Source organism: Bacillus rossius, chromosome 1 (assembly GCF_032445375.1).
Source record: "Bacillus rossius redtenbacheri isolate Brsri chromosome 1, Brsri_v3, whole genome shotgun sequence".
In the NCBI taxonomy this organism is placed as follows: domain Eukaryota; kingdom Metazoa; phylum Arthropoda; class Insecta; order Phasmatodea; family Bacillidae; genus Bacillus; species Bacillus rossius.
In genome coordinates, this window is record NC_086330.1 from 48,172,639 (window position 1) to 48,233,586 (window position 60,948).

Sequence of the window (60,948 nt, forward strand, 5' to 3'; positions counted from 1 at the left end):
TTGCAGTGTCGCACTGTCCATCATGGGAAAAATTCATAAATGCAAAATAAGAAATAAAAATTAAAACAAACCCACAGAAAACAAGCCTGATGCCAAACAGACAAACCCAACGATTAACCTAAACAGATATTATGGACAGCAAAACGACAGCACATAAGAACACATTTAAACTAAAATATCAGACAGCACAAGAATTCCGTGGGAGGAATTTAGGGGAGGAAGTCGAACAAATATTAACCCACTGTTTTCCAGTGTCCTATATAAGTTTGTGCCTGGTGACGGGAACAGATGTCAGTTCCCGAAACGTCGCAACTGTTCTGTCGTAGGTAAACCTACTGTGTTTGTCGTTGTTGTCGTTGTGTTGTCCGTAATATCTGTTTATCTTCGTTGTGTTCGTATATTTGCTGCGTTGTCCAGGTTTTGTTGACTGTCTGCATTTACTGTTATTGTTGAAACTGTCTCTTCGTTGTTTGCCCGTGTTAGTCTGTGCTTTTTTTTTTTTTTTTTTTTTTTTTTTTTTACCCACCCCTGTGACTAGATTCCTTCTACGGAATTCCTGCTGTGCTGTCTGATATTAAAAATTGAATGTGTTCGTTTTGGCTGTCGAAGTTCATCCTTGGGTTAGTCTGGTTTAGGCTTCTTTTCTGATGGTTTGCAAGGGCGTCGCCAGCCGATGGCCTGGTGGGGAGGGGGGGGGGAGGCAAGTTGTGGGAAAAGTATGTATTTTTTTTGCATTTGGCTACATTTTTTTTAAATCTCTATGGCTCTAGGGGGGGGGAAGCAACTGCCCCCCTACTACCCCCCCCCCCCTTGTGACGCCCCTGGTTAATAGTTTTTTTTTCTCACTTTGCATTTATGATTTTTTCCCTCGACGAACAGTGGAGTGCGCCACTGAGGGAGGGCTGTGTCGCGACGCGCAGGCGGAGATCGCGACGACGACCCGCCTCACCAAGGCCGCGCAGTCGCTGGTGGAGGAGCTGCAGGACGTGCGCTACCTGGACGAGCTCATCTTCATGATGGAGGGCCACCTGGACCGCATATCCCTGAGGGTGTGGCCCTTCACCACCGCGCACGTCTCCCTGGGGCCGGACACCTGCCAGGAGTACAACCTGGTCGTCTGACCGTCTGACCGTCTGACCCAGGTGACGCCGTGCTCCTCGCGCAGCCGGCTTCGGACGGCAGTCTGGCTGATCTAGCTTTTCCTTCGCCCGGGGAAGAAATTGTGCTCCCAATTCCACACCCCCCCCCCCCCCCCTGGTTACCCTTCAACGACCACCATCGACTAACATCACTTAACACTTTTTTTTTCTGCATCCGTGTACATTATTTGTAAAAATTTTAAGTTAAATCTAACCAAACCCCGTGTACTTGACAGTGTTTGTTGAGCGCACGTTTTATTTCATGCAGAACTGTATTTGTAGCAGGAACATAGTGTTCCAGGTTCAATGAAAACTCAAATCAGGAAAGAAAAAAAAAGTTTTTTTTGTTACAATGTTAAAATTACAATACTGGAAAAAATTATTTGACAAATGACAGAAACTAAACATACTTTTACTGTTGTTACCTAAATCGTATATATATTAAATTTGATAAAAATTGCCAACCAATCCTGTACCTGCTTGAGTGTTAATTATGCTTAATTCATTTACAAACTTTATCATAAAATATTTCAGACCTTATGAGAAAGTAGACAGAAATATTAAGTCACATTGTGTCCAAACTCAGTAAGCAACAAATGAACACAACATGAAGTCAAGTTAAAGACACGTGAAGCAACCTATGGAATACGGTTGCAGACAAGGATGTTTACAGTACAGTGGTAAAGCAGCAACTTTAAAAGTGCTGTTCATGAAACACACATGCATAGATAGGATTTGGGGTGCAGGGGGTGACCCCCCATCACCACTCGTGGTAGTTGGTGGTCGTCAGTTTGAACACAAATAAAACTTAAAACACAGATGTTAGCACAAGTTCTGTTATGGTGTGATGTTAATTTGATAAATATGAAAATCCTTCTCTTCGCTAATAATGGTTGTCCTGATACTTTACTATGCATATTCTGTCAATTTTTTTTTGTTTGGTTGTGATTAATTTTTGCAATGATAAGGGATAATCTGTGGATGGATGTACTAGTAGCACTCGCTGCACATTTATTAAACCTGTGTCCCCATTTCCATATCATTAACCGTGTCTGAAGTAGACCTATTGCCATCCATAATACACAGGTTACCTAACTCACCTAACCCACCTCATTTGAGCTCCAATTTTTACAGAGTCTGAGCTTTCTGCTGAACTAACCTAGCTAAGAAAAAATGCCATTTAACTTTACTACCTACTTTTTTTTCACATCCTCTCCTATGTTTTGTAGTGTAAGTTACAAAACATTCTGTAGATATACATGCAAACAACACACAAGTTGAATGTCTTTCGCTTCTGCATCTCTTGGCTTCTTGCATGTAAAAGTGTTGTTTCCTTTACGGAACGAGGTGAAACACAGTCTTTAAGACGATGAGCTCGCGCTATGGAGGACAGAGGTTTGAAATGACTTGGAAAAGTCGGCTTATTTGACTGCCAAAATTTCTCTGACAGGGACAAACATGTTTCATTAAAGTGAAATGTTTTCAGCTGTGTTAGCGTCAGTTTGCTTGGACAAGTCTTTTGTCCATAATTTTTATTTTCAGATTTATGTTTTTTTTGGCAGCAAGGTCATTTAAGATGGAAACACAATTGAAAATCACAAATTTAAGGGCATTTACCTGGGGTGATTTTGGTAAAACTATGGGAAATTTAATCAGAATTGAAACATGGAGTTATGAATATGAATCCTCTGTAATACAAGTTCTCTGCAATACAATTTCTTACAAATTTGCGACTTCACTGTGTTTTTTTTTATCTAATTTAATGTATTGTTTAACACCAAATTTTTACATTCTTGACATGCCTAACTCATATCAAAGAAGGGGGAATAAAAGAAATATGATGTGTTAAAATTAATCTTTACTGTGGGACGGCTGATTTTTGAGACGTATAATCTTTTCTTGTTCCTACTGTATTTTTATTCCATCTATTATTGTATACATATTGATACATGAGCATACCATATATGCAGGGATTATGATTAAGCTAAAATAAAGAGTGAGAAATTGCATACCAGAGTACAGTATACCAGATTTCAAGTATAAACAAAATTTCTTTTTACTATGTTTCAGAGGCGAGCCTTACTACCACGACAGACAACTTGGACACTGTGTGCCTTTTTAATTACAAGATGAAATAGTGACAGAGCAAAATCTCACTCCTGCAACAGACAATACGTATGTAGTGTTCTTGCTACTGGCAGCAGTGAAAACAGATCTCATGTTTTGTACACAACATTTTCTGTATTTTTTTTTTATTTACTATGTCAGAAATAATAACAATGTGTAGCAACACAAACATAAAAAAAAAAAAAAATTTACGTGCTCATATTGACATTTGTTAACACTACTAATGGTTTTTTGTGTTTGTTTTTAAGTATGTACATTCTTGTAAACATTTTTTTAAAAAATAAAAGACATTTTAAAAACCAGATTCAATGCATTGTATAGCTGTGTCAGTAAAATTAAAATATGCGAAAAATTCATATGTACATAAAATGAATACAAGAAACACGTTTCAGAAAATATATTTGTTGGGCACTATGAATCAAAAAACGACCAACAGGAGTGAATAAAATCTTTGAGAGATTCTTGCAATTGGAAAAATTAATTTAAAGTTATTACATGTACATACATCATTGCTGATTTATACTTGTTATAGAAAAACCTCATGGATGGACAACAAACATGAATACATACACATGAGAACAAGCCAATATCAGCTGATGTCAAATGTTACATGACTAGATGGAACAGATAATTCCATGGCAGGCGAACTCAATGATGAAACTTAACAGATAGTATAAAATATTACAATCTAGTGTTGTCAAGAAGATAATCTGCTTAGTTTCATTGTTGGATTTGTCTGTGCATTGCTCATTCATCCAAGATTGTTTTTCTGTATTCACTGTTCTTATTGCTACTGGCTCATCATTCGTCAACCCACTGCATTTGTCAGTGCTGTAATTTTTTCTAAATAATATCCTGTGTTCTCTAGACAAGTAACATTTGACATCAGTTAATTGTGTGTTTATGTTTATGTATTCATCTTTGCTGTCATTCTGAGGTTTTTCATTGTCATCCAATATAATCCAGCACTGGTATCTGTCCATGAAATTATTTTAAACCAGTACTGAATAATTTATATAACAAAAAAATGTTCATCTACACATTCTCGACATGTCTACCGTACAACAAAGAGAAGTGATAAGATAAATTATTTGTTAAAATAAATTTTTAATGCAGCATGGGGAAGGATGATTAATCTTTTTAATTTATGTCATCCTTTTCTTTCCTTAGTCCATCATTTTTTTTCTGTTAAGTATAATACTTATATTAGGAATAATATTAAGCTTAAGTACAACAGCTAGAAATTGCACAAATATGTTTTTATTCACTAATCCAAACATTCGTGAGATGAACAAAAGTCAAAACAAACACCTTATTCTTGACGTAGTAGTTGTTTGCATGAAAATGAGGTAAAAGTTATTACCATTATTATAATTTTAGAAGTAGATTAATTATGTGTGCATAATTTCAGATCTTTCACACAACTGGATTTAGTATATGCACTGTTAAATAAAACCAATTACTCCTGCTCTGAAAAAATCTAAGCAATGACTTATTGCATTGGTTATTGCTAACGCACAATACTTATGCCAGATTTCTTATACCTGATTAAAAAAAAGTGAATTCGGAGATGTATTAAGACTTTTAATGAAAACCTACCCCTTTTCCTTCCAATATGGATGGAATTTTATAAAAAAAAATTCATATGCATGCTGAGTTTCTCTACTCCTGCTTCAGCAGTTTCTGGGGTAACATTTTACTTAATCAAACTAAACTTACTTCCTTTACACACAGTGAGAGAAGGAATTTCACTGACATAAATCATGATATTTAATTCCTAAGACTATATATAAATTTTAAACTGATGCCAAAAAAAGGCAAAAATAATAAAAAAAAATAATTAAATATTTATATTATTTAATTAAATATTTTGATTAAAAATATTTTAAATACAAGTTTTTTAATTCATTTTTTTGCAATGTACAAATTTTTCACCATGAAGGATCTTATTATGTAGAATTCCTAGCACATTTGGATGTTTTCTTCCCTTTACAAAGTTGGATAAAAATTTGGAATAAAACTTTTTTTTAATATATTTATTTTTATATCCTTCAAAAAATTTTCATACAAAGACATTAACAGTTAAAAAAAATTTAATTTAATTATGATCATAAATATTATGAGCAAAGCATGTAAACAAAGAAAGTGAAGAATCGCTACACAATCTTACAAACAAATGCTGTCAAAATCCTAGCAAAACTAAACAAAGAACATACTCCTTAGCATGAAGATCACTGATGTATGCTCAAATCACATATTAACATCTGGATTGCACTTACTACAACTTTACATCAATAAATGTCAACCATAAACAAAACAGTAACACATCATCTGCATTTGGTAGGGACAAGATTACATGGTGAGTTGCGATAAAACCGAAACACCATCGAAAAGCATCTCAACACACAGTATAACATCAGAATGTAAGTTAATACATTATAAAGCACCCAAATGCAAATAAAATCATAAAATATCAGCAAATTTAATAAAAGTATTAATTTAAATCACGATAACATTATATTTTAATATATTAAGTTCAATGAATGAAAGTCATTTAGCATGAAGTTTGTACTAAAAAGTATGAACTAAATTTTTGGATAGTTAATTTTTTTTTAAATTTTTTTTTTCAGCTGTTATTACATAAGTAACTCATTTTTAAATTACGTTGGTACATTTTTCGAAGAGAGACAAATAATTTCAGATTTATTTTTATTGTTCCGATTATTAGACATTCTTATTACAAATTATTATATTGTAATTAATGTAAAAGTGCATCATGCATCAGTCAAAATGACTCTGGTGAAATGAGTATCAAGAAACATTTAACTGTCATATTTTATAAATAAACAGGATTCATAAAACATAAAATCAATAACAATGATACCTCCTGTTTCAGAAATGAAATTGGCCTAAAAATTAAACCATAAAATCTTGTCTCTAGCAATTGGTTATTGAATATGTAAATGGAAAACATATTTTTCACAAGCACTCATTTCTGTTTGACCGACTGCTCTATTAAGATAGCAATGAATCTGAAGACTGTAATGTTTTCTGAAGAACCCAAACAACGGAACTTTTACAACATTTCATAATCTTTAACACATTTGCTATGATTCTGTTACAATTTGCCATTTTAATAAAATTTTAATATCTTATTTGTGAACTAAATTTGTATATAAAGTTAAGAAAACTTAGGTGTTTTGTTGTTTATCAACAATTAAATCATATATACATAATAAACATAAGAGATCCATGTAAGCAATAACTCACTTCATGTATTTTACGAAGACGTGTAACTCTACTTAAAAAATTTAGTAATCAACCTAAAAGTGATGACTCAAGTGGTACTTTATGTGGAATGAGGATATTATGCATCAAAGTATGTTGTTGATTCTGATAGGAATGTAACTGCAGAATACTAACACAATTTTATCCTGTCATAATGAAAAAAGTTAATTAATATTAGTAGGTGTGTTAGCAAAAACCTTCACCACTTTGCTAAAGAAATTACTTACGTTTAAGTCAGTCTCCAAATATATCACCTGCTCACCCACAAAGTTTATTATTCCTGTGGCACATCAAAACATAATAGTATATATCAAAAATAAAATTAAAGATTAAGAGTTGGGTCAAATCCCAACTTTATCGAATCCAAAACTCAAATTCGAACCCCAAATATAACCCTCAAATCCAAATCTAGTAGTCAAGGGTCAAAAATTAAATAATGTAAATTAAATGAAAAATATTAACTATGGTTTTGAAACACTCTACCCTTTAAATGCATGCTTCACAGTACATAGTGTAATGTTTTTAAATATATTTACATGTTAAAAGAAGAATATCTTGAGGAATATGTATTAAGAAAAACGTGACCAAGGTAAGTTCAGAGGTTATCAGTGTTCAATTTTTTAATTTACTTAATTGCCTCCAAAACTTTTCTTAGAATCTTTTTCCTCAAATAATGAATCCTTCGAATACCAAGGATTTGATTGGCCCATTACTTTCGAATCTCTTTCAGCCTGATTACTACAGACCAGAAAATTTCAAAGATTCATTTCACTTAGTTCTAAAATTCAATTACTTGCATCTTTGAATTGCTTCTGCTATTGGTTCACAGTTGATCTGGAGTAATTCGAGCCAAAAAGAAACCCCACTTAACTAGACATGTATCGAACCACATGTTTCTCAGTTGAGACATCTCCCCAGTTGGCAGCCAATGTACAGGTGACATTTGCCCGAGTGTGCAGACGACTGTGGAGTCCATCCTGGAGGTTACTGGAGCCACGAACTGTTATGGTCCTTACTGATTACCGCAATGTGGTACAGGGTCGTAGCCAAGAATTTGTGAAGGAGGGAGTCCAGTATAACCATTATATATTTTTTGACGTGACGTATAATAAATCGATGAACGCCGGCTGCACACACGAAAAAGTGTCCCGTAATGCACATTGTCTCACTGCGATGTGTCCCGTTACGCTCATTGTACGTTTGCGCTGAATCTCTCTCTCTTCCACTCGATTGGAACAACAATCGATTTGACTTTTCAATCATGTTTTCGTCGTTTGAATTATTAATATTATATAATTTAACGATCGTCCACCGATTTTCAGCACAATCGGTACGGTTATTTAAAAGTAATGTTGAATTTTCAAATACTTTTTTTGTACGAACAATGGTGTTTTACAGTTACACATAATAATTCAAATTACACCCGGGATCTTTTGCACAATGTTTTAAAAAATATAACACATTATAAAGACGTTTGGTGTATTTGGGATGTGTATTTGTTATAAAATCGTATTATAAAAACAAAATAATATTATTCCCCTACGGTGCTGTCATCTACGGTAACGGACGCGAACCGAACAAATTGCGCTATCTAACCGCTTCCGCAGCAACCAGGCACTCGTTAATACATATTTTCGTTTGTTTATCACGAGGGGCGTTATTATTAATGAATTATAAATAAAATTTTGTGCCCGGGGCCATAATTGCATATCATTTTGAGCACTGGAAGACATAAACACGTAAAATATTCTAGACAAATTTTAATCTTGGCCACAGCGCACCACGAGCGTCTGCGTTGGAGATTTAAGCAGAAATTCTTTCTTAAATTTACTAATACTTATTTTATTAACTGCAAGGGCATTTTTGTTAAATTCTACGTTTAATTTCACGACGAACAAACTTTCGTTAAATGTGTAATTGCGAAAAAGCGTAAAACATTCTCGACGATCTTGAAGTTAAATAGAAAACATGTATAAAATTTATAGTTAAAATAATCTCTTCGTTGAAGTAATAAACATATTTGAATTAATGAGTGCAAATAAAAGTAAATTTATCAATTAAATTGTAGATTTCATTTCACTCCTTTGTATCCATACAAAATAGTGATAATTCAATAAAAATGATTCAATTTTATTCATAAAAGTATGCAATCATTTCATCAATGTTTTGTTATGAGGTTGTCAAGTTAAACTATCGTCAGTAAACCAACTTTACTGACAACCAATTTTTTTAATAAAGTTTTCTTTGTAATTGAATTTTAAAAGAAAATTTATTATTACATTAAAATTAAAATCTCAGGAAATAATAGACTTAGAACTCCGACGTTTACACATATTTTTTTTTAAGTAGTAATGATTTTGCTAGAGATTGGTAAACCAAACATTTCATATTTAGGTTTTTCATTTAAGTCATAAGTCAATTGCTTGATTAATCTGTTAACACAAGTCATAAGCTCATACTTAATGATGTTATTAAATACATGAAACACAAATGTTGAGTTTGTATGAAAGTCACAATAACAGTAACACGTATACAAACAGACATTAAAAGAGACAACTAGGAAACACAATTCCTGCTGCTTCTATGAGGGATGTCATGCTAAAATGGGGAGGAAAAACATAATTTTAGCCCACTAAGAATTACAATAATCTCTCTGTAACCTTATGCCTCTAACTTATTTTCTCTTTCTGTCTTTGCTTGTTTTTTATTCTTTTAAATTCTGGAAGGGATGGGGTCCGGGCCCATGGACCTTCTCCCTGACTATGTCCCTGTGGGGTAGACATGTTTACTCTTACGAGATTATTCCAGTCAGTTTAGTCACCTCTTGTACATTCTAAAAATGTATGTTCATTCTGCTACACCAACCCAATTCTTATAAATTTTATAAAACTGTATCATACTGCTGTTATTATATGTATAATTCAACTGGGAACAATATTAAAATTTATGTATTGCCGCTGTTCTTATGATTAATGTGAAATCTATTAAATCTGTTACCACCTCAGTAAACATTAACCAAGTTCATTTGTTCTGCACTCTATTTGGTTCTGTTAGACTTTCATGAATAACAAAACTGCCACTGACATTTAAAACAAAAAACATAGGTGGATCTCTAATTGCAACCAGCTCAATACTCAAAAGTAAGAGCCGAGAATTAAATGCAGACGGCATGATCATCACTTGGTACCTTCAAAACAAAATGTAATGAGCCTTAAATTTATCACTAACATGATACACATTAATGTGAGCACAGATGTTTGCGAATAGCATTATACATTTCAAATTTTCAATTTATATGCTATTTTACTAATAAATGTTATTAGAATCTTTTATTAAATGTCCACTTCAATTGTTGTTCATGTTCAACTATAATGATGATAAATAATAAAAAAAAAATTAGATAGTTGAACCAAAAACACAAGCAAAAGAGTATTCATGTTTAAATAACACTTAACACTTCACAATTTTCCAAATACACAAAATAAATAATCATACTACATTACTTCTGTTTTTCAAATAAAATCTATGTTCCAAATAAACAACAAAATCCTCAATCAGATGATTATGCAAAGTTTTAAAATTAAAAACACATTTTGGTAAATATCTTTTCAATGCAATATGATTCTATTTTTCTATACTAAGTTTTACTTTTTAAAATTTGCTATATTTATAATTTTTTTTAAATATTACATACTTATATTTACTTTTACACTAAGTAACTATTTGACTAAGCAAAAAAAAGATTCATTGTAAAACATTTGATGTTTTTATCAATAACTTTAAGCTGCCAATTTTTTTTTACAATTGAAATTTGAAAAACGTACATAGGTAAAGATTTTTAGTGAACTCTGATGTAAATAGCTTATGAATGACCTAGTTTGAAGATTACTTTTATGATTAAGTACGTACAACAAACCTCTACCACAAACACTAACATCACAAGTATACATTTCCCAAAACAATTTAGCAGCTACACTCTCTCAAGATTCTAAATATATACTGTACAAATGTTTTCACAGCTATAATGATATTTCAGAATTTATTGAGTCTCATTACCTCACTACAGTTCATAGTTCTTTAGGGAACAATGGAATGTCCATCAAATACCTATAGTGCGATGAAATATAGATCAAGGGAGATTATTTGTTCTTCAATACCACCACCAAAAAATACAAAATTTTAAAATAAATGATCAGTACATATCTATAATGTTGATTAACGAACACAGCTGCCGAACACAAATAACGAGAATTAAAGATAACTTCTGGCCGAGATAAATCAAAATGTGGAATCACCCGTCAGATATAAGTCAACCTTGAATTTTAATGGCCTTGAATAACAGAGCATCTCAAATAATCTGTAAAAATTGATTTTGGAATAAACTTCAGAGTTTAAACTGTAAGTCAGATCTTGAGCACCTAACTTACAATCCATTTAATTCTTCAGAACATATTTTTTAAAATCTCATGATCCAATGTGCATGTAAAAATAGGTTAACATGCCATTAAAAACTACTTAATTTTGGCATTTCTTCCACTGTTTCATCTGAGAAGACAAAGCGGCTCATGCAGAATTGCAGAGTAATAAAAAAAATCACCTGTTACCTTCCACACATGTTACAAAACTAATTGTAAGTTGTTCAGATGATTCTTTATCTCAGAGCCTAACATACCATGTTTAGCGATTACTTGATTTATTGCAAATTGCATCTTAACAGTTAGTTTTATATGGAACCATAACATCGCAACTCATTTGAAAATTTTTTTAAAGCAGTTGGTGAGAGTTATAAGAGCCTGTTGTTGAGCCAGATGAACATCCAGTTACAATATAACGTATATGAGGCTGTTGGTAAACGTTTCCTAAATGGCTGGCCATAAGCAAACAGAGGTTGACCAATTGTGACAGGCTCGTCTGATTCTGCGGTACAGAATTAGGCATGTAAATATTTCAACAGTGATTAAATTAGGTAGCATACCGCTTACGCATTTCATGCAAAAGACCAGCATTTGCACAGAACAACTTTCATTAACTCAGACTTTCTGTGATCTATCTTGTAAATAACATGCCCAGAAATGCTATGCTCAGTTGCTTGAAGAGAACCGATCCTCTATACCACCTGGCCCACAAATCATATGACGAGACTTCCAGGTTGCACGGTTAAGTTTTGTATCATCTCAGACTGCTATCAAAAATGTCTTTACATTGCTAAAAAAAAATAAAAATAAAGAACATGCTCTAAAACAATTGTTTTCAACTAGAATACACTTAAAAAGAATTAAGAATGGGCAAATACAGTAAAAACCCTTTAAAGAAAACCCCATTTTAAATGCTTTTCTCTTATGATTCAAATATTTTAAAAGGTTTTCCTGGCTAGTATCTCAGAGTTTTTGAGTGCTATCAAACAGGGTTTGACCGTACACTGGTACTCAGGCCACCCCCTGGCGCAGGTCTGGGACCTCGGCGGGAGCCCTGGTGTCTGCGTAGAGGCCGGCTCCTCGCAGCAAGTCCGCGTGGTGGTGCTGCTGCTGCCGGAACACCGGGTCCCCGGGGCACGGCATGGGGGGCAGCAGGCAGGTGAGGACGGGGGCCGGCTCACACACGTGGACGGGCAGCTGGGCCGGGGGGCACACCGCCGGTGAGGTCCCGGGCTCCTTGCGGGTGCGCACCCTCACCGTCGACCGGCCCACCCCGAAGTGCAGCAGCTCGAGGTGGCGCCGCAGGTTGCGCGACTGCCGCAGGGTGGCGCCGCACAGCGGGCAGGTCGCCGGCTGGTCCGACACGCTGTTCTTCTTGGACGCTGCAACACGGGCCCGGCCTCACCGTCACCACCGGATTCGAGTAACATCCCTTTACTTAGCAGCCTCAAGTACAACACTGAATCAACTCACTTACAAAATGCACCTTTTTTTGATGCCAGCTAAGAAAACGGTCTCACGGATGGACTCTTGCATTTTATGAACGTACTGGATTCTTACATGAACCATTTATTGTTTAGAATTTTTAATGGAGGAACAACTTACACAATACTGAAACGACTTCCCGCATTTGCAGGCAAAATTATTATTAATATCTGTAAGAAGTATAAATAGAGGATGTGGCATTAGAAACATGGGCGGCTATTCAATTGTCACATTACAATGAATTGCAGGTAATCACGTGTGTGTACACTTGTGGGCGAGGCCATGATTATTTCATGAACACACCAGGTACTTACTTAACATGTCAGTGAACATACTCTATGCATATAGGGTTGAAGTCCAAATTAATGCAACGTCAAATAGTACAAGCTTACACAAAAAATGCTTTGCAGCATTGCGGGGTTGATAAGCTACTGATGATAACTAATTTACCAGAATTACCATTCAAATTTAAAGCCCCAGTAACTTCAACTTCATGTCAAAGAGATTAAATCACTTTGCATTATTCAATCCGGGATTATTCCAGGCATTGCTCCAAAAGCAGAATGATCCATTCTATTAATTAACAAACATGTAAAGTCAATACGTTAGCATCCCTTAGTTACATTACAGGAAAGTGTCACATAACGCAGCTAACTGCATCATAGCACAGTAAAACCATCAAAAATAAAACATGTGCAGTATTGATGTGACACCTGGTCAACCTAAAAGTGGAAACAAAGGGGGGGGGGGGGGGGAGAGAGAGAAAGTTAAAATATAAAAAAAAAAACTTTTACAGTATTTACAAAAACGTTGCATACGTAAACTGGTCATAGCAAAGGTAGTGACCAACCCTAAATCATCAGCTAACAGAGAGGGGGAAAAGAACCTCATGAGTATATTAAGTCACCTATGTTCTACAAAGAATAACTCAATAAAGTGATTTCAGATAATGTAATGTCCAATTCTGAGAAAATTTTTAAGAATGAAGAGATGTGGTTGTAGTGTAAAGCTCTGTGCATAACATTGTTAAATAAGACATAATATTACCTTCTCACAAATATTGGGTAGAGATCTATGGAAAATAAAAGCATAACTGTTCATTTATTTATTTCAATACCTAAAAACTTACAACCAATACAAAATACAAACTACAATACTCACATCATAATTAAAAATGAATAAAAAAAACTAAATTATGTATTTACAACAGTAGCCACAAGGCTGAAATTTTTTTTTTTTTCCAATTTAACAATAACGAATACTATAAATAGGGGCTGGAGAAATTAGCATCTATTTTTTTTATTTCAAAATTAGCATATATATTTTATAATTAGGATCTCTTATTGTGCAATTAGCATTTTGGATGCAAATTATTTAAAAATTAATGTTTACATTCAAAATTTTTGTAAACTAAATAATTACATATTCAAATAAGCAAGTAACCCTCCATTTTAGTTTTGTACCAAAAAAAAAAGTTTTTCACACCAACATTTTATCACATGTTTAATGCATAGAATAATATACAAATCAAATGGTATAATTGGGTGGGTCTTATGTTTTGAAGTTATTTGGGACACATGTAACTTGGTTGCATCACAGACACATGGCAATATCACGAATAATACTCGTCATGAAAACTAGCATAGAGAATAATTACCAGAAAATCATGAAATTGAACACACGTAACATTTAGAAGACCGATAAGTACCTCTAGTTCCGCTATGGTCTACTTCACACCCTTGCCGCTAAAACACAATGCAAGAGATTGCAGCTTATTTGGTTTGCATCTTAATAACCAACCATACACATTTCTTCTGTGAGATGAGAAAATCTGATGTAAAGATGGTAGACGTGCTGCATTTGTTTAACTATTGACTGTAGTGTCCTCCACTATAACTTAATAACGCCCTGTTGTTCCTCACTGAAATTTTAAACTATATGATTAAATAGCTCCGATAATAATAGCTACCTACCTAATAGCTGTCGAAGATTGGGTCGAGAACAAAGTGCAGGTTGAGATGCTGTAATCTTTGTTCGTTCTAGGTCTTATGTGACAGACATAAAATAATTTATTACACATACACATGTGTCCTAGAAAAACTGCAATGTAAGAATATAAGGTGAGTCAGGTCTTTGCAAGTGTGAAAAGATCATTTTGTACAAAAATTTTGAAAATTGTTAATATGGCATTTTATAAATATATCTTTGCAAATTAATGACATTTTAATTTAATTTAGCTAAAATAGTATTTAAGTTGAAAATTAACAACAACAAAAAATAGCATCTATAACAAGATGCTAATTCTTTCCGGACCCTAACTACAAATGCTAATAATATATGCATGTTCTATATAGGTCTACTGAATGGAAAAGAAATACACATTTCAGTTCAACCATAACATGGCTCCGTAAATACAGTCTTCTTATAAATAAACAAATTGAAAAGTAAATTATTTAAGAAAAACAATTTATAGTTTAACATAACATATCTGAGAAAGGCTAACAAAATGATTGGTAGCTACTATGTAATTTTACTATACATTACAAAACTAAAGCATAGATACTTTCATGTATCCTTTCGTATTACATACACGTAAATCAAATCTGTTTACAACTTAAAGTATTCTTTTTTTTCTTCTTTTTTTTAATTATGGGGTAGTGGTAAGTTAGTATGTACTCTGAACTGACATCACAAAGACAGAATCTGTACTAAATCTATGGCAACTACACTAAGGTAGGGTAATGCATAATTTTTAAGAGGAATAACGGTGAATATTTGGCTACGTGGCAGCATTAGTTTAACAATAAATACAGATCCAGATAATATTAATCCTTTTGGTCATTTACATTCACAAAGAGTATTCACAAGTAATCCTCACAAAGAGTAGGGTTGGAGAACACTATGAGTACAGCATGTACTACTGCCAACATGACAATAATGCACACGACAAAAATAAAAATGCACGTGCATATTTCCAAGTATGGAAAGAAAGGTTAAAATCTTACAAGAATATTTAGATATTTCAAGGAATATGAAAAAAAAAGCTGGGGGGGGGGGGGGGGGTTGTTTAATTTGAACATTTAACATTCAAAATTATCGAAGATTAATCAGCAGCAAACCTCTTGACAGAAAACAAGTTAACAAAAAACATGTATCTAGGTTTTTTTTTTAATTTACCAAGTATCACGAAAGTACAAATCAGTATCATACACCACAGTTCATAAAACTGAAAAATAAGCAAGGTTATCTGCAAAACATCAAAAAGAGGTTACAGTAATATGCTTCCCAGTCAAGTGTTCGTTAGGGATAATTCCTTGATTTTCTTCTTTATTCCATTTAAATGTATGATAATTGGTAAGAATACAGGAGGAATACTTTTCATTTAAATGCAAATAGAACCCGAGAACAATGCATACAAAGAGAGAGTACAGTCTTGCGCTGGAAAAAAGGACTCCCACGTGATTTTTGATCGTGACGCTGAGCATATGTTGACATTTACCTAGTTCTAGCTGGAGTAGCTAGTTGCTTGCCCTATAAGACCGTTCAGTTCTGCAATTTCCTAGGCACATTGACCTAGACAATGTATAAAACATAGCTTACTTTAGGATATGTATTTACAAGGAGTATATTACCATAGCATTCTATTAGTTTGAAGATTAACAGACCGTCAATTTTTATCACTAATTACCAGATGACAGCGAGCCTTGTGTACGTATATTTCCAAGGCCCATGCTATACCAAACAACGATCGACGCTTGGCTAAAAGTATGATGATGTCATGAACTGTAGTCATTAGTGAATCATTTTAAATGTTTACAGAGTTCAAAAATCTGACATTTTAAACACATGTGAACAAAAAAAACACATAAATAAAATTTTGAATGGTTGTAAGGTAAGAGGAAATGATTTCAATGACATCCACAAGAACAAAATTTTTTCTTTCTAGGAAATCACCCCTATTATGTGCAACAAATACCATCTGTTCTCCAACCCTTTGAGTGTACTTGAAAAAAAAAATTTACTTAAGGAGGTTAGTAACTGCCTTACTAGATTTTTAAAAAATAAGACATAGCTTTCAGTAAAACTTGTGTATTACAGAGCATAAGACCTAGCTTATAACACATGTAGAAGTAAATTTTTTTTCGTGGTGGAAATATAATATGACAATTATAGCATGCCTAAACCAATTTGTTATTTAAACCTGGGTGTTAACATACTGCAGTCAGTCAAAAAAATATATAAAAAATACAACAAGGTACATAAGCTTGGGACAATTATTATTTATGCCCTGTCCTGCCACAGATTTGGGTTCATGGCCCAAAATTAAAAATTACAGTTAAATAATGAAAAATCAAAGTTGGCAGAGACTAGCCCCCCTTTAAGTACTGAAACTCTCAGGTAAGTTGTGCATAAACATAAAAATCTTACCACAATGGCATGGAAAACATTTACAAACTAATACTATACAATTTTTATTTCATACAATACTCAAAGTTCATTAAATTTTTAATCAAAATTATTTACATTTATATTGATTGCCTTGGGGCTTTAAAAAAGCTCACAAAAATGGCGACTAGGACATTGACTAGATACATTACAAATATGCACAGTTATTACAAAGCTTTGACAATATGAAAAAAAAAAAAAAAAACATCTATACTAGAATTTTCCTACACATTACGTATTTTATCACAAAATCCTACACGATACAGTCAATATTTTAACGTGCCTCAGGAAGTGGCGGGGATAAAAGTTTCTCGATCTGCATTAAGACATCAACATAATTGTTCAAGATAGATTCCTTACACGCCAGTCCCACTGATCTTTTCAGGATACATTCCTTCCTGCATTAGTAGGTGTGATACATCAACACTGGACTTGGGTGTTCACATCTGTTGTGTGTGAGCCATCACTTTACAATCTTTCGCAAGAGGAACACATCATGTCTAACACACAGGTACGCTTGGAAAGTGCACACTGCACATGAAAAAAATAATACTGTGCTGTCTTTGTTTTGATGCCCAAGAACTGTTTGCCCATTTTCAATACACCTATCCCTCACTTAGCACGACTAATTCTTTCCTAAAAATGCTTGTGTTATTCGAAATCGCGTATTTTGAAACATTAGTTTCCATAAATAGCAAGGTTAATTTATTTAATTTGTTCCAAAATTGTGTAGAAAAATATACTTTACGTAATATAAATGCGTTGAATAACACTCAACTATAAATATGCCTCCCATCGCACTTTGTATGACAAATACGACAACGCGTAATGGGAGATACGTGGTTATGTACTTTATCATCAGTCGGCTGGCTGACTTGCCCGCCCTGGCGTGACCTTCAACTCACGTCGTGTACCTTTCCAAACCATCCTTTACTGACAGTGAAATTGATATTACTGTCCGGATACTTACATTTTAATTTTTCAAAAATTAAAGTACTTAATCGCGTATCACCACCTGGTTCACACCAATCCTGTCAGACCAATGATTATTTTTTTTCATTGCAACATTCATTTAACAACCTTTTCCATTTGAATCATCTGTTCATTTCTGTTCTGGTATCTAATGTCAAATATATTCCCGCTAGTACAACCAACAGCATCAGAATAATATAAACTTTCAACAATAGTCCTTATTTCGTATGATAATGCGCACAGTTGACTTGCTTAAAAGCTTAAAACTAAAGTGCAACCAACATAGGCGTGGCCTTCATGACTGCGCGCCGTAATACTTCTAGTTTTGTCTCAAATACTTGAACACAATGTATTATGATTATGAGTGATCAAGCACGTACCGTTACCGGCAGCTGAATGGGTAGACGTTGCTTTTGTTTGAGTGAATTCTCTGCCACTGGCTATACTGAGTTCACGGCCCGATTTGTGGCCAGGCGACAACGGTACGGCCCGGCGGCATACGCGCGGACGTTAAAACATTTGGTCCTTTACATTCCATAGCCGCAACTTAACTTGCCATAGCTGATGTTTGTACAACAGCCGATAGCATAGACAGACCTGCGCGCGCATCTATTCACCCCTTGTTTGGCTAACTGTATCCCACGGCACATCTGTTGTCTACAGCAGTTGAAACAGACTTTGTGGCATCATGCTCGACTTTTTTTTTACCTGCAAAGATTTCGTGCTAACTGAAATTTACAGACGTGCTATTCAAGACTGGGGCAGTAAAATTCACAAAGTGCTAAATGAATCCGCGTAACCTGAATATGTGCTAAGTGAGGGATAAGTGTAGTAATTTTATTCGTGTTAGTTTGTCCATTTCACTTTTCCTTTTGGTGAGGATGCAATTTTATACCCCTAGTATTTGAAAATAAGATTGATTTCCATTTAATAGATCTTATAAAAAATAGGTAACAACTACAAATGGACATTAGTGTCAAATTATTATCAGACTAAAACATAATTTTGCAAAAACCAATAGAATAATAGTAAAAAGTTTCATTATCAACCATTTCTCACTTTACTGCATTTAAAAGTAGAACCTTACATATCCGACCATGACGGGACCGGGCCATGGTCGGAACGGCCAAAAGGTCGGATATCCCTAGGAGCAGAAAAATATATATATACCCCTTTCCCAGCTATACAGTATGTACAGTAATACAACTTTATTTGTAAAAAATGTTGCTGTATACATTTAAAACATTTACTTTTGTTAAATTATAAATAAGATGAATACAATGTAAGCATACCTTATTTTAAGAATTCAATAATGTATTTTTGTTTCGGTTTTGCCAAATCTTGATTTAGCGGAAGTGTCCCTCCACTTTTTTTTGCCACAATACACTACGTTACGTTAAAAAAAATCATAGGACAGTACAAGATTATAGTATGAGCACATTCTACACCAACAATCACGGCTGAACTTACAGTTTGCGACACGAAAACATGTAGATGCGTCAAATTTTCAAGTCTGAACAGCCTCGCCAACTACGGAGACTAGGTCGGATATCCGGAGGAGTTGGTTGTGGGAAGGCCGGATATGAGGGGTCCTACTGTAACTTTAAAAATTCTGGCATAAATTTCATCAAAAATGCTTATTTGGAAAACTGATGACTACATCAGCTTAATATATTACCACAAAATATATGATAATGAAGTTTACATACTACTTTCATAGCAATGTAAAAGATGCATCTTTACATGGATCAAACATATCTGAATGTACAGTAGAATCCCGCTGATTTGACCCCTCACGGTTTCCGGAAAAACGGACTTTTGTTCGCATAGATTTCATATTCAAATAGTCTATGGTGTAAAAAAGACCACTTTTTAAATTCATATTACAGTATTTAAATAGCATGATGTCTCCCGAAAAAAACGATACCCTAGAAAGCAATATTGGAGCTCCCGTTGCCGAGAAAAAAAAATTTCAACACAGTGCAATGTATCCATTTTCGCCATCTTTGTATAGAAAAATCAGAGAATTTAGTGTTGAAATGATAACTTTTTATTAAAGGTTTATTATGTCTCTTGCGGGCTGTATTAGTGTGGCGTTTGAAAGGTTGCATCCCGTGACACAATAGCAATATGTACGTGACGGGTGGTCTGGCGGCGCTTATCGCTCTGGTCCGTCCTGCTGACGTGCAGGAATGCGAGAAGTAGGGTAAGTATAGTAAGGGAGGGGTGTGGACAGGTAAGTGAGGGGAAGGAGAGCGGAGCTGCAGGCTGTGCACACATCTACTCGCCAGTCGCCACTGTCTGGCGACACAAACACTTGTATTTTATTCACTGGTAGAGATGATACAAACCGATATTTTCCGATCACAGTTCAAGCATAATGTAATGGTGAGAGTAATAATAATGTAAATGGCAAGTACTAAAGACATAACTTTACACATAAGTACACTATTTAATTAATGAATTTATAGTATTATAATTTAAGTATGCTGCAAAAGAAACTTTGTTACAAAAAAACAATTATAAATAAAAACCATCCTTAGAAAATGTTAATTTAAACCTAAAATGTGTGAAACTGGTAATGTTAACATTAAAAATAATATTCAAATTGTGCCTAGAAAATAATGTTAATAATAAAAAATTAAAAAATATTGTGTCCTTCTTCTATTTGACAACAGTTATAATAATTATCTAATGTTAAATAATTTCTCCAGAAAAGATTATTACAATCGTAAAATACAAATAAAAACATTTAGTATTAGAGACTAAAAGTTTTTATTTATTGCAGTGGTAACAGGAACTGCGCTCTATCGACGAGTCAAGAACCATTAGCGTGTAGTTCTTCTATTAAGCGCTTCGGTGTATCCAAGAAATAATATATAGACATAGATTGTTTGGGAACAATAACAGTTTCACGGGAACCGAAGCTGCGTTGCTATTGATGATTTGGGAGCAATCGCAGGTTTCATTCGCAGTTTGGTGAAAGCGGCCATGCCATTGGTGGTAAAGGAGCAATCGCAGTTTCCATATCGACTAAGTGCTAGTCTTGCGATCGCTCGATATCTATCACATGTGATTTTATATGCTCTGCTATTGGTTGTCCGGGAGCAATCACAGTTTCTAGGGATTTAAAGTTGCCTTGCTGTTGGTCGCGTCAGAGCAGGCACAGTTTACTGAACGCTGCTCTGTCATTGGTGGTATGGGCGCAATCACAGTTTCCGAACTTCTGTATTTGGAGCGCTGTCTGCTGTAATTAGTGATGCACCGATTATACTTTGCCGATTACGATTACCGATTACAGATGATTACACTAATAATTGCAATTACCGATTGCGATTACCGATTATCAGTTTTTGCGTAAAGTTGAAATAAAAAACAAAGTCTTTTAGCTTTTACTAAATATTCCTACTTGAACGCCTTTTTATTGAAATACTGTAATCAGATTTTTATTTTTATGTATTACTGCACTAGGATATGTAGTTTTCGATCTTGAAGACGTCATTATGTTGATCAACAATCAAAATACAAAGCTAAACTACAATGTGTTTATGTTAATGGACATTGTCTACGAAAAAAACTGCAGTATTCAATATTCATGACTTACTATTGCAGTGTTGCCAACTTCAATTCTGATCGTCACTTGTGCAAACATTATGGTTGCAATTTGGTATTTTATTTTAGTAACTCCTGTTAATGACTAAAAAGTAAAAAATAAATTTAAAAAAATGCCAAATAATTACCATTTCAGTTTATTAATTACTAATTAGCATCACGTGAGCCTACTTTTCTCAATCCTTTGAGAAAGGGAATTATGTAGCGGCAGTGGAATGTGAACCGATGGCGTTATTATGTATTTGTGCGTGTTGTCCGTTCCAACTAGAGGTGGGTTGTTACAGCAATTTTCGGTATCTGTTCCAACCGGATACTGATACAGTAATGTACCTAGTTACAAGTATCTGATACTTTTGTATCAGAGCAGTAGCGGTCCCAGGAAGCGACAAGGTATCAGCATTCTCGTTACAGGGGTACACATCCTCCGTGCCGTCATCATCAGCGTAAAAAGGTATCGGTGTTTCTGATACATTATTCATCACGCCCGGTAATTCTCTACCTCTGTTACTCTCATGCCCGCCTGATACAGCCAGTATCAATCAGTTCAACATTCACTGCAGTTCGTCCTGGCCGTGTATTAATTACCACCATGTACATTGTTGCGGGCTGTCATGCTTTGTAGTTAGTATCTTTATAGTGAAATAAGGAATGGATAAGTGCAGGAAAAAGACTTCATTTGTGTGGAATTTTTTTACGGAAAATAATGAGTTTGCTAATTGTAATTTATGTAAACAAAAACTGAGTTATAAATCATCATTGACTAATCTGAAGAAACATTTGAAACGTAAACATTGATATAGTATGCTCACTAATGTACGTATCTGTTTTTTTTTATTTTTAATTTTTGATAAAATCGTAATCTTTTAATGTATGAAAACACTAGTTACCAATTGTTATTAGTGTCAACTGAAAATTTATTTGCATTTTCATAGCTGTTAGGTGCACAAATATAAATATTATATCTTGTATTAATGGACTTTTTAATATTAAAATTTCATTAGTTTTATTATTGAACGAGACTGTGCACGCACTGCGCACTGAGCGTACTTTGATGTGGGACAATAACCAAACGACTCGTAACAATTTCGCTTTGTGCCTCTCCTTCAACGCCTTCCCCTGCGCTTCCTCCCCTACATTATTTCCCTTCTTTATCCCTTATTCCCCTTCTTTATCCCTTATTCCCCTTCTTTATCCCTTATTCGTCGTTCCTGCTCCCTCCCCTTCACAAGCTCCGCCCAAGTGACCGTCATTTGCGATCGGGTACTGCGCTCATTGGCCGTGGTGGTGTTCCAGGCGAATTCTGAACTGATACTAAAGTACTTGATACTTTTCAAGTGTACTCGTTTGCCATTCCTGATACAGGCGCGTATCAGTGACAAAGTATCAGGTTAATACTTTTCGACCCACCTCTAGTTCCAACCTCACATCATACATAACAAACATGGCCGGCATACGGTACGCAGTGAAAATTAGGCGCATCGTTTCTACGATACCATGTCCAATTTTTTTTTTCAGACTTACATTTACTAATATAAGTAACATATGCCATATTGTGAATTGTGACAGCTTTAAAAATGCATTTATTTTCTTAACTAAATATTTTGTGCGAAGAAATCACGTGTTTGATTTGGCTGTGGCCATGGTAAATATTGTGACAATAACACCATTCACTACATTAACTTAACAGGATAAATTGTACAGTAAGTAAATGAATTGAAAGGGGTAAATACTGTAAACAGTAATATGGGGTAGTTATATTTATGTACGAGCACAATTCACGAAACAAGCAAATATTATTAGGCGAGTGTATCTATGTACACTCCGAGATGTTGACATTGTAGCATTGCAGAACCCTGCCCCCCTAATTAAATAATTTTCTTTTAAACTTCTTTTTGTATAGGTAAATATAAATAAGTCAATGTTTTTAGAGTGGTGTATAAATTTTAAACAGTATAATCAGACGTTATGATGTTATTTTGCACATGCTAGGTGTTTTAAGAAGGTATTTTGTATTTTAACAGACGTTTTTAATCATTACTATTTTTTATGAAATTATTCACAAATGAGCCGTTGTACTAGATTTTTACCTGTTTAGGCCTACTGTTTCAGGTTATTTCTAAATGATTTTAATTTGGTAAAGTAATTTGTATTATAATTGCTGTTTATAATGTGCATTAACGTGTTGTAATATAATTATAAATCACGGGACTGTGTCTGGGCTGGTGTGATGGTTAGAAAGAGAGGCAGGAGAGGCCTGTAAGTGGGAGTGAGAAAGAAACAGTGCTTCCCCGCCAACCGAGATAAAGACGGTAATTTCCCCCCTGCGTGAGAACTGTGTGATAACTGCTCTCTCACGGTGTGGGAGAGAGAACGAGAATGGAAGTCCCCGATTTCGATGTGAAATTGAAAAGAGATAGATCAGGGGAAGCCCAGAGTTCTGTATGTACAAGGTTTTTTCATGTATTGTAACTTGTTCTGTGATTGGCTTGTACCTGTAGCATGAATGAAGCATGCATGTGATTGGTCGGTGAGGTCATGTGACGTCTACTCCCTGCATGGAGAAGAGTGTGGCAGGACTTCACCAGTCGTCTGTCGATCGCTGCCCCAGTAGGTCGCGTTCGGTGGCTTCTCGCCAAATTATAATGTAATTTGCTAATGAATAATTTCACGTTGGTGGTCAGAGCCAGGCCGAATATTAAGTCGACCTAATTTGTTTTATTTTCTTTCGGACAATAATTAGAAATTGCGGCCACCTTCGTCGGCATTTGGCTCGGGGCGAAATTCGGTTTCGCTGGGTGCAGCCACGTTTGAGGCCACACTGACTTCATGTGTTTGCAGCAAAACATTACTGAAGGACGCTATTTTTTCCGGTAATTCTCATCACGCGAACTACGAGCAATTTTCGACAGTCAGATATACATGTGGAACGAATGAATGAACCATTGTAAGTGTTTGGATTCGTCGGGGCATTCTCTTTGAAAAAAATAAAAAAACAACAAAAATTACAATCGGCGTTGAACTGTTTATTTTGTATATAACGAACCGTTATAACATTCCCTACCTTCCACGGTCATATTCGTTAAGAGATTTCAGCCGTTTGTAGTTACAATTCAAGAACTTATTAAGGTTTAAACTTTAAATGTATTATCTTTTCTTTCAAGTCGTATGGGTTTCAGCAACAAATTTTACAATAATCGGCAATCGGTTATAATCTAACCTGTTAATCGCCGATTACGATTAATCGGCATTGGGTCCATAATCGCAGTTGCCGATTAACCGGCTGCATAATCGGTGCATCACTGGCTGTAATATGGAAAGTATTTGAGTAAACAGCACGTTCTATTAACATAACGCGACATTTGTGTATTGTTTCAAAATATTTATAGGTAAAGAACACACTTCATGCATGAATAGAAACTAATATAGTTACCTAAATTATTGTGCTATAAAATTAAATTTTGTCACAAAATCAACTAATAAAATTAATATTGGTATTTAATACATGTAAGGACATATTCCAAATTGGTTTTTGTAAATCACTGTCGATAAACTCAAAAATTAACAGAAATATTAAAATCATAAACAATTAAAATTAGTGTGTAGAGGCCAGAGGGGAAAAACCGTGTTTATTTAACATTTCAAGATGAAACGCCTCTGTTTACCATATACAGTATAATGCAAAATAGTCGTTCTATAAGATGACTAAAGTCGTTAATTCCAAATAAAATGTATTGCTTTCTTAATAACTAATAGTTTATATTTACTGTTGCTGTTTTGCAACACAGATTATGTTTACACATTTTGAATTCCGCAAAATTACATTATAAAAACGTCCAAATATCACTTGTTTTCCTTATCTTAGCAGAAGGATCCATCGAAAGTCTAAATATTAAATACTGAAAATTATATTCAAAACAGATTATTTTACCGTATATCAAAACTATCAACTGAATTAGAGAAAGCAACGTATAAAATGTTAAATTAATCAAGTTAAATTTTTTGTGGCTTGTGCAGAACCTGCACTCTATCGGTAGGCTGAGAATTATCACAGTTTAGTTCAAACTTCGAACGCGTAGATCGTGCTTTGGTGCAGGGAGGAAAGTGGAAGAACTTAAAAAAAAAAAAAAAAAGCAGTATCGCTATTGGTTATTTGAGAGCAATCACAGTTTCACAGGCGCTGAAGTTGTCCTCCTATTGGTGGTCTGAGAGCAGTCACAGTTTATTGAAAGCCGCTTGTCCATTGGTGGTATGGGAGCAATTGCAGTTTCCTGATTATGTTGCACACAAGGCAGTGCTTGATGATATTGCTACTCTGATCACAGATACTTCGTACGGTGAATCACAGACTGCGACCGCGATTTTTTGATATCTGCGACTAAATCACAGGTTATGAATTTACGACCCATCTCTATTCACTGGCTGACGATGGAACGTAGCAAAGTAAATGTGTTTGCCGACTTGGGCAGGCAGTAAGTTGTTTAGGCACTAGGCATGCGTGTCAGTTAGGCATGGTCGGGCAGCGAAATTTGACTTTGGGCCGGCTTGGGTGGATAAATTGTCCAAACTTTTCAGGCTCGGGTAATCTCTGTCGGCCTTGAACACTACTTTGTGACTGAGCAGTGAGCATGTGCCGTGCGCGCGCACGTTTGTTTGTGTGTGTGTGTGAGGCTGGCGACCAGCAGCATCGTTAGCTAGCGAGAGTGTGACGGTAAATGTCGACCCTGACCACTTCCCCTGCCTGAAGGGCTTGCTCTCTTTTATCTCTCTCCCCTTCCCACAAATAAATTGGCTGTCAGGTCTCGCCCTCTTCACCTTCTTTATCTTACCTCTCACGCACACTTGAAGCACCTAATACGTCTGTCGTCCATTGGGGTATTAGCTAGAGTGGACAGTCTAGAGGGGTGGTTTCTATTTTTAGCCGTCTTTTGTATGTATGTATGTATGTATGTATGTATGCCTGCCTGCCTGCCTGCCTGCCTGCCTGCCTGCCTGCCTGCCTGCCTGCCTGCCTGCTTACAGTACAGCGCTCGCCAAGATAAACGTGAACACATAGCGCCCAACAAAGTGTAACAGACTTGTTTTTCAGCCGATTTTACTCAAATTTTCAACTTTTCACGGTTTCTCAAAAAAAGGTCGTATAAACGCAATGGACGCATCAGAGGGGGGTCGCATCGGCGGGATTCTACTGTACTTTTAATAGAAACTATTGACAATGTTACTGAACATGTTTGTACATCAAGAGCACCTTTTTTTTCATCTGTACATCAGTTGTGAGTAAGGAAAATATTCTTGGCATACCATTGCAGCATAATCATAACACACGACTTTACAGAATTATTAAGAAAATTTTGCTTAAACCTTATTAAACAATCAATTTTTACAGCAGTCTGGATAACCAACTGCAAGCAAATTTTGATGAAAATGTAAACAGTAGTTTAGTTTGTATCCAACTGATATTACTTACCCAAATTATACTAACCGATTTCACTCAAGTCTAAGACATACCTTGTTTTCAGATTTCAAAATAGGGTTCAGCTTACAATACTTAAAACTGCCTGAATTTGTAGGCAATCTTCTTCAACATTGGAAATAAATGAAACAGAGCGATTTCGGACGTGGCAAGTCAAATATCACATTTAGGAAAAAATGTTCATAATTCACAAATGCTATGTAAAGACGAGTTCTTTATGTCTCTTATTGCAGAAGTGTTAAGCAGCCTAATAAATGTATTCTATGCACAAAACCTGCTAGGCATCACTGTGGAATCAGCAAACTACTCAGAAAAAGAAATGCACCAGTATTAATATTCACCATTCACAAAATATTTGTTTAAATTGAAGAGTATCTTATAATTAAATGGATATTTTTCTTTAAAAGAAAGAATAGCCTTAGAATTGATGGTGTCTTTTGAGTAGATACGGCACAGCACTTAGAGACTCCCCGTCACACAGCCATCATCACTTCAGAAGCACGTCCTGTCGTCCTGGCACGCTCACGCCTGAGGGGGGTCGTGGTGCAGCGCGAGCGGGGACGGAATGGCGACAGGCGACACGGGGCACACGATCTGCTCGCAGGTGCCTTCCCCTCCGCCCGGCGACGAGGCGTTGGCGTTCGGCCCCATGGCGCGGTACTTGCAGCTGGACAGCAGGTGGCGGCGCAGGTTGCGAGCCTGCCGCAACAGGGCCCCGCACACGGGGCACGCCCCGGGCTGGTCCGACGCCCCGCGCACCTTCCCCCCGCCCGGGCAGTACGCTGCGCGCACACACAACACAAACACAACACATTACCGGCCCGGCTACAACTGCCGTTTTCTCTAGCTACACACCACACCAACACTGTGTGGGGTACCCTACGTCACGCTAGCACCTCTACCGCCAAAACTACCACGACTTTGTTCACCAGTACACAAAACATTACGTGCGTCTCTATATTAGGTGCTCAAATACAATGTTTCTTTGATCGGAAGATGAGAAAATAACATTTTGGGTATAGAGTTTAACTATGCTGAAAATTCTAGTTTTATTGAAACATACTTGTACAAATCACATCTGGACAAGAATTAGTGTTATTACAGTTTAAATGAGAATAATGATATAACTCATCAATAATAATAAAAAATCAAGTTTTTTCCCTTTAAATATGCAAAATAAAATTGAAGGGAGGTATATGATAGAAAACTACTAAAAAAATTTATAAGATAAAAAAAAATTGCAAAATGCTATAAATGAGTTCATCCATGGCAAAACCAACAGTAAGCCAGTGTATGTAACTTCTTGCAATGTGTGTACTTTGCAAAAAGGCATCATGATTATGGACTACGAGGCTAGGAGACCAGGTGTGTTCATACTATAAAACCTGAGGTGCATCAGAATTATAAAAAAAATATATTTAACTATTTATAAAAAAAATCTAATAACTGTACCACCACACCTACATTCTGGGCAATTAAAAAACAGTCAAACCGGGCAGTAGGTTGTGCTTGTGTTCTGTTGGCCTGCCCTCAAATTTCATTACAATAGTACTTAATACATGCAAAATGCACAAACTACAAACGTAATATAGACACAATGGTTCATACAGAAAATATTAGCTTCACAGAGAAAGGTAATTTTTGAATAATACCCAGCCAAACTACATAAACAAAAGGCATAACAACAACACAAATTATTTCTGTAAAAATCTAGACAGTAAGAACTGTAAGCCAATAATTTACATGCAAGATATTTGAGATATTACAATACATATTTAACATAGTTTCAAAATTTATTTCACTACTTGCGACAAAGTGACAGGCTCACGTGCTACACAATCCAAAACATACGTACATTTCATTAAGTTTAAACAAAAACTTACATGAACCTACAATACCAAACCACAGTACTTAATGCATTCGCATACTGCATTCATGACATCACCACCTTTTCTGAATTGAACGTTAGGGAAATGACTGCATGTTTGGATGGTCCATAACCCATAAGTAATTCATATGCTACAAGAATATTATGCAGTTGCTAGTATCAATGCACACTGCTCATAGAAAAAAAAGTATGTTTTATCAAAATACATAATTGCATGCACAGGCAGTACTGGTGAAACACATTTCTCTGCTAAGTATATAAACTTTTCAAATCAAATTGTAATAGGAGCACACATACTCGGCAATATTTATGCAACATGTAGATAGATCACATCATTAGTCAAGTCAGTTTGTGGTTTGCACATTACAAATGATATGCCAAAAAGCCAAAAATATTCCAAAAGCATGGAGTTAGTATGGCAGAAGAAATAGACGTTACAGTCTTGTGAATACGAACCAGAATAAAACATACCGTATTTACCTGAATATAATGCAATGATTTATATCAAAACTGCTGAAACTGAAAGTGAGGGTTGCAGTATAATTAATCGCAAACCTACATCTTTGCTGCTGGGAGAATGTTTTGAAACGGCATGGCGCGGCGAGTCAACTGCGTAAAGGTCATGGCCGGCGCCAGCGATGCGGCCAAAACATGAAGTAACAGCGCTACTAGTCAGCGCTTAGGTCAATATTAAAAGTGATTGTCATTTGTTTGGTAGCTTGTGCTTTGTTTTTCATTGCAAGAAAGTGAAATTTTTATTAAAATGGATACTCTAGAGAGGTGTGAGAGTTCACAATTGAAAATGTCAAAAGGACTGAGACGGAGTTACAATGCTAACTTTAATATTATAGTGACAAATCATGCCAAAAAACCAACAACTGCCAAGCTGCTCATAAATATGATGTTCCTGAAAGCAATGTGCGTAATAAGAGGACGGATTAGCTTTGTCTCAAGAATGCAAATGGTTCGAGGAAAGCATTCAGAGGGCCTAAAAAGGGACGGTTCTCTGATATTGAACCCAGCATGGTAAATTTAATAAAAGAGAAGAGAGGAGACAGAATTCAAATTTCACGAGACGTAATAAAATTAAAAGCTCAAGATACTGCTCGTGAATTGAACATTCCGCGGATTAGCTTCAAGGCAAGTACTAGTTGGTGCGTAAGAATGATGCGCCGTTGCAGTTTTTGTTTGCAGCGCAGAACACAACTAGTGTAAAAACTGCCATAAGATTTCCAAGAGAAATGGATTACATTTCAGTTCTATGTGATTGGTTTGTGTAAACAACACGATTATTTGTAGAGCCAAATTGGAAACGCTGACAAAATAGCATGCCCAGCAACAACACCGTTGAAACAAAAGGCATTAAGACTGTCACCGTGTGCACGACTGAAAATGAGAAGCTGCGAGTCACAGTGACGTTATCTGTTTTGGCAGACGGCAGGAAACTGCCACCATTCATCATCTTAAGGAAAACTCTTACTAAAAAAGCTTTTTCACCAGATGCAATCATTCGTCGTCAAGAAAAAGGCTGGATGACAGGTGATTTAATGCAAGAATGGTTAAAACTGGTGTGGAATCGGCACCCGGATGCACTTCTGAAGAAAAGGGGCATGTTGGTCCTTGATGCGTTTCGGACATCTGACACCTAAGGTTAAAACTACGATAAATAATTTTAACACGGACTTGGTTATAATACTAGCTGGATTGACAAGCCAGCTACAAGTTCTCGATGTTGTAGTAAACAAGCCATTTTGGGACCACCTTCGGCAACAGTATAGTGATTGGCTGCTTACGGGTGACTTTTCTTTGATACCGACTGGGAAAATCAAGAAACCATCAGTTCTTCAGCTAGAAACATGGATTTCTACAGCCTGGTAAAGGATAACTTCAGAATCCATTGTCCGCGGCTTTAAGTAGTGTTGCATTTCAAATGCCATGAAAGGCATTGAAAACTATCTGTGCTGGCAAGATTAAGATAAGGCAGTGTCAGCAGAAACAGCAGCAGCATTGCAGACACTGATAGTGAATGATCATAACAAACATCATAACAAACTCTGTTAATATATCTATGAAAAATAAGTGTTAATGTAAATATGATTGTTCAGTGTTGTGACAAATCCTAGGTAAGTTTAACTATTTAAATTTTATTACATATTTAATTTTTTTTTTTAAATTAAGTGATTTGTCTTTTAACTGTGATCTTCTCTCCAAACATTATTTTTCCTAGACCCTGAATCAAAAAGTTTGGGGTCACATTATATTCAGAGTCGCAGTATCCTCGGGTAAATACGGTAATCATAAATTTTAAATTTTAACCTATAATGACATTGAAGTATTGTAGAACATCATACCTGAGTTAATGAAAATCAATTGCTCATAACCTCCATACTGCCATATATTTGAGACCCCTAGTAATAATAATTCAATAAATTTCATTACTACATATATGTATTAATAAATGTCCTACTTTTTGCACAATGTTTTTCTTACACAGTCAATTTTTACATAAGATATAAATAATAATAAGACAAAGAACAAAACTTTAACACAAGACATGAAATGATGGCACTTAAAGATACGTTTAATGCCACGTACGCCAACTACACACATCATATCATCATATGTGCATGCACTACTAACATATCAGATAAAATAGTCACAACAGGTATTCCCAATTTCATAATTAAAGGATGTTCTCTGTCTCTCGTTCTCATCCTTTATTTTTATCTTTAATAGCAGTATTAACAGCTGTGTTTACCCCAATAAATGGATAATAGCCAAGGTCATTCCTATTTATAGCAATTATAGGCCCATATCTTTTCTAAATGGGTTAAAAATTTCAAAAAAAATATATAATATTTAAGTATCTTGATTTTAACCTAAAAAAAAATATAGATATTCTGAGTGCCAACATGGTTTGAAAATTGGCAAAACTACAACTACTAATTTAATTACTTTCGTTAATCCAATTTATTCTGAAGTGATAACATGAGGCCAAGTGGATGGTTGCTTGTTTGATTTGGCAAAAGCCTTTTGACACAGTTTATAATCACTCAAAAAATTATTTAATATAAGAAAAAATATCTAATATAGGTTTAAGTGACAAATACCTCAAATGATTTGGTGCCTTTGACACAGTAAATATCACATATTACTCAAGAAAGTATCTAATATAGGATTAAGTGACAAATATCTCAAATGATTTGGTAGTTATTTGAAAGATAGAAATGTATATGTTTCAATTAATAATTCTAAATCCAAATTACATGTGGCAAGTTCTGGTGTTCCACAAGGTGGTACCATCTCCCTCTTTTCTTCAATATCTTTATTGATGATAAAACTAAAGTATTGAATTATTCTGTTGGCCTTCTATTTGCAGATGACCTAAAAATATAAAGCATAATCACTCCATTACATGACTGTCCCTTACTACAGAGCGACATTTTTTCTGTTGCAGAGTCGTGTAATTTTATCTCTGTTTAGCTTAACCACGGTAAAATCACTTTCGTAACTTTCTCTAGAAAATATAGTCCCATCGATTTTGAGTATAAACCAGAAAATCATGCTATCACAATGTTAGAGATTTAGATCACGTGATTCTAAATTATTCTTTTATAATAATATTGAATCACTTAGATAAAATGCTGATAGAATAATCCCTCTGATTAAAGATATTATACATAAATGCATCTAATTTAGACTCTAAGTTAGTCTTTATATAGCTTTGGTTTGCTCTAAACTTGAACATGGCAGTGTTATTTTGATAAACATTAGTAAAACGGATAGTCACAAACTAGATAAAGTCCAAAAAAACTAATCAATATTATGGGCCTAAATATTAATTTTAATAAATTTGTAGATTTACACTTGCTTCTGGGCCTTTATCATCAAGAAGAGAAAAATAAATGCAAAACTTGTGCATAATTGCAACAAAAATACACTACACTGTAATTATCGTCTAGAGCCTAATATTCTGAAAATTCCTCACAATGTGCGGAACCAATAGAAAGATGACTGCTAAGTATTTGCAAGTGCCGTCATGAAACCAGCCTACCTTAACCACCCCCCTTCCCATATTGTGAGTTGTCACCATTGGATTTTGTGGTCTATGTAAGCTGCTGTGATGTCACTGGCCTTCACACAACTGTCTTCCTCCGCTGCCGACACTTAAAAGGGTTCTTGATGATTGAGCATGCAAATGTGCTGTGCTCACAAGAAAAGTGCAGGTCACAGATTCCATTTGAACCCCAGCCACCGTTTAAACAAAGGGGGGAATACTCCTGGTTACCATGGATTTTGTTAGCAGAGAATATAAAAAATTATAGTCCCTTTATGATTGTATTAAATTCTGCATACAGTCAAACCTCACAAACATAACCATAATTTTATAACGTAGTAATGATGGCATTTCTATTTACCCAACTATTGCAAATTAGTTTAATCAATAATGTGGAATGATTTCTAATGGAAATTAAAATAAATTTATAAACATTTCTCTCAGTACTACATGCATAATGGTTCTAAAAAAAATGCTTCAAAAAAAAAAATTGGTTGTCTGTAAAGTCGGTTTACGGACGATAGTTTAACGTGACAACGTCATGACAAAACATTGATGAAATGATTGATCCAGAAGAAAATGAAATATCATATTTTGCCTGAGACTGAGCCGTAATAGGTTTTTGCAACCAAACTATTTAGGCATTAAAAATATTATATTCTTTGAGGAAGAAATTTTTTTTAAATTTTTCTATCTTTTGTATGATAAAATCTACCTCTGCATAATTTTGTGGATAAAATTGAATCATTTTTATTGAATAATCACTATTTTGTATGGATAGAAAGAAGGCGTGAAATGAAATCTACAATTTAATTGATAAATTTACTTTTATTTGCATTCATTAATTCAAATATATTTATTACTTTTGTAGTGTCGTGCGCACCGTATTTATTTTTACAAGTAAAAAAATTAAAGTATTGCAGCGGCCGGTATTCAATCCGTCATCCTATGGATTGATAGTCAGCGATGCTAACCGCAACGCCACGAGGCCACATTGAAAACAATTGTTTCAGATGTTATATATAAATTTATAAAAATTTTGTTTTGTGTTGTGGAAGTTTTAAAAACGTATGTAGTCCGCCATATTTATTTCTTATAGTGGTAGGCGGGAAATTAATAACCGTACCGATTGTGCTGAAAATCAGTGGACGATCGTTAAATTACATAATATTAATAATTCAAATGACGAAAATATGATTGAAAAGTCAAATCGATGGTTGTTCCAATCGAGTGGAAGAGAGATGCCACGCATGCGTACAATGAGCATAACAGGACACATCCGTAGTGGGACAATGTGCGTTACGGGACACTTTTTCGTGCGTGCAGCAGGCGTTCATCGATTTATTAGACGTTGTCACGTCAAAAACCTATACATAATTTTATACAGTACTTTTACACGTTGTGATTTTTAGGAATATGAAATTACAAATCTAGGTTACTTACACCAGTGGTTATAAAATGTTTCTGTACTGAGCTATTCTGAAAAGGTATTTGCAACAACAGAATGCACCAAAGTTTCAGAAATTATTAACAAGAAAACATACCATTGTTTTGGATGAACAAATAACTTTGTGCTGTTTTCCACATCTCACACTTAATGCTGATAAAACTTCACATTTTTTTTTTAAATGAAACTTTTTGGACATGATGAGAGTACAATTTCAAGGCTGAATTTTAGTGCAATGTTTTCGTAAAATGTTGTGTAACATTTCTGACAAGAAAAGGACAGATAATAGGTAGTTGGCCTAAGAGATACAAAGGAAGCACTATGTTATATACATTTTTTAGCTCATTTTCGTTCTCCTCTTTGTGCAATGATTTATCCCCCGCCCAAAAAAAAAAAAGGTAACAGAGAGAGATAGATAAATGAAAAAATAAGACAAAGTGTGTGTCTATGCGCTTGTCTCAGAAAATAGATATAGGTATCCTATAGAGTCAGCTGTGAATGCCTTGAATTTCATACTTGCTACCAGCACGATCGCGTTCCGCCTTGTTCAACCAGCAGCATAGTGTGTGCTGTCGAAACAGTTAATGCTATTTCCGAATAGATAGCACTACCAGTTATGAATTTCATATTTTGGTTGGTGTGTTCCAGATGGCAGAACTGTTTGAAAAAACATTAACACGCACAGTTTTTCTTTATAGTGTATAACAACAGTGAGTATTATTTGTTAATTAATCATTACTGACTGATCAATAATTATTGATATCATGAGCAGTTATTTTGAAAAAAGTAATGATTCGTTAATTAATGTTTACTAATTTATCTTTTTTAAATAAAACTTATAGTAAATACAAAAAAAGGTTAGGATTCATATATACTTGAAAAATAAATGAAAGCCAAAAATCCCCAAGTTGTGTTATTTGTAGATAATTGACTTTTCTATCTCTCTCTCTCTGCCGTTTTACCCCAAACGATATACAGCAAAACCCCTTATTTGCACTTTTCATGGGGACAAAGTAAAAAAGTGTAAAAAGCAGGAAAGTGTAAATAAAGGGAAAAGTATAAAAAGGAGTACAGCTTACATTATTTAGTTTTTTTTTTTCCTTTTGTTTAATAGCACATACTATAATGCAGGTACAAACACACTAACAACAAATTTTACTTTAGTATTTAATCAATTATTAATTTACCACATTTGACAAAAATAAAAAAATAATGAAAGCCAAAATGTTTTTTCTAATTACTTCCTAACAAAAAAATCTGAAATTTTCTTCTGCTTGCTTTTTCGGCTGTTTAAGGAGATTATTTGCCTCTCCAAATTATAAATACAGTTGCAACCTGCAGCGTTTATAACAAATACGGGCTACATACACATTGTGTCACAATAAAAAATTAAAAAAAACAGGCCGCAAATTGATATAAATTTACCGTCAATAGTGCGCCGTACGCGGAGAAAGGTCATTGTACTCGGTCAGCTGCTGTAACAACGCGGCGTAGCCGCCGGCTGAGCTGCGCATGCGCAGTATAACTCACTCTACGCTCCGCCCAGACTCATGACCTTCCATCAGCAGCCAGCCAATAGATGCAGCTTAGCGGAAAAAAATATAAGCTCTACCTCCCGTGTACCAGTTTTGTCCAGTTCTAATACCAGTTTATTGGTATACGCACCAGTTTTCTCGCTGCCGTGACATGTTCAAGTTTACGTTTATTGTGACGTCTTGATACCAATTATTAATTATTTACGATCCCCAGAAATAAATAGTTAGTTTAAACAATATGCGTTAACTGTACAATACTTCCGAAATTATAAAATACGTATAAAACAGTTACCAAGATTCTGCTCATTTTATCTTGTGAAGTTTATGTCTTGTACCAGTATTTCGGCTAAGTTGTGACATAAATACAGTATCAGAACTTAAAGCAGCCACGTTTATACATTTGTGAGTTTACGTTTTTCCTTCGTGTATTTTAGATTGTCGGCTGCTATAATTACTCTGACTTTTACACGCCTAGGCTTAAATTATTAAATATTTAGAAATAAAAGCAACTTTTCATGTTATAAAATATGTATATTTTGCGATTAAAAATGTTCATTGCAGACAATAAAAGTTACGTTTTTCACGATGTTGTTAGGCCTTTTTCTGGTTTTTTATGGTTACGTGACGTAAATAGCGGGATGGATTCGATTTTTGAGACGTAATTCGCGTGAAATGAAAGTATTGTATTGGACTAAATGGGAACTAAACGGGACCTGAAGAATATAGTGCAAATAACGGGAAAACGTAAATAACGGTAACGTAAATAAGGGGTTTCGCTGTACTTACGATTCGAGGTTCGAATTGCCAAAGAAGTTTCACTTATATCACGTGTACGTACTGAGTTACACTCGCTCATTTTTTTCCTTCTTCTTCATCATTCTGTGATAGTTAACAAGGACAGCGCTAACGGCAGAGAGGGGTAAATGCAGCAGACCGGGCGACTCACTCTGCTCGTCGGAGCTGTGGGACCGCTGCTCAGGCTCCGGCAGGCCGGGCATCTCCTGCATGGAGAGGGCGTCGTGTCCGGCCTCCAGCGCCGCCCCCACCGTGTGCCGCCGCTCCAGGCCGATGTTCTCCACGTCGCCCTCCTGGCGCGGCCACTTGCCGGCCGAGCTCGAGCCGGAGCCTGCGCGGCACAGTAGCACGGCGTCAGTGGCGGCCCACAGGGACCCCCCCCCCCCCCCCCCCACAAATGGCGAGTCGACAGTTTCGAAAACTAGTCTCATGAAAGCCTACTCTGAAACACTTGCCTCAAAATTACATTTTCAAAACTATGGTTCCATCTGATTTTCAACCTTGGTTTTAAAAAAAATTACACATTACAGCAGAACTAAAAAAAAAAAAAAAAAAAAAAAAAAATTTAATAATTTCACTGACTTCAAAGTGTAGATGTAGACTGGAATAGATAAGATATATCTCTAAAGTCTTTTTCAATGCTAAGTAAGTTATGAGTAAGGACAAGATTTTATGGTGAATTGCGATAAAATCAAAATAACACCGAAAAGCATGTTAAAACACAGCACAACACCGAAATAGAAGTTAAATCATGGAATTAAGTATAATTTAAATCATGAAAAAAAAAATCTTATAATGTTTCAAATTCAAGGAATGTGTTTCAGGACAAAAAATTGTACCAAAGTGTATGAATCAGAAAAATTAATTTAATTTGTGTTATTGTGCATCTATTATTGAATCACTTTTAAGTTTTAAACCAATATTAACAATAGTTTATTTTTATTGTTTTGAATGTATCTGTTTTGAACTAATTTATTATAAATTATTTTATCATAAAAATGCAGCATATAAATTTTACCACTATTTTGGTAGAATAAATATTACAAAACAGCTGTTATAAGAATAAAAACAATGACACTGTAATTCTCTGTTTTAAAAATTAAATTGGACTAAAAATAAAATCATCCTAAGAAGGAAACGCTCCCATAACCCCTTCCAAAGAACTAATATTACAACTAGAACTGGTATCAGATATCCGCTAATATTCAGCGCTTAGCAGATACCAAGGTATTTGGCACAGGTTTAGGAGGAATCAACAAAATATAATCTACACTATTTTTTTTTAATTCTTGGAATGTATATTTGTCACAGTGAAAATAATATTTTTATCTTTATTGAATTATTTTAACTACATTTTTAAAGTCAAATTATTGAAATTATTAACTTAGATATTGTTTAAATGATTACATTACCTAATAAATAATTCAGTATAATTTTGAATAAACTTGTTCTGAAATTAGATATAGAAGAAAAAAATTCTCAAACATATTTATAAAAATTATGTTTCAATCATTTAATCATATAGTGCAACAAGTAGCTGTAAAAAGTGATAGAGGTACTGAGTATTGGTACAGGGTTGCCACTCTCATAATCTACACAAATTCCCTCAGATTTCCCTATTGTCCATTTCCAACCAAACATTTTTTTCTGTCTCATCAATCAATCTTACAAGATATCATAAATATAGATATCACATGTCAACCAAAAACATGTTGAATCACAATAATTTTTATTCCTGTAAAATACACAATTTGAACTGTTTATCATGTGCAACCAATGCTGAATTGTTTCAAACACACCTTAAGAAACTTCATTAGGTAACTTTGCACTTTTCTAATAATGGCCTAACAGTAAACTTGGCACATGGATCATAATTTTTTTCTACCATAAAACCTTACCACTCCTTTGAATATTGTGTTGCATGCAGCGGGGTCTGTAGGGAGAGACATTCGCTATACTCACCTGCATACTTCTCAGGCTTGATCCACATGCTAATTGAACAAATAAATACAAAAACGTGATAAACTATTGAAAAATGAATTATCAGCATCTTTACCAGTAGAGTTCCTTCTCTTGGTGCGTTTTCGTCGTCTTATGGGGAGGAACGAGTTGATGACGTCCCGGGTGAGGGCTTCATGGGTTGACGGCAATGTTGTGCTCAGCTCATCTGGCTTCTGCAAGTCGACACACAATTCTCGTTGCAACGAGGATATGTGGCCCAGTGGTAAGAGACAGCTTGCAAGATGTTTGGCCCACACTTCACTAGGCTTCTGCCAATACTTTTTTTTTTCCATTTGAATCTAATATCACAACATTCATGAACATTGAATACTTTACAAATCAAATTTTAACTTACATACAATGACATTTTTTTTTTCTCTCTCCAAACAGTAGTCCAAGAAAAATTGTTCCAAAATACAGTAAAATAAAAAAGAGAGAAATATACATGGCACCATAACTAAGAGGTGTAAAATAAAGGAAAATTAAAAAAATCTGGCATATAGTCAAATTTTGAGTTTGAAAATAAGTTTATTAATATAACTGAATATATACATGAAACAGTTTTATTAATAATTTTAAATAATAATCACTGATTTGTTAAATATAAAAACAATGTGTAAATGTTACAGAAAACCAAAATAAATTTATGAATTATCTTAGCCTAATACATATTACATTTTTTTTTTCCAATAATTTATTTTTGTGAATGAGTCCGACGTTGTGCAAGTATACATATCGGTAACAAATAATTTTATATATATAGACACACACACAATTTGAAATGTTGAATCAAATACCAAATTATTCACAAATATTGAATAAATTTTGGATACACTTCACCATACCTCCTCTTCTGATAACTAGTAATAAGTCACATTCTATCATGGACACAGCAATGAATTCTCAATGCAAAATTTCAGAACTAAGTGCAATGATTTCATATTCAAATCATTACACAAAATTTTCCACAGAGTTTCTTATTAATAACAGCAGCACATACTCATTGGGTTTGAAATTATTTGCAAATTAATTATTTACAAATCCTTTCTAAAATTGTCAGAAAACTGCCTTTAAATGCTATTTTAACAATTTTATTTTGCAGTGTTTGATAATAAAGATGTTAATTAACTATATTTTCTGTCTCTTTCTTGAATGAATAGAATTTATTCAATTTTTTGTCCTGTCGATTGTCAATTTTTTTACCTACTTACGTTAAGTAATGGAAAACATCCATTAAAATTCATACAATATAAATAAAATCACTATTGCATTTAAAGTTTAAAAAAATTAATACACATTCATTTCTAGACTGTTTACTCATAAATTATCTTTATGCAATAGCCTCTGTGTGATTGTTCAACTCACAGATGACTGTATTACACAGTTAATCGGCATATGACCATGTAAGAGTCTGAGTCCAATTCAATCTGAGCATGAAAATATCAACTTCACAAGAATGCAGCAAAGTGACTTCAGAAAATGTTACAATTCTCCACACACTGAATGCAAGATATTTATTTTACTGCATAGGACACACCTGGGCAGATGCGGAGAAAGACGGAGAGGAATAGGCAGTGATCACGCAACTTTCTTCTCTCATTCCATCTCTAAGCTTATCATTCAAAATGTATGAGCTTTAAACCCCAAGTTCACTGGAATTTATATTTCAGCTTAATGTCCATGAGGTAAACCACAAGAAAGGAAAACAGAAATAAAATTCTTATTCACACTACCAAATTTTACATGTTTTGGCTTTTTGCACCAGTTAAGTTACCATGTTTCCCTATCATCCTAATGCACTACATTTTAATTTTTATTTAATTCTATTAAATTTGCTACATTTAGCCTCATCTCTTGAAAAGTGTTTATTAAAAAGGTATTCCCCATTTTTTTTAAAATTAATATAGAGTAATAACTGCTTTTCTTTAGATTGTATCTCAACAACAATTGTCAATTTTACAGGAAGCCGGTACCATGGTAGAAAATTTTAGTTATTTTATTACATCACATGAATCAGGACCACAATAGTTTAGCAGTCAAATGATTCACCTCCCAACAAGATTACTCAATGGACATCAAACTGACACTGCGGTCATTAGAGAAGACTGAGGTGTGAGGAGATGAGAATGGAGTACCCGGGAGTACCACGCCACGTTTCCATCTTGGGAAAAACTCCTCTTGGCTTCACCCCACAGGAATCAAACCCGCATCACCCCGGTGGAAGATGAGTGACGTGACATGTCATGTCGGTGCAGCTACCTCTGAAGGACACTCACCTCGGCGCTGATAGTCCCCGGGGCAAGCCCCTGGATGTCGAGGCAGTGCGCTGCTTGCAGCAGCGAGGGCAGCCGGCTGGGGTCAACGCTCACCTCCCCGCGGTACACAAACTCCAGGAGAGCCTCCAAGTCGGCCGCTGCGACCCCAGCCAGCATCACCACCGGGTGCTTGCACGGTGTGCTCTGCGCACGGCCCGCCGACACAATCACTCCCGGGCCACCGTAAGGTAACCCTGCCTCACCCACCACACTGGTCCGTTGCATTTATTTTTATCTTATGGAAAACTGCTATGGGTTTAACATATTATGTGTTTTACATACTGGGGAGATATTGCAAACAGTATATAAGTGTTTGTACAAATACCTTGTGAACCGATTTCATGACTTTTTCAAAAACGTTTAACAGAATTTTCTTACAACTTTTGACGTGAATTTGATGAACATCTTATGTTTTGTACCGATGTAGGTGTGTGTGCCATGAAAAAAAGAATACTTTGAAACGCCCACTATGGCCAAACTATACACTCGAGGCAAATAATAACTACGTATACCACAGTAAAGCCCGCTCTGACAGCAACAAGGCACAATGGCACCAACACTACCCCGGCGTCCCCCGCAATGACGTAACCGCACAACAACAATGCTAAAATGCGAAGTAAGCACGGCTAGCATTCAGCCGCAAGCGAGCTAGCAACGGAAGTACTTGATCAATTTGCTCGAAACAACCTTTATTCTTTACATTAGTGTGTAAACAATGTTCTGTAAAAAAAAAAATACTTCAATATTTTGTGTACTGTATTTTATTGCGCAAGCAGCTTGGAATAATGGCCAAACCAAAAGTTAAAAAAACTGAAGCAGCAATGAATGACAGCCAACCAGCCCCCTAAACTTTCCGATGCTGAGAGATGTCAGCTCTTTCAATTAAGGGGCCTCCCTAGTAAAAATTTTTAGCGCGGTGGGCCACTGGCCACGTGCTACGGCCAGTGGTTGGGCGGGGCGATATACCTGAGCCTGTCGCCTGCGCCGTGGTGGAGGGGGGAGAGGGCGTTTCAGCGAGGGGGGCGGAAAAATGGGAGGGTTGTCATTGTGTGGAGTCCATTTACTACTTATACCTGCGTTATCTGCGAACAAGATCGTGGCAAGAAAGGTGACTGTTTTTCCCTTTCGCTACATTCAACCAAAAGGATAATGTTCTCGCATTGCCTTGCTTGCTTCCTGGCAGTGTTTATTAACTTGAAACATTAAATTAGTGTTGCGATCCAGTCCATATCCATGAAATGCAAACAATCGTCAATTCTGTTTAAAACATGTATTTTTATTTTTTAACTAACATTCTACATAATTAAGAGATTTACATACATTACAAAAAATGCTGTCACCAACAATCGATGTGTTAGCTTGTGTTTTCAGGGGGGAAAAAATGCAAAAATTATATCATTAAAAAAATTTCCAACATTATACTTTCGAACTGACATTTGTGTGATGAATGGTTTTGCACGAACAGTTATGCTTTCATTCATGAAAGTATTCCGCACCGCGACGAGAAATCACGTCCTACTAATAATTGAGTAATAAAACTGGGAATAAAATGATGAAAATAATATTAATTATTTTTACTCTTAGACACAAATCAACTTTTTAAATCGCAATAACGACAAATAAATTTTTAACTTACTTCCTGAATAAAAAGTGCATGTCAAACTTACTTTTAAATTCTGTAAAGAAAAAAAATGTCAGAAACAAACAAGTGTTCCCACCAACGACACATCGTCAACTTTGTATTCTAGGGTTCACGTCGTATTTAGTTACACTAAATATTACTGCATATTATTATTTTCTGGCTCTTATTACATGTTTAGCATTTTATTTTATTTTTGCATATTTTTTTAATGACTTTAACGTTGCATAATATGATGAATAAGTATACACGAATGAACTGGAATCCCGTTTCGAGTTACATACAGACTGTTCACTACGAGCAGTGTACATTTCTTAGCTGTTGCAACAGCGGCCTACAGGTGGATTCAGACTGCAGGCTTAGTCAGTCACGCTGAATCCACCTGAGTTCAGATTTTATCGAAGACAAGTGCGGGTGGTATGGAAGAACTCAGTGTGCACTGACTGTTGTGCTCAAGGTGTCAGTGAAATGTATAGCTGGAATCACGGGCGAAAATTTGTAGGATTCCCATGAGGCCCACGGGATAACGTGAAGATTTTGCAAATGCAAGCGGGCCCCCTCAGACGGACTTTTTTATTTCAGGGAGGTTCGGGCCACCCTGAGATTCTCCCCTCCTCCCGGAATCTACGCATGCAGCTGGAATTAATTTTTAGCCAAGTACGTCATTTGGTGCTGTATTTAGGCTGTCAAAAAAGATACGAAATATGGCTGCTTTGATAATTGACGATAACTCCTTTTTATTGTGGAATAGTACCCATCTACAAAGAAATCCCTAAATATACCACCACTACTGTTGGGGATTTTCTATACAAACTATCAAAATAATTTTGGTTTCGTCACTGTCACTAGCTATTATTGTATCATACGAAAACATGTATGTTTTGTGTATTAATTTACGGTATTCATCTCTGTCAAATAATTTTTTTTTTTTTCGATAATAGAGTGTAAGCAAGGTAGAATACAATGGCTAATTTTAAAATAAAAATGGAATAAAGTATTTTTTGCTTGCAGTAGTTCAAATTTTTGAATTAATTTAGTTGTTTGTTTAAAAAACCCTTCTAAAATCAAAGAAACTACCTACTTCCTAAATAGATAAATAGTGCTTTAAAATCACACGCTTTCATAAATATTTAAACGCCAACATTTAAAATGTAGATTTCACATAATGATAAAATCTTATCTATTTTCATGGTCACGCCTAATGGAAATAATACACAATAATTCGTCATATATGTTTTTTATGCTTTTAATAACTACTCTACACATGAGCAAATTTCAATATACATAAAACTGAGGAACTCTGCATTACATTTTTTATCTGTGTACGACACTAACAGAAATTGAAGCATAAAACAACATTTTTATTTTTTAATTAATAAGTATTTCATCAACGTGAGCTTTGCTTTCATCTCAATGAAGCCACTCTACATACAGGAAGTGCACATGTATTCAATTCAGTCTTAACATTAGACCCTCCGGATCACAGAGTAAACGAATGAATGGAATTCATAACATTACGCAGGGTTTTAAGACATATTTTCCCTTCTACTCAATCGCAACATCTCACTTAGCGCGTAAAATGGTTTCAGTAAACATAACATAAAAAATATTCGCCCCATGTACAGTAGAGGAAACTAAAATGTTTGGAACACTGTAAACTAATTGTATTGTCATTTCTGTAGTCGCTCGAAGTGGCAAACTATGTATCGAAATATTAAAACAAACAAACAATAACATTACGTTCAGACAATTCGTTACGTGAAGTGAATGTAATAAAATACACAAGACAGTTACACACACCATAAAAATCATAATATTACATGTCGACTTAAAATTATTATTATTCACCATGATAATTTCTTGCGGGTAGCCAGCAACAAAGGGACACAATTTTTATTCATTTAATTAACTTTGACAAAACTTGTAAAACCTGGCATGAGCAAAGTAAGCTGATTCACAATTTTATTTTGCGTCAAAATATTAAACATCAACTAGTAATGAATTAAGAGTATGCTTCGCTTGGTAGAACACCGAATATAGTCATCTCCAGGTATTAAACTGAATTTTGAAAGAGGGACTCAAGTTTCTGAAGAAGTTGTTAACTTTCCTGATGATCCATCGACAGTTCGTAAACGGTCTCATCGTCGGGATGTCGAGCTTGGGACCTTTTTCCTCACCATAGTCCCGTGGTCTGTTCTACCATTCGCACAGCTATCCCAAACTATACAAATAGCCGAGTGATACTACTCCCGTTGCTTCTATCATGGAGCTCGCCCGCAGTCGTACTTCCCTATCCAGCCTGCGTAATACACGCGTCCTACCTGCTAGCCGCCAAGAACGCGTCCATTTGTGAAAAAGCCTCACCCGCCAATAATACTAATTCATTAATTATAATATGCAAAACATAAAAACATTACATATGCGATAAAACAAAATTTGCTGCTGTCATAAGCCGAAGAAAAAGAATCAATTTGAAATATAACATAGACAGATAAATCTAAAATGGAGTTATCGATAGTAATGTTTTAATAAACAGAATAATATATGTCATATTACACTAAATACGTGTTCTTACTGACAACCGAATTTAAAAATAAATTAAATTACTTTTTTTTTCTTTTTAAACCATAACCGCATAGAAGAAACAATACTTTTGATACAATTTTTTGCATAACTATACGACAGGACTAAAAGTACATTGTACGTAATAAGTATTTGCTTATAGGAATTAATGCTGCAGAATATACGAATAGATTCAAATGCATAGAATTTAATATATTGTCAAATTTATTTGGAAATATGCATGTAACAAAATATTGAATTTGAAATGAATTATCTGTTTTTAACTACAAATATAATTTTATCATATCTCACTTTCATTCAAACTTAAGAGTGTCATTTTCAACAACAAAATAGCCACAACTACACTTAAAAATATTTTAACTTGATACTTATATTGTATAACTTTTGATGAAATTAAATGTTAAGAGGTTCATTTAAGTTTGTAAGGAAACATAAATACAACGTTCAAAATAAATAACAAAAATTTTGTGTAGTTAGGAGCTCCGCGTCATGCAAATAAAGGAAAGTTAAACTTTTCAGTATACGGCTGCAATAATTATAGAGGAAAATGTTATTTATTCTTTACTTTTAATTCCCATTTGAAGAAAATAAATTGAAAAGTGCTATACCGAAAGTATAAAGTTGAAGTTCAATATCGCTTGTCAAGTAAGTTCAAGAACAAAATTAAAAAAAAAGAAAATTTGTTTTCTTGAATCTACTTTTTTCAGAAAAGTATACATACATACAATATTATTATATTATAAAAATAAAATTTTTTTGTCCTTAAGTATAAATTACTGAAATATTTTTTAGTTAATTAATTTTTTCATGCGAAGAAATATTTAATTGTTAAAATCACGAGAACATAATTTATTATATTTATGTATTCCAAAAGCTTATGTTAAAGATCGACTATATGCTATTCAATTTGCCCAAAAATTTTACTAAAATAGGAGAGCATTACAAAAACACAATTTAACTAATGTAGGTATTATAACAATAAGTTATGTTAATAAACTATATTAATGGGAAACAAATATTTATCATTTAATGATATGCAACTATTTTCCTTTGAGGTAAAAATTGAGGTATATTTAATGTAATAAGTAAATCCTCTCATAAAATTTACTGAAACTAATATTCTTCATTGTCCGTCATATTATGATTCCAAACAGTTTAAATCAACTGAAACATGAAATAAAATAGTAAGGTTAACCATGAGGTGTGGAAGAAATTAGAGATTACTTTGCAAAATGTTTTAAAAATTTCTCATGAAATATTGTGATTATTATGTTCGTACATAATGTAAAAAAAAATTCAATACATGAAATTCAACACATACTTTGTATTGCAAGTTATTAAACATATATTTTAAAAACACATGTGCGTATCTAAGTCGAATTGTTATGTAATACATGATGAACATTACCGATACAACTTCCCTTACAAATAACTTTCACCCAAAGATAAGGCCGCGGACAAATTAGGTATACACACTGGTCGCACGAGGAGCTGAAATAAGTCATATAAGAAAGCCGGCCGGAGTAATTTTTTTCAAGCCAAAGCTAAAAGTAATGGATGTTGTTTGTCTAAAGCAGGCAGTGAAATGACATACAAGTTTACAGAATAGCCATATAAGATCTTTGACGCTTCTTATCCCGTCAGTGGACTGTACGCGAAGAACCAACTGCATCATGGCCCGCCGCCAGTTTTATACTTACGTATGAATACACTTGTAAGCGTTGGTTTGTATAATTTATGTGTGTTGCCGACATCGATAGGTATTCTTTGGCAGCTCGATGTGGATTCATTCGAACACGTTTGCGCTAAACACGACATATTTTTACATGAGAGTGACATCGCGCACTGAAAAAAGTTGCAGGTCTGTAACGCAACAGTGATACAAATATTACATAGTTCGAACATTTTCTGGAGCACGACATTCACTTTGGGTAATGCTAAGCTACTTGATAGGTACCCTTTACCCGCTTTAAAAGTGATAACTTAAAAAAAAAGTGTACATGAAAGCAGACTCAGCCATATGTTTATTGCTGTTGTATTTGTCATAAACCTACCCTACGTTCAATACGGCCTGTAAGTAGAACCATGTTTTTTTTACTTGTGTACAAGCTGTGGTTGTAAAGCGAATTTATATTCTTAGTTAACTAACGTCTATCATAACATATTTGGAATAAGGCTACCTTAATTTTTTTTCTAGATTGCTATATTGTTATATATATAAGTATTACTTAAACGGAAATATCTGGTAATAAAAATAAATGAAAAAAAGCATGAAAGGTTAAGGATTATTTTTTTTCAACAACAAATAATTTATGCTTTGTGTACTATATAAAAACAGAACAAACTTTCAAAATTTCAAAATTTCTTTGATTATCCGTTATAGTTATGTTTGGTTTTAACTCATAAATATTTAAGTTGATTGCCAACGTCACGAATGTACAATAATTTATTTCACACCGCTCCGGGTTGCAGGTAAAGTAACAGGCGTGCAATTTGATCAGAAACGCGTTCTACTTATTCAGGCCCTTTAATTGGGCGTGACGGACCATGTGCCAAATATGTAACAATTATAAGTAGCTGAAGTATAAAAAAATAAAGAACTTGAATGCAAAATAATGCATCTAACAAAAATAATTTGCAAGGTTCTTTCGTGGATGTTGTAATGTGTGGGCAATATTTACTTAATTTTGGTTTTTGGATAAATTAATTGTGGTTTAAATTTTTTTAATAATTTTGTATAATTGCTGTAAAAAATTTATTTCCTGCCCTTATTAATTAATTGAGCTGTAGAAATAAGTTTATCTGAAAATTTACGTCATCTTTATTAAACATTGCCACTAATTATACTTTTTAACTTCAAAATGGTTTTTGAATTTTGTAATTAATAACGTACCATCCATAACTACATATGTGAGCGATCGGTCACTGACCTCATCTCCAATCCTCCTCGTGATTCCTGCGCCAGGAGGAACATTTACATTCTGACTAGCTTATTTAATATAGAACTTCCCTAGTTTTTATTTTTATTTATCATTCCATGAACATTTTTAAAACAGTGCAGACAATCAGATATCTATCTAACCAAAAAGCAAAGCAAAATGACATTTAGTTTTCAAAATACGATTTTCTTTTAATTTAAGATACATTTTATATGAAACCTACATTTTTAAGTATCAAAACTTTTGTAAATAGTTAACCATTTTGTTAATACCAGTATAAAATTTTTCCCCGGCGTTGTAAGATGTATAAAATCATTTTGGAAAACTAAAATAATTTTAAAAAATATTGGGTAGTATAATAATTGTTTCTTGAATTTTTATTAAAAATAAAAGGAAAAACAATGAAGTGTATTTTCATGTTAAAAATTAAATACAAATTTTGTCGAATTAGCTAGCGAGACTGTAAAGCCACCAATAAATAGTTTGTAGGACAACTTTCAATGTGTTGATTGATTAGTTTCAATACTTTATTTCGTAATACATGATCTAGTATGGTAAGCTTTAGGATATTTGTAGTTTAAACAAAAGCAATGTTTTAGAGATACACGAATATAGTCACAGAGTAAGTCGAGCACATGGTACTGTGGCGAGGCACACTAAAAGCAATTCTGAGAATTTCTTTCTGTCACGGGATTATCTTTTACCGGTGCCGGTTGTGGGTTGTCTCCCTCTCACGCACGCACGCACACACAGGTAGCCTGCCTCCCCTCCGGCCACGTGTTCCTCCACCACGCTACCTGAGCTGTGTGGCCTGCGAGCTGGCTTCGCCGAGCGGCAGCACGAGACGGTGGAAAACTTTCAGGATTTGCGGAAATTGTGGAAAAGATATCTCAGAATTCAAAGCGATGACTATGAGTTTTAAATACATGAATTTCTTCAGAAAAAAATTATCTTTTTTTCTAGACTTGTACTTTTTTTCTGTCATTCTCCTAAGCAGTATAAAATGGCCCCAAAGTTGGACAAGTTGGTGATTTTTTATTTCATATTTTGATAGAAAAAAACAAAAATGTAAAAGTATACAGACAATTCGTGTATTATCTTCTCGTGGGTGAAAAATTTTCAGATTCGTAGTGTCGATTAATAAAGTCCCATCATTATTTTAAAAACACAGTGTTCCGCTAACTTCTGATGCTACTAGGGAGGCCCCTTAAGAAGCGAGAATCCCAGAAAAATGCAAGGAATCGGCCCATGTGGCCCAAAATGGTGAGCGCACATGACGAATTACAATTCCTTGAGCGTTGCAGACATGTACATAGCTCAACCCAAAGATAACGCATTAAATATGAAATCAATAGACGTGGACAACCCAGAGGAATCAGAAAATCATAATATTGCACTTTGGAACTTGAAATCGAATTCACAAAACAAAAATAGCTATAGTTGCCCCAACTTATACCTACTCCAATTGTTTTTTTTATCAAAATGGTTATATTGAAATGTCAAAGGCAAACTTAAACTCAAAATATGTATATCTAATATTTGCTGGAACATTAGATTTTTAATTCAGAAAACTAAAAACCTTTCAATGATATTATCCACATGATTTAAGTGAACAGTCTCCCAGATTTATGTTTAATGAGTGACTATAAAATGTAGTGAGGCAAAAAAGAATGCAAGGTAGAAAAAGGCTGCTGGAAATTTTAATTTAATGTTTTACACCACCTTATTAATTAAGTTATCTGTAGACACCCTGTAAATCCAGTACCTTAAAAACTGGTGTTTTGTAACATTTTAAGTAAAAATAAAGGTTTCAAGAATATCAGAGCATATATCTTACAGATGTTTTAGACATTAACCAATTTTATTTAGTTTAGTTACATTTCTCGTGGACGTCATATACACCATACGAGTTAGAAAGGGATCAACTATGACTTATCAGAAGGAACAGAATGGGCAGATTGTGTTTTGCGTTGATCAATGTGCTATGTCAATGTTAACAAATATAGCAAGCATTTTTTTGTTTCATTGTTCACAGAAAAATACTCATACCTATTTCTGGCAGTTACTAATTTTTTTTCAGTAACCGTAAAATATTTTGTTTCACTGCAAATTGTATCACCACAAAAATGGTACACGTCTTCTGTTTGTAAAATTTCAGGCAAATATTCAAAACACTTCACTAATTTCATTACAGTCACCCGCTTGAAGTCCATTTTTTGTGTTTCAAAACCTGGTAAATTAATACAATTTGTAACCTAAATACAATTTCTATCCTAAACTCCCTTTTTCAAAATATTTTCTAATGAAAATCTGGAAATTTGGTAAAAAAATAAGAACCCAACATGGCAGTGAGGCAGAGTCTTAACAAGGCCCCAGTCTAAGATTTTAAAAATATTTTCTATTATTTAGGTTCTAAGTGGAAAAATTAATATCGACATGTAGTTCCCCACATGAGGCAGGGTCTACATGGATGTAATGCGGCTGACATTAATAGGAGCCAGCTGCCTTACCCGAGGAACAGTCCTGTCATTCCGGCCAGCCTGAAGAATGCGTGAGGTGAGGAAAACGGGAGTACCCCAAGAAAACACACAGGCCACTGCAACATCCGCCATGTTTCTGACTTGCAAAACTCCGGGTTCAACTCCACCGGAAATCAAACCCCAGTCACCATGATGGGAGGCGAGTGTATTGACCACTCGACCACCGTGCATCTAATTTAAGCTAAGTAACTTAGCCAAATATTTGGCATGCCATGATCTCAAACAGCTCTTTAGAATCAACACAGGCGAGTGAGCAAAAAATAACCAAGTGGTATGGAGTGATACCACGATATTTTATACATAAATTTTTAAATAATTTATTTTGTTATTTTGCACAATATTTTCTTTTTACTGCTATTAGAAAGTTTTACCCTTAAATTTTTTTGAAGTTGAAAAACGAAATTTGTTAAGAGAAAAGTAATTTGCTTTTACTGTCATGATTGGTATTGTAAGTTTTAAATAAATACAACATTAAAACTGTGCGTTATTTCCCGCCATCTATTTGACTGGCAAAACAACGCCAAGTGTGTAGCATAAATATACTTAAGTATTGCAATATAGGTTCCTGGTGAATTTGTTATAGCAAACATATCCCCATGCTCTCTTACCTTGGTATGCTATAGCATTTATAAACGGACTCTGGGAGAAAATAGTTAATTATTTCATGTTGGCAACTACAAGTGTCGTAATATTAACACTGGTACAAAAGCAGGAAAGAAAAGATATGTCTAATGCCTTATCAAGTCAAAAAATGTAATATGATAGCCTTACTGCAGGAGATGGCTTATCATAGGGTAAGTTCGTAAATTGATTGATACTTCACATTTTTTATCATGCTAATACTGTTCAAATTTTTCCTATTATAAAATTTTTCATAATATGATCCACTAATGTAGTAAACTATTACTATTCATTAAATCAGCCAAAATGACATCCTTTCTAACATAAAAAATGGTAGACATAACTTTTTGACTTGAGTATAGAGATTGCTTAAACGTTTACCGGAGGTGACTAAACTTAAAAGGATGTGAACAACAGCTGTTGCGAGGAATGTGACCCACCTTCAGCAGGTTGAGCAGGAAGGGACTGGCGGCACACAGCACAATCTTGTGGGCGGGAAAGCTGCGGCCGCCGGCCGCCAGCGTCACGTCCACGAGGTCCCCACGGCACCGGAGCATCTGCACGGCGGAGATGAGGGACGTGCCGAACTCGCCCCACGTCAGACTGTACAGCTGATTGCTACCCATCGCACACTGCTTCAGGCCACCGGCACAACCTCGTCTGGAACAAACAGCACACTGCTCCGTTAATGACGGGGCACACTGTAACAACTCAGCAGATCACTAGAACAAATTTCTGGCAGTGCAACAAAATAAGTCTAATGACTAGAATTATCAAGACATTACAAATGTGCCAGCTTTTAGTTACTCAAAGTGGGATTTGTAAAATAATACATATCTACGTACCTCTTGTCAAAAAAACTGTGAATTGCGTTTTTATTTTCAAGCAAGTTAATTATGTACTACAGGTTGTCCACACAAATATGCAATAAAATTTCCCTAACTTTCTATGACCAAAATTTCAAATTTCCTCTACAATTTTTTTTAAATTAGTTAAGCTATTTTTCTGTTTCCTACAAGAAATAGCAAAATCATTGCTGTAGCTGGCCTAGAATTATGTATACATAAAAAAAAATTTCAAACAGAACCCACCAGATGCCATTTATAATGTGTATGAGTAAACTCTAAAACACCATCTGAAAAAATTCTTACACATGTTGGGTAAGAATTCAGACCAAATTCCTACCAATGGGATAATTCCAGGATTTTTCCAGGATTTAAAAAGGAAATTCCCTGACTTTCAGAAATGTGGTCACCCTGAACCACCAACTAAGCCTTGAATTTTAAACCTAGAAGACCATACACAAACAAACCCTGTACTTTTAGATTTAGTTCAATTACAAATGTTCATGAGAAATTGCACATGTTAATGCATAGGCATATGAAGCACAGTACTCAACTAAAAACACACAGTACTAGGACCTGAAGTGCCAATAATAGCCAAGTTGCAGCTCCACTACTCAAAAATCTCATAAATGAGGAAATATGTATGAGTAAACAAAACCAACTTATTAGAATTTACTGTCACCATCATCAATCTGTTCTTGAAAATTTCAATTCCTAATATTTAAGTGTTCCTTACAGTATTAATGTCCACAAAAAATTATATTATTCTACTTTATGGAACACTATAAGTAGGTAAAGAAAGTATAAAAAATACTATATCATACAATATTTGGACACCATGGTAAATCTTAGGCCAAGACATGCAATTTCTACAAAACCAAAACTACACACATAAAACCAATTTCTTTAATAAGGTAAAATGTACGATACACGATAACCAATTTTTTTTACATGGTTGCCTACTAATAACATACAGCTAAGGTCATTAAGTAAACAAACTTTACTCAACCCTAATAGAACAACATTTAAAACATGGTGTATAAAAATTAATAGTACTTATATTTCTAAATAAAATTTCAATACGTTAAAACGTACAATTTCTTCTTAAATAATAAACAAGACAGACGACTATCCAATGTTTACTTTTTTCAATCGTAGTGTGACTATGCAGAGTATTTGAGTAGAGTATGTGCACAAACTGCGAAATTCAAAATTATTTATCTAACTTCAATAATGCCTACAACCAAGTGATTATTATTTGCCAAATCTGTTCGAAAACAAAAATTAAATGGAAAAAAAAATATTTTTATTTTATTAGCAGCCAGTCAACCAAACTATAATTTTATAGACCTTTTTACAATATTTATAATTAAATCTATTTTACAATAGAGTTACACAAAAATGAATGATTAACATAAAATTGTATTTGATAACAGGAGACAGATTCATTACAACAAAATTAAGCGTTTAATAACAAATTATAAATCTACAATTTAATTTAAAAATACCATTGCTACTATGATATTGTAGTTCCATTTCACTCTTATGCACCAACTTCAATAGCACACAATACTTTTAAAATATATATAATAATGTTGGCTTTCGTGCCCTGAGTTTTAACTACTTCGTTTTGAGTCAAACCCATGTCCAAAAAAATTATCGTGATTCGCCCGGCATCTCGCCTGGCCATATTACAGCCATTTTCATAGGAAATTAAAAACTGACGCCCTGGTTTAGGTTTCGTTAACCTAATTTTCTGAAACTAGGTCTGTTTGCGAGATAGGTCTTCATTAATGCGGGACCTAAGGCCCGCTCTACAATGACAATCAGAGACGGATTTCATGCAACAGAGTTTCTACAATAGCACACAGATAGAGACGGACCCATACAGATTAACTTTTGAGTAGACCCGGACTGTACCACTGGGGCGTACGCACAGTTTTGGAGTCCGGGCTCTATTGGGGGTCTTCCCTCATATCAGAGGGTGGTACGGAGATTTTCAAAATTCAGGTGCAAAATGGTGAGGGTAATTTATTTCTCTCTGAAGTCCAACATGTATAATATATTAATCATGAGAATTATTTTTAATGTGTGATTGTATGCCACAAAATACAAAATTAATTGTTATCGTTGTGTGCACGTCTGGCTGGCTGGCTTTGGCTTTAGCTGGCTTTGGCTTTGCCTGGCATTGGCAGGCTTTAGCTGGTTGGGCTGGCTGGCTTTGGCTTGCTTTGGCTGGATCTGACTTTTTCTGGATCTGGCTTTGGCTGGCTCTAGCTTTGGGTCTGGCTAGCTCTGGCTTTGGCTCCGGCTGGCTGGCTCTGGCTTTGGCTGGCTCTGGCTCTGGCAGGCTCTTGTTCTGGTGCTGGCTCTGGCGCTGGCTCTGGCTCTGGCTGACTCTGGCTTTGGCACTGGCTGGCGCTGGCTCTGGCTCTGGAGCTGGTGCTGGTGTTGGCTCTGGTGCTGGATCTGGCTCTAACTAGACTTGCTCTGGTGCTGGATCTGGCTCTAACTAGACTTGCTTTGGTGCTGGCTCTGGCTCTGGCTCTGGCTGGCTCTGGCTATTGCTCTTGCGATGACTCTGGTGCTGGCTCAGGCTCTAACTGGCTCTGGCAATGGCTATAGAGCTGGCTCTGTCTTTGGCTGGCTCTGGCTCTGGCGCTTGCTCTGGTGCTGAATCTGGCTTTGGCTGGCTCTGGCTTTGGCACTGGTGCTGGCTCTGGCTTTGGCTGGTTCTGGCTTTGGCTAGCTCTGTAGATGACTCTGGTGCTGGTGCTGGCTCTGGTTTGGCTGGCTCTGGCTTTGGCTGGCTCTGGCTCTGGTGCTGGCTCTGGTGCTGGCTCTGGCGCTGGCTCTGGCTAGGGCTGGCTCTAGCTCTGGCGATGGCTCTGACTTTGGCTGGCTCTGGCACTGGCTCTGATGCTGGCTCTGGCTCTAGTGTTGGCTCTAGCTTTGGCTTGTACTGGCACAGCCTCATTCTTTGGCTGGCTCTGGCTGAAGTACTGGCTCTCGCTCTGACTCTGCCTATGCCTCTGGCTCTGGCTCTGGGTATGGGTCTGCATCTGGGTCTGGGTCTGGGACTGGCTGTGGATCTGGCTCTAGCTCTGGCTCCAGCTCTGGCTCTAGCTCTGGCACTGGCACTGGCTCTGGCTCTGGCAATGGCACTGGCTGGCTCTCGCTCTGGCTGGCTCGCTGGCTGGCTCTCGCTCTGGCTGGCTTTCTGGCTGGCTCTCTGGCTGGCTCTCGCTCTGGTTGGCATGCTGGCTGGCTCAGGCATTCTGTCACTCTGGCTGGCTCTCTGGATAGCTTTCTCTCTGGCTGGCTTTCTGGCTGACTGTCGCTCTTGCTGGCATGGTATCTGGCTCTCTGGCTGCCTCTGGGTGGCTGCCTCTGGGTGGCTCTGGATTTTTGGTTCTGGTTGGCACTAACTGGCTTGGCTGGATCTTGCTGCCTGGCTCTGGCTAGCTGGCTCTGGCTGGCTAATTCTGGCTGGTTCTAGCTGGCTCTGGTTGGCTGGCTCTGGCTGGCTGTGGCTGTATGGCTCTGCCTAGCTGGCTGGCTATGACTAGCTGGCTGTCTGTATCTGGCTGGCTGGATAAGGCTGGCTGGCTCAGGTTGGCTAACTGGCTCTGGATGGCTGGCTTTGGTTGGCTGGCTATGGTTGGCTCTGGCTGACTGGCATGTGCAGGCTGGCTAAAACTGTCTCTGGCTGGCATGCTTTGGCTGGCTGGATGGCTCTGTATGGCTGGCTCTGGCCGGATCTGGCCGGCACTGGCAGGCTCTGGCTGGCTCTAGCTGGCTGGCTCTGGCTGAGGCTGGCTGGCTCTTGCTGGCTGGCTCTGGCTCTAACTGGCTGGCTCTGACTGGCTGGCTCTGGCTGGCTCTGGCTGGCTCTAGCTGGCTGGCTCTGGCTGGCTCTGGCTGGCTGTCTCTCGCTCTGGCTGGTTCGCTGATTGGCTCACTGGCTGGCTCGCTGGCTGGCTCTCAGGATGATTCTCGCTCTGGCTGGCTCTCTGGCTGGCTCTCGCTCTGGCTGGCTTGCTGGCTGGCTTTCTGGCTGGCTCTCGCTCTGGCTGGATCGCTGGCTGGTGTGCTCTGGCTGGCTCTCGCTCTGGCTGGCTCGCTTGCTGGCTCTCTGGCTGGCTCTCGCTCTGGCTGGCTTGCTGGCTGGCTCTCTGGCTGGCTATCGCTATGGCTAGCTATCTGGATAGCTTTTGCGCTGCCTGGCTTACTAGTTGGCTCTCTTGCTGACTCTGATTGGCTGGCTCTGATTGGCTGGCTCTAACTAGATCTGGCTGTATCTGGCTGGCTCTGGCTTGCTCTGGCTGTATGACTCTGGCTGGGTTACTCTGGCAGGCTCTGGTTTTCTCCGGCTGGTTGGATCTGGCTGGCTGGCTCTGGCTGGCTCAGCTGGCTCTTGCTGGGTGGCTCTGGCTGGTTGGCTCTGGCTCTGGCTTGCTGGCTGGATCTGGCTGGATCTGGCTCTGGCTGGCTGGCTCTGGCTCTGGCTGGCTATGGCTGGCTCTGGCACTGGCTGGCACTGGCTCTGGCTCTGGCTGGCTCTGGCTCTGTCTTATTGGCTCTGGCTTTGGCTGGCTGGCTCTGGCTGGCTTTTTGTCTTTTGTTGTCTGGCTGACTGGCTGGCTCTTGCTGGCTGGCTCTGGCTGGCTGGTGTTGACTGGCTCTGGCTCTGGCTGGCCATCTCTGGCTGGCTGGCTCTGGCTGATTTTCTCTGGGCTGGCTGTTTATTTTATTAAAATTTGATTATAACATTATTATTTTTTCAAATTTCTAGAATAAAATTTTAAGTTTTCAATATGGTGGCCGTATAAAAGTGCAACATTCTAGAATCCAATATGGCGGACGTAACATAAAGTGTAGCGATGATGTCATAGTCATCCAAGATGGCGGTCGTAACGAAACATTCCAAATTTATAGAATTCAAGATGTTGGTCCTAATGATATGTGCAACAGTTTTTTTTAAGATTTTTTATTAAAAATTATTTTTTTATTTTGTTATAAATTTTACATTTTTTTCGTTAAAATCGGATAATAATAAAAGATTTCCAAGATGGCGGACATGATGTCATACTAGCTGACGATATATACCTTGACATAAGTGGTGGGAGGTTAGTCTGCCGATAGCTTCATGGAGGAAGGACCTGTCGCCATTGTTTTTTTTTTCTCGTGGTGTTTGAATCGAGGACTCCGAGCTCCATAATGTAAGTGTACATTTTTTATAATTTTTTTTAAATAGTTTTTATTTCATTTTTAGTATTCAATTCGATTGATTAATTTTTTTATGATTTTTAAGATTATTCCCGATTTTCTAACAAAACATTTACGGATTTTCAAGATGGCGGCCGTAAGGGATATTGCAACATTTGTTTTTTAAATATTTGTGACGTGACAACGTCTAATAAATCGATGAACGTAGGCTGCACGCACGAAAAAATGTCCTGTTACGCACATTGTTCCATTACGCTGTGTCCCGTTACGCTCATTGTACGCTTGCGCCGCATCTATCTCTCTTCCACTCGATTGGTCTATGCGTACGAGGAGAAGAAAGACAGCGGCAGCACACAACTTACATCTACACGTGAAATGTTTAGTCGACTGGTTATAAAGTGAAGTGAAAAGTTAATGTGGTTTTCATTGCTTATTACAACAACAATTTCGGCAATAAAGGTTAATTATTCTTGCATTTTAAAAATCTGATTACTATTATAATTTCAAGTATTTATTCTTTTATTATTAAAAAAGTAGCATCTGTCGGCGAGTGCAGTAATAATAGGTTATGTTAGAATTGACTAAAAAATTATGGTGATTCATATAATTGATGATAGATATTTGATTACAATTTATTTATATGAAAACTTGATCATAATTATATTTAAACTTTATAGCTAAACTCCAGGTTAATTATGCTTGCATTTTAAAGTCTGATTGCTAGTATATTTTCAAGTATTTATTATTTTATTATTAAAATAAAAATGATTCAATTTTATTTATAAAAGTATGCAATAATTTCATCAATTATTTGTTATGACGTCACGTTAAACTATCGTCCGTAAACCGACTTTACAGACAACCAATTTTTTTCATTAAAATTTTATTAATGGAATAGTTTATAAATTTTAGATTTTTTTCATTAAAATTGGATAATGAATATAGATTTTCAAGATGGCGGCCGTAACGTAAATTGCAACGGTGACGTCATAATCCATTATGACGTCAGAGGCTTACCAGAGGCTGTAGACATGGATACTTAAGCCTATATATGGACATTTCTTGCCGCTGATATTTTTATGGACTAAAAACGGGAAATTTTCGCTCTAAACGGGAATTTTTTCCTCGAAAAGAGAATGTTTTTATTTTTCGATTTTTTTTTTTGAGATTTTTTGGTAGAACTCTTTTCCAAAAAAAAAACTAGATATTTTGGCGAATTTTGAGGAATTTTGGGCAAATTTTGAAGGTCAAAGGTCAAGGTCATCAAAGATGGCTGCCGTGACGTCACAATCCATTCTGGCGATCGGCACCACAGCACCACCGCCTGGCGCCTGTCCCTGGAGCCCAATTTACATTCTACTGTCACCAGTTGTGAGGGTCTGCTACTGCACGTAGAGGTAGACGACGAGATTAGTCCATCAGCATACACCAGGAGCAGCCAGGAAACACCCAGTAGCCCGAGTGCGAGACCAAGGCCAGAGCAGATGGCATGCGTGACCGAGTATACCGCACAAGCTGGCAGATGGCTACAGCCCCGTTCAAATCCGTTTTCATTGACGTCACAAGTATGTATTGTGTAACTGGTTGTGGTTCCAGGGAATATCTGAGAGTCAACAACTACATATGTGGTGCAAATCCAGTATTTTGGTCACAAGTGCGATTTGTGTCGTCGGTTGTGGTGTCTGAAATATCTGAGAGCAAGCAACTGCACGAGTGGTGCGGGACCGCAACTTCGGAGAAGGTGTGCCACATACGCTGGAATTTGTAGCTTAACAATTACAAATTTTGAAGATGGCCATGAAGATGGCATTGGCAGCTTACTGGTGGCTGGTGGATGAAGAATTTAAGTCGCTTTTAGGATTTTTCATTATGTTTTATTATTATAAGTATTTAGAGGATAAATTATTTTTTGTTTCGACAAAGGATAGAACCAAGGACTTAAATCGTTCGTATCAATCGGTAAATAATTGTATTTTTTAAAATTATTTCTACATGTTTTCCCGAATTTCTATGTTAATAACTTCGGATTTCAAATATGGCGGCCAAGATGGCCAACAAGATGGCGGAATCCACAGTAGTAGGTAAATACCACTACACTCTATTGGATAAAAAAATTAAATTCATGGTGGCAGCGAACTCTAGCAGACGAAAACAAGATGGCGGACAAAATATGGTTGCCATGACATCAGACTGGCTGAAGTAATTTAGTCGAACCGAGGACTCTATGTCAAGTGTTTGATAATTAACATTTTTATTAAAATTTTATGTAATTTTGTTATTTTAATTTTATTCCCGATTTTCTCATTAAATAATTACGCATTTTTAAGATGGCTACCACAACGAAAGTGCAACGGTGATGATTCCTAATTTTCAAAATTTCTAAAAAAATAAAATAAAAAAAATGGTGGACGTGATTTTATATTTAAAATTGACAGAAAGAAAAATGGTTACTGAGGTTAAGGTCTCTGATTGGGATTTGAGGAAATTTTATCCTCTCTGAGGAAAATTGCTTCTCTTTGAGGAAATTTGACCTCTCCAGTTTTTTTTTTTTTTTTTTTTAGGAAGAAATGGGTTATTTCCCATAAAAATGGGAATTATCGCTTGAAATAGGGCAATTTCTAGGAATTTGAGAAATTTGTAGTCATTTTTGAGGAAATTTGAGGAAATTTGACTTCAAGATGACCGCCTGACGTCTCAATCCAAGATGACGAACGGCACCTTGGCACCGCATCCTGAAGTCTGTCGTAGGACATACATTTCAATATTACTGTTAAATTCAAATATTTGCACATTTGAAACACATTACCAAGTTAATAAAATTTTAAAATCCAATTTTCTAAACCAAGCGCAAAATTAAATTTGAAGATGTCGGTCTCAATAACGAGATATCCAAAAGGATAATATCTGCAGTTCCTCGCCAAGATTTCCCTGTTCCGGGAATGGTCCATTTCAGTCCACAGAAGTATATCTCTGGGTGAACTCATCACACAGTCAAACATTTTCACCTTAAATTATCGAAGACAACTCGCAAAAAATATGCAAGGTTATTTGTAATTTTCTAATAACTTCGTAAATTTACAATAATTTAATATATGTGCTTTGAAGATAAACCACTACAATTATCTTGGAGTATAAGCAACACCCTTAATTTTTTTTTATTCTCCAGATAAAAAAAACTTCATTATTTCAAGTGCATATTGGCCCTGCTTACAACAGAACACAGAACTAGAAGAGGTAAAATGGCGTAGTTTCCACCAGAAGTGTTTGAACTATGATAACTATGATTTCGCCTATTTGATATGAATTCTTCGCAGGGAATTCCTTAATTTTACTGTATTTTTTTATGTGAGTGATTATCGTAACTGTGGGCTTTATGACAGCCCAGGTGAATGAATGAATGAATGAATGAATGAATGAATGAATGTAGCAAAGCTGTATTCAAAGTTTTAAAAATGTTAAACAAAGAAATTAATTAAATTGTATTCATAATTTAAATTGGCAAGCATATCGAGAGATTAAAGAAACTGACATAGACCCGGCGAATGAAACACGTTCATTGC

General features: G+C 35.8%; 2 protein-coding genes across 4 annotated transcripts in view; one reads left to right on the top strand and one right to left on the bottom strand.

The window, feature by feature from the left end:
- The window catches only part of LOC134535537 (uncharacterized), a 112,144-nt gene extending 107,103 nt beyond the window's left edge, over window positions 1–5,041 (top strand). Inside the window, exons 3-4 of the mRNA XM_063374689.1 lie at window positions 921–1,142; window positions 3,210–5,041. Of these exons, the coding sequence (XP_063230759.1) occupies window positions 921–1,121 (201 nt within the window). The 3' untranslated portion in view covers window positions 1,122–1,142; window positions 3,210–5,041. The remainder of the gene's footprint in view (window positions 1–920; window positions 1,143–3,209) is intronic.
- A 5,243-nt stretch (window positions 5,042–10,284) lies between these two features.
- LOC134535544 (longitudinals lacking protein, isoforms H/M/V-like) lies at window positions 10,285–53,327 on the bottom strand. 3 transcript variants are annotated; one of them, XM_063374710.1, is made up of 6 exons: window positions 53,255–53,327; window positions 51,755–51,974; window positions 40,954–41,136; window positions 38,733–38,850; window positions 36,828–37,007; window positions 10,286–12,351 (listed from the first exon to the last, which is right to left on the bottom strand). In XM_063374710.1, the coding sequence occupies exons 2-6, from the start codon at window positions 51,938–51,940 to the stop codon at window positions 11,981–11,983; spliced, it is 1,038 nt and encodes a 345-aa protein (XP_063230780.1). In that variant the 5' UTR covers window positions 51,941–51,974; window positions 53,255–53,327; the 3' UTR covers window positions 10,286–11,980. The 3 variants fall into 3 exon arrangements, with proteins under 3 accessions (XP_063230774.1, XP_063230780.1, XP_063230788.1); XM_063374704.1 differs by lacking the exons at window positions 51,755–51,974; window positions 53,255–53,327 and adding an exon at window positions 50,664–51,742 and having other exon boundaries at window positions 10,285–12,351; XM_063374718.1 differs by lacking the exons at window positions 10,286–12,351; window positions 51,755–51,974; window positions 53,255–53,327 and adding exons at window positions 23,658–27,736; window positions 50,664–51,742.
- Between the last annotated feature and the right edge of the window lie 7,621 nt (window positions 53,328–60,948).

What these genes read in the sequence shown, in the direction of transcription:
- LOC134535544 (XM_063374704.1), bottom strand. Translation starts at nt 50,864, where the DNA reads ATGCACGGTGGTCGAGTGGTCAATACACTCGCCTCCCATCATGGTGAC. An exon ending in ATGACAGGACTGTTCCTCGG is followed by an intron (nt 41,137 to 50,663) that starts GTAAGGCAGCTG and finishes GGCCGTGCGCAG; the next exon opens with AGCACACCGTGCAAGCACCC. An exon ending in CCACAGCTCCGACGAGCAGA is followed by an intron (nt 12,352 to 36,827) that starts GTGAGTCGCCCG and finishes CCCGTGTTGCAG; the next exon opens with CGTCCAAGAAGAACAGCGTG.